Here is a 72089-nt window from a genome sequence, read left to right on the forward strand (position 1 = left end):
CCTCCCCTCCCCTCCCCACCCCTCCCTTCTTTTCAAACAAAGTATTTAAGTTGCAAGTAGGAATGCTGCTTTGTTTCTATGAAGCTGAACTATCTGTTCTTCCTTGCCAGAAAGTTTCCAAGTTCCTACCTACAATTGCTTTGATTACTGCAGCACTGGAGCAGCACTGGAGCCTCAAGGAGAACAAAAAGTAAAAGAGTTTGGTTCACTGTCAAAGGAGATAATGTGAGAGGGGCTGGAGACATCCTTGGGATCCCAGATGTTTGCATACATCTGGGAAAGTAAAGGAAAGACACAGGACTAGCGAGAAGGGAACAATTCCTAAAAGGAAAGTGCAGACACAGGTCGCTTGGCCCATACTGGAGCCAGTGGTGAGGATTACTTTCCCTGCATGGATGGGAAGGGTAAGAAGCAGGCAAAAGACCCATTTGGTCTTGTGGCCATAGTCCAGAGTGAGCATCATCCCAGCTCTCTTGACCCCCCCCCCCACTGCAATCTGGGCTGGAATATCTGAAGCTGGCTTAAGAAACAGGCAAGAGAAGCCTGGGAGAGAAGCAGCTTAGGTTGCAATTCAGAGCAGCCCTTCAGTGGCCAGGCATTGCTCTACTGGGGTCTATGCCCAATGAGTCAGATTGCTAAACAGCTCCGACAGCCCCATCAAAGGTTCAAGGTATGTTGTGATGGTGACAGATTTCCCATACATTCTCCTGTGACACTTCTTTAGGCCAAAGAGGATGGCTTTCTGGAGGAGAACAGCCTTGTTTAGGTAGAATTGCGTAATGCAACACTGCGGTGGTTGTCTGAGTTCTCTTCCTCTTGCTTCTGGCCTTCCTTAGCAGAAAGGAAGGAGATGGAAAGCCAGGGGAGAAGTAGTTTCCTTGGGTTCCTACTGGATTTTTCCACCTGGTAAAGAAAGGACACTTCCTCTCTCCTCCCACGAACCCACCCTTCTGAAGTTTTCCGTCGTCATTTGCATGGAGTTTGGGGGCCCATTTGGCAAAGGGGTCTGTCTTTTTAGCCCTGCCACAGTACGGTCTTGGGCTGCAGAAGATTCTGAAATGACTAAAGGGAGAGGGAGGGAGAAAAAGTCCTTAGACTTTTAGTCATCCTAAATTGAATGAGGCCAGATATTTAATCCGCTGGAAGCATACAGTAGGTAGATTTTCCTTGGAATCTGCAAAAGGAAAATGAGAACAAGCTGACTCTAAAGATGGGGTTAGGAAGACTAAAGATAGAAAGATTATACTGGATGGTCAGTAGTCTCCTTGGAAGAAAAAATAACAGCCAACCCAGTTCATTGAGGGCTCACCCACCCTGCACCCCAATTTGTATCTATGTTGAGCCTGGATGAAACCTGGAGAGATCTCAAGCAGAGAAACCTCAACCTTGATATACATAGAGACATAATTTATTTATTTACTTATTTACAGGACTTATATGGCCACCTATCTCCTATAATGATTCTTATTATATGGCAGCTCAGAACAACACATAAAAACACAATTAAAAACAAAAGTACCCTCCCCCCCAGGTGCCAGACCAAACAGCCTCTGGGTCAGCCCCATCCTAGCCCAATGCCTTGGGGAAGGACCAGGTCTTCACGGCTTCCAGAAGGCTAAAAGGGTAGGGTTCCCTAAGATTTAAGATCAGCAGGACGTCTTCACACAGTCCAGATCACTACATGCATGAGCAGCTTAGAAACGGGAAAGGTTGTACCATCTGCTCCTCATCACAAGGAAGGAATACAAGGGGAGAAACATTTCAAAATGCCCAGTTCTTCTTGGTGGGAAAGCAGTTGACATCACTGAGCCCAACACTAAGATTAGGGTGTGGAAAGCCTGGAACATAAGCTTCACTTTGCTTATGGTTTGGTTATTACGGTGACTTAAAGACCCACAAGATTTGAACATGACATTTATTGAGCTGACTCTAATTTAGCCTGAAGCACTAGTGCCCAGTTAAGTCTGGCTGAGACAAGGGGAATGGCTCAGACAGGGAAAGATGCTCTGTAACACACATTTCTATCCTCAAATGATTGAGCCATCAAACCAGTTTCATTAACCTGGCATGGGCACAGATTACCTGAGGAACCATCTCGCTCCCATTACATTGACCCATCCCACCTGGTCCAGCAGGAAGGGTATGTTATGGACCCCGTTGCCTAGAGAGTTTCACTGGCGGGGTCCAGGAGAAGCACCATTTCTGCTGGGGCCCCTTCCCTCTGGAATATCCTGCCCCCTGAGGAGAGGTTGGCCTTCTGAAAGGGCGTTAAGACCTGGCTCTGCCAACCTGCATGGGCACCCAACAGGGTTCGCAGCACTGGGGGTGGTGGGTAGCCTGAGGACGCTCTCTCCGCCTTTTTAGTTTGCACTGTAGTTTTACCTTTTTAGGTGAATTTTAACCTTTTGTAGTTTTTTTTAGCATACATATTTTTTCTAGGATTTTATAGTTTTTTATCTGTAACGCTGCCTAGAGTCACTTGTATAGTGAGATGGGCGGCATATATACATTTGAAAAATAAATAAATAAAACAAATAAATTACTGTTGATAAAAGGATAGCACAGCTTATGCTATGGGAAGTTTTCAGAAATGATATGCAAAGCTCATTTCAATCCAAAATGCAACTGTTACTCACAACAACCCCCCCATGCCCCTCCCCCCCCCCACACTCAGGCTTAATTTAAGCTGTTAGCGTCTAGCCCTTGGTGCCTATTTTTCACCTTACAGGTCTGCTACAGGACATGTGAAATTACAGCTGTGTATCTGTTAGCATGTGCAAAGTATTTTGTTTTTAATTACCAGCCAATCACCGAGTATAGCTCTGGAAAGACAAGGTAAAGGGTTCCTGGTTAACATAACTTTGGGACACCAGCCCTTGACTGAGGCACCCATTTCTTTAGAAATTAATTCCTGTGTGTCAGTATGTAACATGGTAAACATGGTAAACATGGGATGTGCCTATCCAAGAAATGTTTTGACCCTAAGAAATAAAGCCAGCAGAGAAAATAATCTACTGTTCTCAGACCTTGGATGGTGGTCACTCCTGACTTAGACAGTGATCTAATTTAAGTACCATAGTGATGGAACCCAACCCCAAGGCAGCCTTAGACACCATCTTTGCTCCCAAATCTACTCTGGAAACATTATTACAAGAGCTAGGAATCCCATTCAGCCCCACTACACTACACCTTGAGCAAAGGAGCAGAATTCTCTTAAGCAAATGAGGAAATGAGCACAAATCTGACCTTTGAAACAAGTGTTAAGAAAAACAGTGGAAAAACACTTCAGAGTTTCTTCCCAGTCTGTTACCAAGTGACCTTATACCTCTCAAGGACGGAGAAGGATGAGGCTGGTCTAAGAATGATGAGTTTCATTTGGGGGATTTGAAACTGGATACTGTGGAGGTTGAAGACAGAAACCTAGCACACACATACACACACACACGCAAACTGAAGTTCAGAGTATGGGAAACACACAAGATGAATTTTATTCTTATTACAGGAAAGAAACCATAACTTAATAGGTATAATAGAAACCAGGTTGGATGATTCTCATGATGGGAATATACCAATTGTTTAAAAGGAGCAGAAGTGAGTGAAAAAGAGTTGTTGTATTATATGAAAATATCCACGTTTGTACTGAAATAAAGAAAATGAATGTAGTGCAGCAGTTGAGAACATATGGATTAAATTAATTGGAGGAAGGAATAAAAGCAATATTGTTATCAGTGCTAACCACTGATCATCCAACCTAAGAAAAGATGTGGATATTTTCCAAGAGCAACTTGTAGATCTTTCAAAGAGGTATGAAATAGCAGCAATGGGGGACTTTAATTCCCCTGACATTTATTGGGAGAGAAGCTCTGCCAGACATGGTCCTTCCGGGAAATCCCTGGCCTGTAATGATGACAGCTGAGATCAGCTTCCTTTACTTGATCACAACCAACAAGGCAGACTCGGTAGATAAAGTGGAAATAATGACAACTTGGGTGGCAGGACCATGGAAGGCTGGAGTTTCTTATTTTAAAGAAAACTAAAGATGAGTGTACTCAAGTGTGTATCCTGGACTTTAAGAATTTCAGTTTCAGTAAACTCAGAGAAATATTAAACAGGGTTCCATAGCAGAAGAAGCTAATGGGAAAAAAAGAATGAGAGGGATGGACATTCCTAAAACCACAATTATAAACAATTCCAAAGACAGTGAAAAAAAGACAACAGAAGACACTAATGTGGCTGCACAAAATGATTAGTGGAGATCTAAAAACTAAAAGGGCATCAGTGGACAGGGATAAAAATGTTCAGCTATTTGGGAGACAGTTGGGGTTCCTGAGTAAAGTTCTTAAGAAGGTGATGGCTGATAGCTTCATGCATTCTTGAAGGATAAGATTTATCTGTGTCAGAACCTCGCAATCAATTAACCAGCATTATAACTAGCTTGCTCAGTTCTGCCATGGTAGAGGGAGGGATAAAGGGTGGGTGGGTTAGGTGAATAGCCATTAGAGCAGATGGCTCGTTATCTAGTTCTCAAGAATGCCTAGGTCGTACCAGCATCAAAGCAGGAGAAGGCACCAGAAGAACCAAGGGAGGGGGGGGGCAAGGAAGAGGGGTTAAGAAAACGTTGCTGTGTGCGGTTTCAGTTTCACCAATCTCTACTATGGACTATATGTTAATCCTCAATAAATTGATTTTCTTTTGGATGTGCTAAGTCTCCAGAGAAGGTTTCTTTTTATTGGGTTGAGAGCTGCAGTGCCTGACTTTCTGGATCAGTTCCGGTTGGACTTCATGCCTGGCTTTAAGACTAAAACCACGTTGGTCACCTTAAAAGAAGACCTGCTCCAGGGGAAAGATACATGACATGTAACTCTTTTGATCTCTCAAGCATGATATCCTGCTATCTGGGGTGGAACAAGGGGCAGTGTCCCTCAGTGGTTCTGCTCCTATATCCATGGTGTTTTAAAGTGATTTTGCTCATGGCCGCTAAACTGTGAGGTCTTCCAGGGTTCCAGTCTGTCATCCTTGTTGTTTAACTTCTGTATGAAGCTGCTGGGCTTGGTTGGGTGGCAGTTCTCTCTGTCATCAGAGTCAAGTGAGATGGTACAGGTGTTGGATTGGTATCTGGATGCTAAAGGGATGGTCAGTAGCATGTAAGGAACTGAAGCAGAATCCTGGTAAGACCGAGGCATTGTGGGTTGGTGGCTCACCAATCAGGTTGAGGAGCTGGGTAGGTCTTGAGTTTTGAATGGGGTTACACAGCTCCTGAAAAAGAAAGAAGTCATCCATTTTATTCTTTGATTCAACTCTGTCCCTCAAGGTGCAGGTGACAAATGGTGGACTAGAAGGCATCTCTCTAGCTGGGTCTAGTCTAGCAGCTGCAGCCCTTCCTATAGAGACGGCCTGGCCATAGTGACTTCCTACCTAAATTACTACAATGTGCTGCGTGGGGGTCTGAAGATGGTAGCCCTTATTATAGCCAGAGGAGGAGAGTTCATTCCCATGGTCTTTAAACTTTTTGAGGCCAAAACTCTGTCCCAGATTCCATATGCAGCACCAATTGGTCTATTTATTAGGAACAACTCCATAGAAGTGATAGAAATCACATCCCCACCCCAAGAAGCATTCTAATGTAGCCCTTAGATTTGAAGTAGGAATGCCCAGAATCAAACCCAGGGCCTGGAGGACACTACTGACACCCTGGTTGAAAATTCTATTCTTCCCAGTGAGCACTGCTGGTTTTAACAGAAGATTATGCCTTGTTATGAGCTTTAAGAATAGGAAATACTGTAAATTAGACACTATTGGCTTATCCAAGGAGTAATTTATCTGTGCTGGCTTTGACCAGGCTAAAGGGATTTGTATACAGGTAGTCCTCGACTTATGACCACAATTGGAATCAGAACTTCCATTACTAAGCAATGCAGCCATTAAGTGAATTGCACCCAATTTTGACAACCTTTTTTGCTGCAATCATTAAGCAAATCACATGGTTGTTAAGCAAATCCAGCTTCCCCCACTGATTTTGCTTGTTGGAAGCCCCCTGGGAAGGTTGCAAATGGTGATCACGTGACCCTGGGATGCTGCAACTGTTGTAAATACTTGCTAGTTGACAAGCGCCCAAATTTTGATCACATGACTGCAGGGATGCTGTGATGTCTATAAGTGCAAGGACCAGTAGTAAGTCACTTTTTTCAGTGCTGTTGTAACTTCAAGTGGTCGTTAAACGAATGGTCATAAGTCAAGGACTACCTATACCAAAGGCTGGAGGATATAGAACTACAAACTGAGATTAGGTCCTTAACAAGGAACACCAGAATGCCTATCAGCAAGAACACCTGCAAACTCTCTGAGCACCCTAAACTCCTCCAGTCTAAGGAAAGTATTCTTTAGAGCTAGGCATGATGTCTTACCTTCTGCCCTCCTAACAGGTAGATACTGTACATCAAATCCCTATATACATGAACACTGATGCCAGTGTGACTCTGGAGTGACAGAGACAATTCAGAATGTGCTTCTTTATTGTGACAACTACAGAGACTCCTGAAAAGGCCATTTAGCACTCATCATCCAGCAATTCCCAGGCAAAACAGGGGAGTTTTACACCAGCCTGCTACTATCAGATGCTGTTCAAGATATAACAAGGAGTGCTGCCATCAAAAGATACAACAACAGCTGATTTCTTTGATGGATTTTACTTTTATTTTATAATTCATTCATATAATTCATACTAAAACTCTTTTAGTAAGTTTTCTCTTATTAACTGAAATTTGTCACATCTAGGCATTTTCTGCATGGTGAATAACTCCTGATCTTTGATTGTAATAAAGATTTGATTAACGTCACCTTGTATTACTTTGAACGGCCTTCAGAGCCTGTGTATCACAAATTGCAAGGGCTGCTTATATGTTACTAATCACAACTGAGGGTTTAGTTCTGAAGTTCAATGCCCTTAATTGTTTAGTATGTCCCTGCCTGAACACTGAGCTCTGCAAGGGAAACCCTCCTTAACTTCCCATAGCTAGGAGAAGAGCATTATTAGGGGGTGAAGGACAGGATCTTACCATAATGGTCCCCCTGACTGTGAAAGCGTTTCTCAGGAGGACAGACTGATATGGACATGATTTGATTACAGGTAGTCCTTGCTTAATGTTGGTAATTGGGACCAGAATTTCTGTCACTAAGCGATGAGATCGTAAAGTGAGATGCCATGTGACTGCGTTGCTTAGTGACGGCAATTCCAACAATCCCTGTTACTATTATTAAGTGAGGACCACGTTAAGTCATTCAGCAAGGACCTCATGTGACTGTGAGTTCTGACTTTCTGCCAGCTTCCCCATTGACTTTGCTCCCCCCTGTTAAGAATGGCAGAAACAAAGCAAGCAAAACAGACATTTACTACTCTAATAAAACAGGCCTCTAGTTGATTAATATTTTGATTGCTGCAGGTTCTGACACCGGCAGGGAAGGTTGCAAATCACAATTGTGTGAATCTTGCAAGTCTGAATGTGCTTCCCTCCTCCCTCACTTTATCTTGTGTGAGGCTTGTCTCAGATGTTTTCGCAAATTAGATTTTTGGAAAGGACTCGAGCTGTGCTTGTCTGATTGTTGCCTTGTAACGGGTCTTCCTCCTGCCCCTCAAGGTCATTTCCTCTGCCCTCCACACAGATGAAGATCTGGCTTTGCACTGATCATCCCAGCCTGTCTATGCCTCTTATTCCTTGAATCTCTCTCTATAAGGGTTATATGTTCAAACACTGTTTTGAACTGTTATTATTTATTTTACTTGGTTGTATTGTTTTTTCTTGCTTTAGTAACCATCAGAACATCCTCCAGAGGGTGGGCATGGACTATAAATACTTAATTATTTAAATTGCAATTCCCATTTAAAAAATAAAGAAACAAAAGTTTGGTTCTGCTTCTTCCAGGTTCTGGAAAACGCATGACTGTGCGGACTCTGTTCTGGACTCAGGGCTATTTGAAGCTACACCCCATCCTACACTTGCATAGGAAATAGGTGCAGCTTGGTCTTGCGTAAAGAGCCCTGCTGAACCTATTTCAACTGGCTTTCTATCAAGGGTTGTTCTGGAACGACAGCCCATCCGTATCCCTTCCTGTGCCTGGGCATTTGGTCATGTCATTGTTATTTTCAGCCCTTCCTTATTTCTTTTTAAAGTCACATGAAGATTCTTAGATAAATGTCCAAATACAAAGGAAAGATGTGAGAGAAAGACTGGAAGTACACACACACACACACACACACACACACACACACACATTAGAGAGACAGAATTGCGAGCATGAAAGATCCAAGACTTTAATGGCGACCCGCTCAGAATTAAGCTGAGAGAGTGGGCCCGCGTTGGTAAGAACACGCTCCTAACAAAATGTAATAAGAAAGGGCTTTATGAAAAAAAAGAGAGGAGGAAAGTCCTGGGATCATCAGAGCCTGTTCTCCTACTAGAATATTATTTCAGAATAATAGAATATTGCAAGAAACTGTGTACCGAGAACATGAACAGACTTTGGCAGTTCACTTGCTTCCTCTCTGGAGTCACAAAAGCAACAGAAAAAGTAATCCATTGCCTCCTGAAGCTGCAATTTGAATATGTTCAAAGTTTTAGTGCAGATTAAGACACTATTTTTCCAGATCCTTGGCTTTCTGGGGTTTTGAAGGAGGGATGAAAATTAGCTCCATCTTAATGCCACCTTAAACCGAAGGTTTTAAAAATTATTTAATTGTTGTGCTTTTTGTAACAACAGTAATGAATCAAAATAACATGGGTGCTCTTCACACCTCAGTCTAGAAGCAGCTATGATCTGAAAGTTTTGTGTTACATACAAAAATGTTTTTAAAAAAAGCAGTCCTTCCCAGTTAGTGATCTTCAGTTTGAAGGGATAAAATTAGTCCTTTTCCATGGACTAATTTTATCCCCATGGGATTCCCATCTTTAAAAGAAACTGTCATTCCCCATCTTCAAAAGAGATTGTAATTTTGTTGAATTTCTATTAACTATAGAGGTAGAAATGGTTTTGGGGTGTGTGGCTTTGCTTTACAACAACAGGTCAGGTATAAATTAACCAACAGCTTCTCTTTTAAATAGTGGGGGAGCTGCATTTGTTGAATGTCTACCCGCATACATCCCTCATCTGTCCAGTATTGACTTGAAAAATTTGGCCAAAAGGAGAATGCATGAACCCTGACTTGTAAAACCACTTGGATATTAGACTGAAAAATATCTTTACAGCATTTGTGTTACACAGAATACAGATATTCTAATTTCCTGAGGATTTGAAGCATGAGTGGAAATAGGGCCCATTTTATAATTTTATAAATCAATGGGTTTTTGCTTACTAAGTAGACTAGAAATCCTTTGATATCATGAGGAAGGAAAAGAATGGTAACAGTGCCATCTACTGGTTAGTAATGGAATGATACTCTAATAACTATAAAAATACCATAATTATGCCTTTAAGAAACTCCTCTCTTTCATTTCTTTTCAATCTTGTTTAACAGAAACATATCTCAGATGAAGATTAATATACTTCTAGGGTAATATTTCTTGCCCAAACTACACTACCATATGTACCTAAAAAGGAGAATAGTTTTTCTCAAAATAATTTACGAGAGAGTTATCTACAATCAATATTCAAAGCAGAACTTTTTTTCTGTCTGAAGTTTATTTGGGATGTGTGTGAGAGAGAGCGTCTTAGATTCAGAATCCCTTTCGTTTGGTAAATACAGTATCTATTTCTCTGTTTTGCCATTCTTCTTCAAGGGGCTCATTAAGGACCCCACAATCTTCAGTTTAGTTTTCAGATCATTACAGATAATTACCGTTTCAGATCATTACAGACAGAATCTTCAGATGGTTGCTTGGCTGAGCTAGAATTATCTCCTGACCATTCACCATATGATACCCAAAGTAGGAAGAAGCCTGCAGTGGGAGCATTAAGAGATCATATTCAAAACGCACTGATTACCAGAGAAAATATAGTTTAATAATTCAGGGAGCTAATCCTGCAATTCTGGACTCAAATAATAAATGAATTTGTGTGACTCCACCCTAGAATAAAACTAATTTATTCTGTCTATTGGGGTTAAGGGTGGGCAAGAAATAAATAGTTTTACTAAAAGATGTGTAATTTTCATTATACTTTCTTGACTTATTTTTATCAGCACTAGGGATAGACTGTTGATCTGTAACTTTTCTCTAACCACTGAATACATGTGTTCCATGCTGTAAATACTAACATTTAAAAATGAATACTGTGGATGCTGAATTTTACAAACCCACAGCTATTGGCCACTTGGGGGCAGTATGTGACCAGCTTTGCCCTCTAATGGGACTCAGAGGTACACACATGGTACAGCGCACATGATACGCATGGAACAGAGAAATCTCCCTGCCTCCAAGAGGAGTTGTGGTTGAAGTCACATAAAACTGCATACATGCGGACAGAACATATGTAACATCATCCTTCTTTGCTCTGAGAGTCTAAGGGGAGGTGGACTGTATATACCCTTCTGATAGACACTCCAAAAACCATGCTGGAAGGCAACAGCTGCTGGAAAACCATAAGTGGATGGTTTTGAGCGATGGTTGGACCCCGCAGCCTTAGCCATTTCTCAACCTGCTCTGGGCATTTCCTTAAGGCAAAATGGGGGCACTGTCAAAACTTGCTTGGGGTCTTCCTCTCTATGTTGCCTGGGCAAGCCTGCTGTGCATTTGCTCAGACAAAGCAAGAATGAATTTTGACTGCACTCCTGTTTTGCCAGTGCAAAGTTTGCGACCCTCCTCTAAGTTGCTCGTGACCCTTTCTCCTTGGGACTGCAAAGCCCAGTCTGGCAATCCCTGTACCTATGGGCTTTTTAAAATACATAATTGTACCAAGTATATTTTAGGATACAGCAGAAATTCATAAATACCAGAGTTACAGAGTTGGAAGGAATAGTAGAGATCACCTAATCCAGCCCCCTGCTCAGTGCAGGATCCACTAGGGGATCTCAGAGAGATGACTGTCCAGCTTCTGTTTGAAGAACTCTAGCAAATGGCAACAGACCACTCTTCATTCATGCTTCATGGTGAGAAACCTTTTTAGATATTTTTGGTATCTCTCACAAGCCTCGCCTCCCTCTGAGCAGTAGCTTTTCTGACAGAGTTCCTTGAGTTTCTGGAGACTACCTTGTATTTGGTGGTTCCTCTCCTATTCATTTATTTAATTTGCCACATTCAACAGAAAGGACTACCAGTGTTTATCACATAAAATGTTAAAGCATAAAAGCCAATAAAAACATATAAAGCAGTGAGTGATGGTGACCATTCGTTTCCCAAAGGTCTTCCGGAACAACTCTGTCTTTAATAGTTCCCAGAAAGCTGGCAATAAGGGCGCCAGTCTAATCTTGAGGCCCTGTAACATAGGGCCTGCTAAATGGCTTGTGAGTCCTGCCATCCCTCATCTCTGCCCCATGGAGGATCCTTAAAAGAGGTTGGTTGGAGGTCTGCACAGGACAAGATGGGTGGGCCATCTTTTGCAGTGTCACCCCTTCAAGAATTATTATTGGAGAAAGTACATTTTCTTTCTGCACAGACAGCAACTATGTCTTACCTGGGTTTAACTGAAGCCTGTTTCATCCTATCCATATCCAAACTGCCTCCACATACCGGTTCAAGACCTCCACTGCATCTCTGGCTTGGACCTGGGTGGAGATCTACAGCTGAGTATCATCAGCATACTGATAGTCTTACCCTGAACTGATGGATGACCTCTCCCAATGGTTCATGCAGACATTAAACAGAAGGAATGAGAGAATTGAGCCCTGTGAGACTGACAACTAAGTCAACAAGACTGACTTCTTGTCTCTCATTGTCATTGACTGGTACTGACTGCCCAGTCAGGAGCAAAACCTCTGAAACACTGCTTTGAACCTCCAGTCCTTGTAGTGGGTCCAGAATACCACGATTGATATGAAAAGCTGCTGAGAGGTTGAAAAGGACCAGGAGAGGTGGACTCTCCCTATCTAGGTCCTGACATCATCTACCAGATGCAGTTTTTGACATTACCAGGTGAAAATCAAGACTAAAATATATCTACGTAGATAAACTGCTTCCTCGAGTGCTTTGCAGTTGACAACATACCACTTTCTCCACAAAGGGAAGGTCAGACTGGGTGATAATTGTCTAAAACTGTTGGGACAAAGGGGCCTGCTGCAGCCTCTTTCAAGCTGATAGGAACACCCCTCTCCAAAGAAGGCATTGACAATCTCTTGGACCCAACTTGTTATGCTTGTCCTGGCTTTTCAAAGCCAGGAGGATTATGGATGAAGTCTACAAGTGGTGGAAGTCATACCAGAAAGCACACTCTGTCCATAGGTTGAAAAGAATCCCAGACATCACAAGATGTTTCTCCACATACCATATCAGATTCTGCCCATAGTCATTATATGGTAGGGTATTCTCGTGGGAAAAAGAACAAATTGCTTATCTTCAAACAAATTGTTTTGGCTGCAGAAGTCACGCCACCTGCACTGGTCTTTTAGTTTGCCCGTATACTGCTATTTACTGCCACCTATTGGCGTCTTCATGCTAGTTACCCAAGTGCATAGTTCCAATAATTGTGGGTGATTGTATGCTTCACTGTTAGTAGGTTTTTAGTCATCATGTAATTGTTTTATAGGTTATGTAATTGTAACTAATAACTAAGTAGTGTACCTCTTCTCTGAGTTTTTTGGCTAGAGACTTTGTTGAACTTGTGTATTGGATAAGTCTTGGATGCCACATAAATGAGAAGTGATTTTTATATGTTTTGCATGAAACTTGTATTTTATGTAGTTTTATTTTTCTCAATAAACCACCAGATATGTTTTATAACGTCTGGCTGGATTTCTTTGGAGAACAAGATAAGGACACTGCATTCTTTAAATCTCTCTAACGCTGGTGTGTATTTTTGGTATGGAATGTAAGCATACCTCCGCTGTACCTAACATTATAGTGAACCCGAGTAACTTTATTAGCAAGAAGTTATGCTAATTGGTGACAGTGGCCAGGTGGTAGCTCTTCCTGCTCAATATTCTCTAACAGGAAACCTTAAACACAGTCTTAAATTCTGTCCATTTCCTACATATCAGATCCCCTTTTTTCTTCAGCTTTTTAGAGAGTTCTTCATTACTGGCTTCTTTAGATTTCTCCCATTTTTCCTTCAATGACGGTTTCAAAAAATGTGTTAATACAGGTAGTCCTTGAATTATGACCATTTGTACAGTGACCTTTTGAAGTTATGATGGTACTGAAAAAATGGACTTATGACTGATCCCCAAGGTTACAGTCACGTGATTGTGATCTGGATGCTTGGCAACCTGTTCGAACTTATGACCGATTGCCAAGCACCCCACAATCACATGACTGCCATTTGCAACCTTCCCCTGCTGGCTTCCCACAAAGTCAATGGGGAAGCAAGCAGGGGAGGTCACTAAGTTGCTTGAGTAGGTCTCCCTCACCTACCCCGGCCTTTCTTTGCTCACTTGCACCACAGCCTCCTCCCCCCCTTTGCTTGCTCACACGCACCACACCCTCCTTCCCCTTTTGCTCGCTTTCATGCACTGTGCAGCCTCTGTGCTATGGCTCTGGAACTTTGCAGGAGGAAGCATTGCAGGAGGAAGGAAAAACCCTCACAAATGGCCAGCAGTTTCCAAAGTGAGCTGCAGAGTGCGCGGAAGAAGCACCCGAGTGAGCAAAGGAAGGTGCTGGTTCGTGCGAGTGAGGGGGAAGGAGGCCCCAGTGCATGCAAATGAGCAGAAGGTGCAGTGTGAGTGAGTGAAGGGGAAGGGTGCTGATGCATGCAAGTGAGCGAAGGGGGAAGGAGGGCCAAGAAGCCCCATATATCTGCTGTATAAGAAGCCCAAAGTCATTCTTTTTGCATTTCTCTTGTTCTTCTCCTTTTCTGTTCCCCAGCACTTTTCCTTTCCTTTCCTTTCCTTCTCTCTTCTTTTTCTTGATTATTAGTTTGTGTTGGTTTTTATCTTTCTGCTTTTTAAAATTTAATGAGGCTCAATTGAAAGTGACTGGGAAACAAGTCACCCACGGAGTTTCACGATCAAGTGGGGACTTGAACGTGGATCCCCCCGGTCTGTAAGCACTACCTTGCTTATTTTGTTGGACCACAAAGCACAGCTTTCCATTTTCAGACTGATCTCCCACCACATCTGTGAATGTTTTGCAAGGTACATTATTAGTTTTACAATAGGTTCTTCACTGGGAAAAAACCTGAAGCAAGTAATAGTCTGAAGTACCTAACATATATTGACATTCGATTTCAGAAAATGAAGAGTTATGTTAGCAGACAGATATAGAGTTTTCTACTTGCATTAAATACAAAATATTTGTTCATTTAGCCACAACTCAACAGATTTACATATTTAATGAAGCATTTTATTTTAAAGACCAAAGAGAGAAAGAGATAAATGTCTAAACAGCTGGAGAAAGAGGATCTTGCAATTTCAGTTTCCGCATACTGATTTATATGAATAGAACAAAAACTAATTAATGAACAATTTTAAGATTATAGAGCCTGTGCAATATAATATCAGAAGTGTTCATTTTTTAAATGAAAGATAAACTTTCTCCATTTCTTTCACACAATTGAAAGCAATTCCTTCCTGACTGCCAAAAACATACAAGGAAGCAATAAAGTCCAGTCCAAGGATACAGAAAATAGCCCATCAAACATTAATTGGTTAGTTAAAAGACTGCAGACTAAAAACAAAAATACACCAAGACTTGTATTTACAGAATCACTTGTATGCCTCTTCAATTGCTTTCTAGAAACAGCAACTTGGCAATATAAAGGAACTATTTCATATCAAACAAAATTAGTCAAAGTAGTGAAACTGAACCATAGAAGTACATTTAATAAATAAACTACTCCAAAATTGGAGAACAGAACAAAATGGGGTGAATGCGGAGATCTAGCACATTTTTTCCACCTTAGAAATCAAATCATCACAGATTTTTGTGAGTTCATCATTTTCTTTTGTCTGTAAAAGAAATAAGAAGAAAGCATCATATGGTAGATATTGTATAAATACAACTTAGAAAGTAATTTTTAAATTAATAGAGTTAATTAATTAAATTAATAGTTATATTTGTTCCTTCAGGTGCGTGTGTCTTATTTATAAGCCACAAAATGCAGAGTGAAAGTGATAGCTGCAGATTTCCATCAGGCGAGGAATTGTACCCTTTAAGTAGAATTAACCCTGAATTTTACAGCCTACTTTCCAAATATGAAGCTGGAGAGAAGAGCTTTTGTTTACCCTCACTGATGAATCTGACTGATCAGCGGGCTTATCAATGAAAGTTTAGCTATACAGTGGTACCTTGGTTCACGAGCACTACTATTCACAAACAATTCGGGTCACGAACAGCTCCGTTCGCAAAATTTTGCCTCTGTTTGCGAACGCCGGATCGGGTGACGAACAGGATCCGCGGCCATTTTCCCTGCCGTGACACGTGGTCGCGGCTTCCTGTAGGGAGGGGGACTCTCCCTCCAAGCAATAACCGCCTCCCCACCCGCCTTTCTGTCCTCCATGCCAGAAGTCGCGTCGAGCAAGGCTAGTGTTCTCTCTCTTCATGCTGTATTTTGTTTCATATTTTTGCGGTTAAAAAAACAACAACATATGGTTCAGAACGGATTAACCGTATTTACACTGAACCTTATGGGAAAATTTGATTCGGGTCGCGACCAATTCAGGTCGCGACCAGAGTCGCGGAACAAATTAAGTTCGTGAACCGAGGTACCACTGTAATTGCTATACAGTAACTATAAGGTGCCACAAATTTCATTACTGAGTAGTTTTCTTCAAAGGGGCGAATGGCAGCTACTTGCTTGCTCAGACGGGAACACGCTTAGGCTCTTTCCATCCAGGTCACGATAGCCCCCATCTTGGGGGGGCGGGTTCTGCATTACCATAAGGATGTCTCTGCCAGAGCATGTTTGGTTTGTTTCAGAGAAAACCTGGTGGGAGCCAATCCACTGTTCTGATCTCACACCATTTGGATCTAGTAGCTCCTAATACAGGATTGACTTTACATGTGCCTTGCATCTAGATTTTTCTTTTTCTTAAAAAAGGGAAGCCGTTTGGAAGACAGCCGCCCTAGTCCTTGCTTGAAAGAATGGAACCCTTAGACTGGTCCAAAAGGCACGTAAGATTTAGACCGACCTTTTGCTCAATGCTTCTCTCTAGTGACTGGATTCTCATCTGTTCTTTGCGCAAACTGGCCTGGAGGGCAACCACTTCTGTTTTGGCCTTGCTTCTCACTTGGGCAATCTCTTCATTTGCTCTGCATGAAAAAGCATCCACACACATTAGCGCATTAAAGGGTTTTCTTCCAGCTTTAAAGCACTATAAGCCTATGGATGACCATGACGCTTGACTCACTGATGCAACTTTTCTTCTGCATGTGCCTTCAGGGCTTGATATCTCTGTTCTTCCTTCTTAATTCTTTCAAGGTAATCTTCAACACATTTCTTCAGAGCTTCTTCGTTCTAAAGAATGAGAACAAGACATTTTTATTTCACCTCATAGAACAAGTTCCCACTTTCATTGTTTTCTTCTTGAAAGCAAAACCACTGCTTATTCATCGCAGAAAACAACATTCTGGAATTCTCTTACAAATGGAATATTGTACATTTGTTCTTTTTGACAAAAATGTAAAAAAGATTAGCTTGAGACCTTGAATGCTGGCTGTATTAGTAAGGACTTTAATTTCAAAATATAAGAGGAAAGAGGAAAGTAGGGTGCTGGAAGCAACTGGAAGGTTTCCATTTCTTTTCTTCCTGACTCCTTTCACCAACACTGTCACCACCATCACTCAACTATTGGTAATTAGATCCTTAGAAATTCTTGTGTGGATATTTAAGGTAGCACTGTTTAGCAGTGTTTCTCAACCTTGGGAACTTTAAGATGTGTGGACTTCAACTCCCAGAATTCCCCAGCCAGCCATGCTGGCTGGGGAATCCTGGGAGTTGAAGTCCACACACCTTAAAGTTCCCAAGGTTGAGAAACACTGGTTTAGAGGCAAAACCTTTCTTTAGGCAAAACTGCTTTTCTTCAGTAGAACAAACACAGACATCTTATGAGGTATAGAAACAGGAACTTGTTAAAATTCTTAGCAACATTTTGCTAAGTTAAGCTGCAGATGCCTTTCTTTAATACTTTTTTCCCCCAAGCATATGTTTCTTGGAGAAATACTTACTTAACTGATAAGAATGAATGGTATACACCATGCACATCACTGCCCACCCAGTTGGCAAGTCCCACGTTGGCTTAGTGATACCATTCTCTTCTGACTTGTGATCAGTTAGTAAAATTAACCAAGAATCAATGCTGGTTCCATAGGTACAGAAAGCAAACAGAAAAGGCAGAGACAGCACCCTCCACCTGAAAATAACCGATATAAAGAGCTATTAACTACATTAAAAAAGAACCCAAGAGTGTTTTAGGATCTATTTAAACGCCTTCAAAAATACAATTATCCCCAAATAATCAGTATTTGCCACCACTGTAATTATTTATGTTGTGTTTTCAACATAGGAACCTCTGGGCAGATTACAAAGATCCTCACTCAAGAAATGGACAAAGCTTCAAGATTTTAAGCCAAAAGCTTCTCAGAAAAAAAGATGGTGTCATGTGCAAAGAAGTGTTGAAGGGAGCTCAGGGTAGAACAGCTGAAAAGGCTCACCCTTTGAAATCCTTCTATGGCCTCCTTCTGTTTTTTAAATCGTTTGAAGAATTCAGAGAAAGACTTTTCCACAGCATTCAGATCAGAAATAACTTGTTGCTTTTCATCCAATACTTTCTGCAGTTCTTTTTTTGCAAGCTCCTTTTGGATCTGAGAATCCTCTGAAGAAATAAATTAGTGAAATTGGCATAATATTCTAGAAAATATAGAAGACCTTGGAAGGGGGTTCCCAAGCCAAAACCTTCACTATACAATTATTGATCTTAAAATGCCAAACCTAAAAAAATTTTGTGCAGTAGAACCTATCCCAGGGTTTCCCAACCTGAAACCCTCCCAATATTGCTGAATTATATTCCCAGCATTCCTTACCCCGGTCATAATAACTTGGAACTACAAGTTGTAGTGTCACAACATCTCAATCTAGCAATCTACTCTGTTTTCTAGTCAAGTGCAGATAAGATAGCTTTATGCATTCAACTCTTAGACGCAAAACACCAAGCCCAGATGCAATCGTGGAGTATGGTTTCTTCCTCAAAAAACAGATGTTTACAAAATGTAATCTGAACCTACCCATCACTTGTGTTATGGTGCCCTCAAACTCAGCAACAATTTTTCTAAAAATAAAAGAAAATTATTTTAATATACTATCAGAATATTAACCAAAACTCACATTACTTAATAGATCCCACTTTCTGTCAGCAAATGCCTTTGAAACGCATTCTTCCCCTTATTTTATGAAGTCAGTGCTTCATCTAACTTCCAGTCCCTGCTAGTAAAGCTAGGAGAAGGACATCAAGTCAAGAGAAGATAAAACAAGAAATGTATTTGCCCTTTCAAAACAAAACAGAAATATGCGTAAGACAAACAATTTGCCAAACGAAGACAGGAGAGGCATCTACAGTCTTGTCTGCTGTGGATTTTACCCACTGCATGCTGCTGAAGGAAGGAATAGTAAACCCAATATTCTGTTCACCTCTGGAAAAACAGAATGCAAAGCAAAAGTATTTGATATAATGCATACATTCTCCTAGCCATCTTTAGCCAATACTGTATCTTCTGCTGGTATTTGTGGAGAGAAACACGTCAATCTACATGTGCATCACAAAGCTAGGCTAAAGCTCTTTAGATACAAGGATTACAGGAATGCTCCTTTTATCATTGCAGGATATAATAACAGAATCTTGAGCGCTTGCCAGTTTCCTGCTGCCCCCTCTTATACTAAACACAATCAAGGTGGGGATATTCTGAGTTTCTTTCTCACACTTTCCATTTACCCTGGACCGGGTTGTCATTTTTCCTTCTTAATGCTTCATCCATTCCTTCATCAAGGTTAACTCCACAATTCTTTACAGAAGCAAAACACTACCACCTAACTGCAGACACTTTCCTGTGCTGAATACCTAAATTCTACTGTCCTTGCAATATCATTATCTCTACAGGCAACTGGGACTGTTTATTTGTAGAGAATGCACTGGTATAGAAAGGAAAAAATAGTATTTCCCATAAAAACTGCAAAACAAGGGGGCACATTTGGCACGAAGACAGAATGTTCACCCTGTCCATCTGAAAGCTGCCCAGGAATGGAAGGAGGAATAGAAAGCACCCCCAACCCAGTTGCAGTTGTCACAAGAACAAACCCATTACCCAAAGAAGCAGAGATTCTATGTAGAGGTTTAAACATTGTGGCCATCAATATTGTGCACTGTTTGCAAGATGGAAAGGAAGAAAATGATCAGAGGTACAGGTAGGTACATAGAAGAAAAGACCACGTTCTATCCATTTAGAAAGACTGGACTTTCCTGGGATAGGGCACAGGCAAGAAGCAGGTGTGGTAGGGGAGAGATATGAGCATGGAAACATGCATTGTGATGTCATGATTCAATGACTCTATATACCTGCATATGACATTGCAACACCAGTATAAAATATGGAATTTGGGCTATGATATCTTAACACATTTCATGATTTTGCCATCTTTGCATTGACATTAACAGAAATACATGGCCCGCATAACTCTGAACACCATAGGGATGAAGCCTGTGGTAACTTCGGTTGAGTGCTTAAAGATGAAACAGTGGTACCACTACTCCATTTTTAAGCACTCAACCAAAGTTGCCACAGATGTGAAAACTAGTTTGGGCTTTGATGCAGCAATCTGGAAAGTGTCATGGGAGACTGCACCAAACTTTCCACCAATTCTGAAAACCAGTGAAATAAGCCAATGGAATTACAGAATGAAATTCTGCTTGATTCATACTCTAGCTATCTTTGGAAGAGATGAAGTAAAAATGAGATCTCCCTGACTATGGAAGAGAGATGAGGAACCTCCAACCTGTGGGCCTAATGTAATGGTCCACTGGGTTATGAGGCCTCATCTGTGCTTCACCTCCAATCCTTGCCCTCTTTGCCAAACCCGTTGATGCTCCTGCAGAATCAGGTCTGAAACACCCACACCTCATCTCTCCTCCAGAAGCAGGAGCTGGGTGTCATATTCCCTGATCCGGGCTCATACTTAGCAACTCCTGTTTGAGGAGGTTCACCCAATTTGCACTTTCCCCATTTGGAAAAGGCACATGCCAGGTAAAGATTTCTTTCAGTGGATGAGAATACATGGATTGATGGCTAAATTGTATCCTCTTCCTTGTGGAGAAAGAGGATGTATATTAAGCCTCCCCCACCCATGCCACTAAGGGGTGAGGATCTGACCTTGGCAGCATTGGTGCATCCCCTCCCTCTGCTTAAAAACCCAGTGATAGTTCTTGCTTTGAAAGAAAGAAAAAGGCACCCCTCTCTGCTTGAAATATAGATGGAGAAAGTGCTATGGGAGTTTTAAACTAAGTCTTAGGATTCCACCAAGCACCAATCTAACTAAATGCATATATTGTGTTAGGCTATAATATAGTTTGTTTCATGATAATTTAGCAAAATGTGTGAACTCGGCCACTATGGCTTAGGCAACAAATTTTACTTCAGCCAAACTACCTCCTAAAATGAAGTGTGAATTCAGGTGTACATCAGTAGTGCTTGTAAGACCATGCTTACCTTACCAAATTGCTAAAATCTCACAAGATTTTGTTTGATGTCAACAAGGGGAAGGGAAAGCCCAAAGGTGGAATAAGTTGCTAATCTAGCATACTTATACATATAAATCAGAAAAAGCACATCAAACTTTTCAAATGGGAAGAGAATAGTTGCTAAGTTGTAAATACTTCCCTGCACTATATAATATGCACAAGTCAAGCTTTAATGTATAAGGGTCCCCCTTCCCCAGTGATATCTCTCTGCTCTGTCAGGTTGTAACACAGTAAGTTGAGCAATCAAAACACAGAGGTGTTAGAAAACATTCAGCTAGCTTGGAGAGACAGATTCCCTAAGTTCTGTCCTGGGGGCTGGTAAACAGAACTTCTGCTTCCCATTGCAATAGGGAACCCCCAAGTCATAGTCTAGATGGACATTTTGGCTGAGAATTCCAAAAAAGCTGCAGGGCCATATTCTATAATATTTTCCAGTACAAGCCAGCTGGGTGACTTTGGGCCAATCAGCCCCCTCTCTCTCTCAGCCCAACTCACCTCAAAGGGTTGTTGTTGTGGGGAAAATAGGAGTAAGTAGTACTAAGCATGTTCAGCGCCTTGAGTTATTTATAAAAATAATAAAGGCGCGGTAAAATTTTTTAAAAAAGAATCCTATTGGCTGGAACAAGACATTTCCTTTTAAAAACTGGGTTAGAAATAGGTTAGATAAAAAAAAATTATTCCTTTGTAGAAATCATTACAAAACAATTCTAATGTTACCTACTTATACCTACTCCATTTCTTTACTTTCAGCATAAATTTTGTCATGCTTCCTCTTCCATTCCAAAGCTTCCCTTTGCTTTTCTTGTACCTGAAACAGCAAAATTCCTAAAACACTTAGCAAAAAGAGATTTTTTTTTTTTCAGATTTATGGAGAAAGAAAGAAAAGTAGCCAGCAATGTTTTTCATCTGACTTCTTGCCCTTATAGCTTTTGACAAACAGAATTACTTTCCTAGAATTGCACCCTTCTTTTTAAGGCTACAGTCTTGAAATGATTTTTTGTCACAGAGATTCTGCTGGGAACTTTTTTATCAACTGCTATTATACAAAAATCTATTACTATAGGAACAGGAACCTTGAAGATACAAATGAGAAAAACATCAAAGCTATAGGATTGGATGGATTTGCAACATGAGTGCGTGCAAGTCATTCCTTTGTGTCTTATTCTACCAAAAAAGTCGAGAATTTAGAGTGTAACTACTTACAGGCAATGACAGAAGCGCCTGCATTTAACTGGTATGGAGTCTAAAGGATGTTTTCAGTCATCACCTCCCTACCGTCTGAATAGTATTTATGTAAGAAAATGAAATAAAGTATCCATTTTGATGAGCATGGAGAGAGATTTGAAATAATGGTTGATGTTCTTACCTCGGCAGTAAGTGTTTGGACTACAGCATCCATATCAAGCTTTACTTTCTGTAAAACTTCATCCATATCTTTTTGACTGTATTTCAGTACATCTATAATTGCTTCAGAAGACTGAGCACATGAGAACAATGGCATGTTGTTACTGGTGGGGAAGTCTGGAGATGTCTTTCCCTGTGGTAAGAAATGTTTCATGCATAATAGCAGCGATTACTCTTAAAAAGTGTATTTACCCAATGGTTTCAGAGTAACTATAATTCCTTATATCTTCAAACTTGGGAATAGTGGTTTGCTTGAGCAAATAATCTGAGCAGATCTAAAGATACTTCTGATATCTTCTGGGGCATGAAATGGGAAACATGCAGGCCCAAACCTCATTCATGCAATGGGAAACAGCAATATCGTGTTGTTTTAAATCTGACAAGGCATTGGTTTCCATTTTACAAGCATAAATGGAACTGACTTCAAAAGACTGATATATTTGGATGGCACTTACCAGATCTGGAAAAATTTGAAAGTCAAGCCCCAACAGCTTTTCTTCCTGTTCAGATGATTTTACTTCAATGGATGCAGTTTTTGTAGAAGTTCTGCTTAGAAGCAAACGAAGGAGCCAATGGCAGAAAAGTCTTATCAGATGCTTTTTCCTATGTATTAGATTGAAGGAGTAGCACCAGCCTGACCTTGGCTTGGCTCAGAAGCTAACTTAAATGGTCAGAAACCAGCAAAAAACCCAGAAGGCAATGGCATGCTGCTTCCTTACTGTTGCCTAGAACACTTAATGGATATGTCAGTCTGAAGGAGGCTCGACTTACATCAGTGAAGGTCTTCTCTTCTGTACCAGCTTCTAATAGCTGTGATTCCTATCTACCCCCCTCCTTAAACTTTCAATTCTGTGGGCTGAAAAGTTAATCACAGAACATGGATGTGCAAGGAACAGGAAAATGCTGGTGCACATTACCCCCTTTCTTCCCTTATCAGCTTCTAATGCAGCATATTACATGGCCCCCATCTTCCCACTGCCTCCTCTGCCAACCCCAGCTACTGTTGCTACCAATGTACTACTAGTCTGTGCAACTGGTCTCAGCAGTGAGGAATAGGTTCCCAGCACAGCATATCTCACTGGCTCATCCGCTCTCATCTTCCCACAGCCTTCATTTCACTTCCCTCCCTCTTTTACCTCCCCCAGCTGCTTTTGGTGTTACACCCCTCCCCCCACCTTTTCCTAGAATAACTACCTTTTAATTTCATGCATGAACCAAAACATCCAAAATGTGTATATTAAAATCAGCTACCCTTTGCATGTCCCTAGCGTATGATGGCTTTCACGAAGAACGTGAAAATGTGCATTGTTTCAAGTTTGCACCAAAACAACCCCACTTAAAATGTTCTGCCAAAAAATTTTTAGTTGGCTGCATTCTGTCAAGCAAAACTTGAAACAGCTTTAATATTTTGTGTCCTGTAAGAACAATGCTTGAAATATTTTTAATGGAACTGCAAGAGTAACTGCCAGATAATATGGTAGCCCATGGGAAATGCTTCCTACCACCTAAATCATATGTATACACAAAACCAGGGATACAATATTTAAAACAATAAAACAAATCTTCATAGAAAACAAGAGGAATACAACTCTTCTCTGCCCAGTTGAAGAATCTGTTTAGATTTAGGATCTGTCATCCAATCCTAACTCTTCCCAAATAAATGTCTTCCAGATTTAACAATCATAGAAAGGCAACTTTGAAATATAAACACAAATACAGTATTTAGACAGGTCTACATATGCTTCTAAAATTCTCACTTAAAAAAGAGGCAATACTTACCCATTTTGCAGCAATGCAGCTACTGGAAGAGTTGCTTCATTAGTATCAGGACCCTTTTTCTTAGGGCTTTCGCTGAGCAGAGGATCAAACTTCAAGTACAGGGACTGCTTTCTCAAAACAGATTCCTTCAGCTAAAAGAAATGCATTTGTGAAGTCAACACAGGCAGTCTTTCTCTTTCTTGGTCACGTCCCAGACTTCTCTGAAGATTTTTGGCCTACACTTAGTCTTAATAAGGACATACAATCTTCAAGGTGCTTGTTTAAAAATTTAACTATCATATTTATTAGAGTAAAATATTGCGCACCCCCCCCCATTTACCAGTGAATTGGGGTGTGCATGTATCTTACATTTGCTGAGAATGCAATAGCAGAGGTAGCTTCAAGAGAGGGGAACAACTGGCTGCCAAAGCTTCAAGGGAACAGCATGTATAAGCAGTGAGTGTTTACAGTGGACAGACACCTCTATCCATGAAGGCTCTCAATACAGACAAAGATGTCTGAATACCAGGATCCCTCAACTGGTGGAGAGTCTAAGGGATAGAGAAGCTCTTTACTGTAGATGCTCACCCTATAATGCAGGGACAGTAGAGAATGAGGCTAGTGTACTATCTAAACAGTACTAGAAGTCTCAAGCATACACACCTGGGAATAAGAGCAATTGAACTCAGTGTGACTTACTACATTTTCCTTGAGCTTGCAACCCTACCCAAAAGAATCAACTTGTTTCTGAGTTGCAAACTGAAGGAAAGAAACAGCAATATCTCAAAAATCTCCTCCCAGTTTGCACTTCAGTTTGTATCAGTTTAAACTGGGCTAAACAGACCTATCCACAGCATAACAGCATACTTGCCTACGAGCTAGGCCATTAAACTCAACAGGATTTACTACAAAATTAAAGTGTATAGGCTTATGCTTGCTGAACTCAGATTTAAGCAATGTCTTTCTCTACATGAGCGGATGCATAAGCAAAATAGAAATGATTTTGGGTAAACAAATGAAAGAGTTTATTAGTTCAACTGATTAACAATGAAGTTATTAATTCAACTGATATTACGTTATTGTTTGGCCTAGTCACTGCTCTTTTTCTTGCATGACCTCAGCCTAGCACACATACACAGCACAAATATGCAGAAACGTATACAGGCATGTCACATGTATTTACGGGGAAATTTTCAACACGGATTTCAATGGGAGTTATAAACCAAGTTGACCAGGTAAAGACACTAGGCAGCAAATAGGATTTTTCCATTTTATAGTGTTTTCCTTTTTAAACTTCCTTTGAGGATCATCTTCCTTTGGGGTAAATAGTATGGTTAGGTAAAATAATACTGTGCCCCAAGAGATGTTGGCTTCTAACTAGAAATGCAACATTTCATAAAAACAGCACAAGTCAAATTGGAAACACACCTTAGCAGGGAGAGGAAGAACTGGATTCAGGGATCCAAGGCCTACCATCAGATCAAAGTTGGGATCTGTCTGATTGGTTGGCCCAATTAGAGCTTTTGGAATGAGTGAGGATACGGAAAGTGGGAAAAGAAATGGGTGTGTATTTCTTGTTTATTGCCACTTTGCATCTCCTTTTGGGTAGTTATGTATACGGCAGTGTTCTTTTGCAAATAATCAACTGAATAATCTTCCTTTTTTCATTGTTTACCCAACTTTCCATTGCTTTTTTCTCATCCCATCTAATATGCCCACCCTTTTATAGTACAATTCTTTCAGACAATTTTTTACTTCTCCTTTGTTCATTTATTCCTCACAGACGTTACTAATTGTTACTTTCCATTTCTGGAACCATAAAAATCTAAGTACTGTAATATACCACTACATGTATCTGTCTTCTTCCTGCCTTTTGTGCAGATAAGAGCCATCTTCCAAAATACACTTGGCCTTATAGAAGGGTGCATGTTATTACTATATTAGGCAGCAGCTTTACAGAAATGGGGTTACAATCTCCAAGTCAAATTCAGCTGGCAAGGGTTGTGGAAGTCATCTGAGAAAGTAGTCGCTGCAGTCAAATGTAAAAATTTCTGATGGGTTTCTATGAAACTTGTCACACCTCCTTCTTTTATAAAGGTCTACATGTCCTGCAAATCACATCACGTTCTGATAACAAATAAAAATGGGGCAGGCATTGTTAGCTTAAGTTTCTTCTCCACACTAAATAAAAGAGAGGGGAACTCCAGTTCTCCCAAGTATCACTCCAAAATTAGAAACAGGTAAGGATGAGCTATGCTCCAGATCAACCCAAGGCAAGTTGGACTATTTGGAGCTGATAATCTGGCTGTGAAGTGGATTGTGTGGTTTTTGCGCAACCTAATAAAAATAATTCTCAAGGGAAGTTTTGGATTTACTTGAACATCACAGTGAACCTCCTGTTTTCATTAAGTGTTTCAGTTTAGCTACATCAGACTACCAGAAAGAATGCTTCAGATGATCATAAGGTATATACAGCAATTCTGTTTTGTGTGTCATATTAAGTCACACTTCCATGTAGTTACAGCATTAGAATCGTCCCCAACTGAATATTTTTCTTATTTTTTCCCTTTAGAAGTCCTTTTCGGCTGGTGGGCACAAGCTAGACAAGCTGTAGATTTGGTTCTGCTATAGGTTACTTACCGAGGCCATTCCAAATTGCTCTAGATAGTCTATTTGTATTCCAAAAACTAGGAGGAGAAAGAGATGGAAGGCAACAGCAATCAAGAATTCATCACAAAATAAGTTATTGCTTTCAGAGACAAATAAAGAAACCCCTTCCTGCCATTAGGGTGTCCTATCTGTACACTGAAAATGAGCAGACAGCCTTCTTCCCATTGGCCATTCAATCAATTTTAACCAGCAGGCCTGCTGTTACCAAACCAAAACAAAAACTACTTTGCTAAAGCTTCCAATGTGAAATGATTGTGAAATAATTACTAACATGGATTAACAAATTGTCCATGTACCTAGACCTGCACTGGAAGGCTTACGTGTATCATGGCAACATGCAATCAATATTTGTCTAAATGAAGCAGCGACAATGGCTTTCACTTAGAGGGTCATCTTACAGTCATTAAAACTGCAATTTCAGCTGGTCAAAAGTGCATGGAGTTACAGTTGCAGCTCTTATTTTTCTTCATCTCTGTTTTGAAACACTGGCAAGAACTTTTGGTTTGTCAGTCTGGTTACTGACCATTATCTACAATGTTTCACTGGGCTCTGTATAAATGTTCCAAGCTTCTTTGAAACAGAGCAAACAAAAATAAATAGGGGTAAAACTTATTTAACTAGCACATGCTCACTGGAATACTCTAACATTGACTTAGACTGACTTATGCTTACCTTCCATAGGTGGTCTGAATTCTTCACTTTCGGTAAATAGCTGGTTACTTTCACTCCCTGTTTCTGTACTTCCACAAAGGGTTCTGGGTGCTAAATCACCTACGAGCAACTGTCCATCCAGAGACATGTTTCCTTGGTCTGAGGTCTCAGATAATATAGTCCTTTGGCTCACCTAAATAAACAATATTTTTGTGGACATGTTCAGCAAGCAGAGCGGTAAGTTCCAACGGCACATGTGGCTAAAGTGGCCCCCCTTCATTTTGCTGATCAGCCCTTTAACAGCACAATTCAACTGCATGGAAAAACAACACAGAGGACCAGCAGACCTTCCTAGTCGAAGTCTTACTTTGCTGATCTTGTTTTGCCCATTACACAGACCAACCCTCTGCTTTTCAAGAAGTCAGTATGAGATGCATAAGCTCAAACACCGCTTTGCTGTTTAAAATGTATCAGATAACTCAATGCATAGCCTCTGAATCAATTGAATGGACAATTTTATTGGTAAGCCAATGTTGTGCTAAGAATGGAGTACATTTTATTGCACAAGTGGTATTCGTGGCAATGTCTTCAGAATCATGGCCATTCTTTCTCCGCAAAACCTGTGCAGCATGAATACAGATAATGATTTGAATATTGGGACAATACAATACCATTATTTCTCCTGAAGGTTCACCTTGAGCATCTTTTTCAACCACAGCCTGACTGTCAGTTAAAATCCGATCATCAGTCGCTCTCCTATACAAAGCAGATTAGAATATTTGAGAGCAACAACATTTGGTATTTTGTGCTTTATAAGTAAGTTATTTGCAATTCAGTGAATCTGTTGTTCTCCATCTTTCTCTGTATTGTGCTGATATTTAGAATGCAAAGTTTGGGGGGGAAATTTGCTTTTTCAAACATGTGATTGTGTAAATTTACTAGCACCATCCAAAATGCTCTAGCCTCAGAACTACAGTTTCAAGTATTCTGAGATCAGAACAAAGCATCAGCGTTTCCCTCTTATAGGGGCAGGGCATTTTATTCCATATTGTTTCAAAGGCTCTTAGACCCTGTAGTCTTTGGGTACATGAAGAGTACATTAGATAATAAATGACAGATTGCGTCCAGGCTGCTACAGGTTCAAACAAATTCAGGGGAGGAAGTGTGTGGGAAGTCACCTAAGCACAAACTGTATACTTGATGGATAAACTTACTGCTTTTTAAAATTATCTGCTATAGGGAAGTTGATAGATTGCAATGGAATAGTGCTGGCTTGTATACTTAATGCCTTCAGTAGGTTGCAAATGCAAAGGATCCACTGTGCATGTGCGTTAAAGATAGTGCTACCACGCTGTTGAATTTTCAGACTGCAGAATGCAAGAAACTTGTAGTATGTGTATACATTAGGAAGATGTCATCTCAAGCAAAAAGCCAAAAAAGTGTATTTTTTGGAGTTCTTATGTTGCAGTTTTTAAAAATTAATGTTTTTTTGCTAACTTCAGTTATACAGTTCTTTGTGCATGTTTAACTGCTGTTCCCACTGTTTATTATGGGAATTTAAAATGATTTACTTTTGTAAAAAATAATCCCTTTGACCAATTTTTCAGTAAATTAGATAGCAGGCAACACTATGCAGGTACTATCAATTAATCTACTTTTGTGATGCTGAAATCTAAATTAGGGAGCAGAGGCTTGGTTTTTGCAACATTATTTCCCATGGTAGAACACACAAAAATTATTCTGATTTATTCAGTCAGAATACAATCTATTCAGAATGTTCCAACAGATTAAAACATTCCATGTGGAGATTTTGTTTTCCAAGCTCAAAAGAAAATGTTTGCTGTGTGCATTATTGATAAGACATCTTTATTGCTTAAAAACTGGATGAAATCTATGCATTATAAAGTTAATGGATAACAACACTTTGGATACTGAGCAAAATAAAATGCCTGATATTACAACTCTGAACAATTGCAGTATATGCCATATCCATTTGTACCCACATTTAAATTTCTGGCCTTAATTGATTACAGGTTTCACATACTGCTTTTCAAGGCCAAGATTTCTGCAGATGTAGTTATAGAATACTTACTGGCTTTCTGCTGTTAATTCCATAGTCTCAAATTTATCTGGTACATTAAGTTCTTGTGTTTGTAGAGAGTCTGCTTCATCTTTTCGGACATCAGATTTCTCTACACAGGGTGCAGGACATTCAGTGGAATCCTGTATGTTGGGCCCACATCCAAATGTGTTGAAGTCGGGATCAAAGTTTATGCAGTCAAGCTTGTAAGATACTTTGGGAACCCAGCTCTCTTTTATTTCAGTGCCAGAATTCTCTTCACTGTTGTTTATTTTGTCACTGTTTAAATTTTCAAAGCTACATAATTTTTGCATGTGTGGCAAGGGAGAATTTTGTAAGTACAACATTGGTAAGGGCTCAAGGTTGCAAGCTCTGTTAGAGGTGATATTTGTGGCATGATCGTAATTTAGAATTTGCTTTGAAACATCATCATGTAGTAATGAGGCTAGGGACAAATTACTCTCAGTTGTGCAGCCTGCTTCCCCAGATGGAATATTTTCAGCAACAGTTTGAGGCAAGCAAACTGAATCACATGAAAGAGAAAATCCATCTTGTTTTTCAGTTCCAGTAAGAACTTCCAAAAGAGAGAGTTTCTGGCTATTAGGATAATTCAGAAGGCTGTCTGAGCTCTTAAATGACTCAACAACACTGACAGTAGGCAAGTAGGTTAGATCATCTGAAGGATCAGGAGTGACCTTTCCTTCTGGTTGTATCTTCTCTTTTGCTGAAGTAATCTCTGTGGTAATTGTTGGTTGATTCCTGCTGAAAGATATACAGTATTCATTTTAGTCAGTCAAGGATACAGTAACTGAACTAAAGAAGGCCTCTATTTGGCACTCTGCAAGGGCCAAGGAAAAGAGGCTATATTTCACAGGCTCTATTGTTTATTGACCAGGACATACAGTGCCCACTTCTGATAGTCTGTTGCGAAACAGCATGGTATTTTTTTTTTCTTGGACGCTTTGATTTTACTCTTTGGAACACCTATAGCTAATCTGAACTCAACAGGAATAATTTGGAAATAAATATTTAGAGGACCAGCTTGCATGTAACAGAGATAAAGTAATTGCCTAGTTTCTTTCTATCACTTGATGCTACCAATTTAATAATATTATCTAAGGCAGTGTATCTATACTAATGATATGCATACTATGGTTAGTACGTAGAAGTGGTTTAAGAGATACAAGCATACTTGCTAGCTGCAGAATGGAGGAACAAACATCAAGCTGATAGGAAGCAATTGAAACATTTCAGAGTGCAGTGGAGAAAGAGGCTCTTAAGATGCCTCTGCACGTGAAGGAAAACCAGTTAGAGGAGCAAAAAAGTAGCCAAATCTAGGCTGCATGAGGAGATGGGTGCTGGCTGGAACAGAGAAGCCAGTTTTGCAAAGAGGAGTTGGTTCCGTGGGGTGGTTTGCAGACCCTTTAGCGCCTGGAACAGAAGCCATAGTGGGGAGGGCAAAGCATCAATATACAGAAGCGGCACACTGCATATTTATGTCCCCATTTCTGATTCTGATGCCTTGGTGTAGTTTTCAAGACAACATTATAGTAATTTTTTTCACAGAAAAAGCAGACTTTTAATTTCTATATTAAAATTTTAGTAAAATGATTGGTGGAATGTAGGATTGAGAACCATTGCTCTGGAACACTGTATAATTTTTTCTTGGGCCGTTCAGTCAGACTTGACTCCTGGTGACTACACAGAAAAATCTATGCAGTTTTCTTGGCAACATTTTCAGAAATGGCTTGTCATCTTGTTTCTATGGCTGAGAGAAAATGACTGGTCCAAAGTCACCTAAGGCAGGCTAGAACTCAAATTTTCCCACTCTTAGTCCAGCACTTTAACTATTAGACCAAAATGTCTCGCTATACAAATTAGTAAAGTAAAAACCAACAGCTCTAAAACAGAATAAAAACCATCCCCACATAACCTTTTTCTAAAGAGTCAACTCACTAAAGATCTTAAAACAATCCTGACAAATACTGAAAAATAAAGAGGTCTTCACACTAACTTAACAAATGTGTTGGATGCCTTCATGTAGCCCATTAGAGATAAGGCGTCAAAAGAAGCATCAAAATGTATGGTCACAGAAGTTCCAGGCTAAGGCAACTATCTTTTCCAGATCTTAAGGCCAAAAATAGCTACTGTATTTAAATACTTTTTCCAGGGAGTCCAGAACAAGTCACTACTCTTCTGCTTCGGCTTCAAGGGTTAGAAATGCCAATTCCTAGAGGGAACAAGCTTGTTCTAGTTTTAAAGGGTGAAAGCTCCAAGGGAATGCCATGCTTTTGGAAAACGGGGCTACCTTACAACCTTTTTTGGTCTCAACTGTACAAACACATCAGAGCAGTGATTATCTGTTTTACTCACACAGTGTTGCACGTAGTCAAGAGAAGATTGTCTGGAATCTCTGCTATAAGAGAAATTTCGGGCTTTTTCTTTATATCTGGACTCAAGATCCTGCGAGTTTGAGGATCCCGCACTGGAGTTTGGAAAGTTACCTGCAAAGGGGAAAAAAACCCTTGTTTAGAACAGCAGGGAAAAAACACGTGCCCGCAAATTCATTATCTATTTAGAAGGATATTAATGTCCTGCTGTTCCATTGCTAACAGAGGAAACACTCAAACCAGGAAAAAAAATTGTTAAAGAATACCGATTCCAACAATAAAAAATCCCCCCCCCCCAAAACTGAAAAGAATCGGAGGTAAAGTAATAGCTAAGCAGCAAGTACAGTGGAACCTCGGGTTACGAACGCCTCTGTTCACGAACTTTTTGGGTGACGACCAGCTCCGGCCGCAAAATTTTGCTTTGGTTCGCGAACTCCGCCTCGGGTTACGAACAGGATATGCGGCCATTTTCCCTCCCGTGACACGGTCCGCGGCCATTTTCCCGCCCGTGACACATGGTCCGCAGCCATTTTTCCGCCCCTAACACGTGGTCCCCGGCCATTTTTTGCCCCTGACATGTGGTCCCCGGCCATTTTCCGCCCCTGACACGTGGTCCCCGGCCATTTTCCGCCCCTGACACGTGGTCCCCGGCCATTTTCCGCCCCTGACACATGGTCCCCGGCCATTTTCCGCCCCTGACACATGGTCCCCGGCCATTTTCTGCCCCAACACATGATCGTAGGGAGGGGGACTCTCCCTCCAAGCAATAGCCGCCTCCCTGTCCTCCACGCCAGAACGGATTAACGGTAATTACATTGAACCTTATGGGAAAATTTGCTTCGGGTTGCGACCAATTCGGGTTGCGACCAGAGTCGCGGAACGAATTAAGTTTGTGAACCAAGGTTCCACTGTAAATAGAAATAAAATGTGTCTTCTACAGGGTGCCAATGGCTGGGTTAACACAACACACTGAAATACAAACTACCCAACCCTATTTGAGCCTAGACTAGTGGCTTTTGCAAATGCAGCTAAGGTGTTCTGACAAAGTGGCACTCAGCCAAATCTTCTGGGATACAGGGTTCTACATCTGGCTATAAAGCTGAAGATGCCTTCTTCTGTTTCCTTGCTTCTGGTAAAAGAGCTCTGCTAGACATTAATACATACCTTCATAGGCTTCACTATTCCCTTTGGTGGCACATTTTCTTTCTGCGATGGCCGAAGAATAGAAGTCCTGCCTGTGGTCTCTGCTGGTGTGAAAAGAATCGCACAGCTTTCAGCAGCTATGCCCTCGCTAATACTGTCTCCATTTAAAGTGTGCAGACTCATTCTAAAAGAGAAAACATGTAAATAATGTTATCTGACAATTTTCTTTTCAGATGGCAGTTGGATTCTGGATTCCAAAAACTGATAATTCCATCCCGGATAGCAGTCCAACAACTTCTGAAGTGCCTCACTGGATTCATCACCTACAGCAGCTACTAAACTGGATTCAAGAGCAGGAGTGAAAAACCTACATAGGTCCTCTTCAGATATGCAAAATGACAGTACTAATAAGCTTTCCTCATCAGTGGTCAGGACAGTGTATTTCAGCAAAAGCTCCACACTTCTTTAAAACACAGAGTTGCAAGTAACAAATTCTAGTTTTTTTAAAATAAACTCTTTTGTCAGGAAGAAAATTATTCACATATTTTTCTTGGGCAGAAGGTTGTAATTATTTAAAGAGCTGCAAGCATTCATTGTTGCTCTGTTAGGACATCTGAGGCTGAGCTTACATGAAGGTGGCCTCATTCATCAAGAAAATGGAAGTTGACAATTATGGAGTTTGCTAGTGACCACCCATCTAAGTATTAATCATATCCAACCTTGCTTAGCCAACCTTGGCTGATCTCAGAAAAGCTAAGTTAGCAGTGATAATGCTTTGTGATCTGAATCTCTCTCCTCTTGCTTTAGATTATTACAACTATAGTAAGATCTACTATAATGTCACTACATTCAGCTAGTCTATGATTTTAAAAAATCTACCATCAAGCCATAATTAGAAGTGATCATGATTACCCTCTGTAGGTTTGGTTTATCTTCAAACATGAAATAAAGAAAAAAACATATTCACTACAAACAATCAAATCTTGTTTTTGTCACAAAAGCACAGCCATACTACAGGGAGATGCAGTGACACAATTTTCAATTACTATACCAAAGAGTTTGCAATAGGCTGCCTTACACCTGAGCTATGCCTGAGAGAATAGCTGAGTTTTCCTAAACAAAAATTTGGAAGGAATGACAAAAAAAGGAGAAAGAATATATGAAATACTATCATTTTTTTTCTCTTGCTGCTTTCTTATCCCCCCCAACACCCATACATAATAAACATGAAATACAGATTTTTTACTTTTTCCCCATAATTTTATTAAGATTTTAAAAAGAATAAAAGATAATACAAAGAAAAAAGAAAATACAAAAAATCCCCCTTTTTAAGAAAGCGACTTTCCACCCTCATCACAAGTAATAAACAATTTCATAATTTCTTCACCCTCTTAATATAAAAATCTTCATCCCATAACCCATCTCTTAGTAATGAACAAATCAAATAAGTAACATCTTCCCCTTATCCAATTGTCAGCAAAAAAAATCCAGAGCTCTAAAATATTACAGCTGACAAATACAAAACTCAACTTTCCACGCCTCAACTCTTAACTGTAAGAGAAATCCCATTTAAAAAAGCATTAAAAAGTATAAGCAAACCAAACCTAAAGATTAACATAACAAAAAGAGATAATTTCTTCTTAAAAAAAAACAAGAAAGTCCAATATACAACCCCTTCCAAATGCCAACCATTCCAAAGCTAATCACCCCAAATAACAACCTATCCCATTCAAATAAATATTCCATATCTGAACTCTAAACTGTTCACAAATATAAAGTAATCCCAGCATCCTAATACAAAAAAAGACCAAAATTTAACCTAACAAAAAGAGCTAATTTCTCCTAAAAAAAATTCACATAATTAGATACTAAACATTAAGGTACTAAACAATTAGGATACAGAAAATAGCTATAAAGAATTCAAACACCAAATAAGCAAATTCAGTATACCAAATGTTTCCAATTAAAATATCAGTACAGGTAGTCCTCGCTTAACCACCATTCGTTCAGTGACTGTTCAAAATTACGATGGTGCTGAAAAAAATGGACTTACAACCTCTGCCCAAAGTTACAGCTGTTGCAGCACCCCTGCAGTCACATAATCAAAATTTGGGGACCTGGCAGCCTGCCCACACTTACAACTGCAGGGGTGCTGCAATTCCCCCCACCCACCTATCTTCCCCCATCTATGCCCTTTTAGCTGCCCTGGACAGCAGCACTTGTTGGCAGCGCCAGGGCTGGGACTGAAGTAGAGGTCTGGGGCCCTCAGCAGTCTCAGCCAGCTGCAACCACTCCCCAGGCCATTTAAATATTAAATGTTTTGAATAATTTCATTCCTGAGAATATACAGTTATATTCCTTTAACCAATTTGTTTTTTCCTCAAATAGATTTAATATGGTTGTCTAAATCAATGTTTCTCAACCTCAGAAACTTTAAGACCATGCTGGCTGGGGAATTCTGGGAGCTGAAGTTGAATACATGTTCTGAATGCGCATGTGAACATGTGAAGAACATGTGCAGGTTGCGGTAACGAAGGAATAGTTCTGAAACACCTTGGGCAATAAGCGTTTTTAATATTTATTTTCCCTCCTGCCTTCATATAACATGGGACTATATATATTCTCTTCTACTGGCACAAAAGATAGTGTCAGATTTTTGAACTGTGCATCTCAGAATACCCACTGGACCGTTCCCTTTTGCTGAAAGGCCATCTGGTCACCAGGAATCAACCCTGGCTGGGCAAGGACTTCATTTACAGTTCACAGGGCAGCACCCAGCGACCTTGTCTGGTCCTGAAAAACCAAGGAGGGCCTGTCTTCATTATCACTTGGATGGAAGACCACCAGAAAATCCATAAAACAGACTAGGAACCCAAGGAAATATCCCAGAACAAGGCGATGGGGACTCCATCCCATACTTGGACTAAGAAAACTGCATGGGGGGGGGGGGACGTTTCACGCAATGACAAAAAAGAGAATTTACTTTACGCTTTGAAGATAGTTGAATCGCATTGTGCTTGGTATGGATTTCCGCCAAAATAGGTAAATAAGAGTCTGGAGCGAGCCAGATCTTCGCTATTCTGCAGCCTGGGTCCTGCGTTTCCACAATATAATACTAACCAACCCGGATTCGCACAACACACTATCCCCCCAACTGTTAGAAAGCCTATGAGCACGCCGAGCCTGCGAAACAGACCCGAGGGGGCAGACAGGCAGGGACAAGGGCTGCGTTCGCACAACGCGCTTTAGCTGCAGGCCGAATAAACCCATTTTCACGGTTCAGACGAGACGCTGAGCCACAAACTCACCCAACGAACCGGGCGCGGAGCCCGTGTTTCACGCCAGCCTCAGCGTCTCGTCCGAAAAGACAAAACCCGGCCCGCCGAAGGAAGCCCCGGAGACGCGAGTGGGCTTACCTACCTGGCCACCGTCCGAGCACCTCTGCCCGGCCCGTTCCCTCAACGCCAGCTCCTGTTTCAAATTTGAACGTCGCCTCTTCCTCACCAATGGCGAGCCGAGAGCGACGGCCGTCACGGCCACGTCACCGGAGCGGAGCCGCCCGAGCAGTCACGCATGCGCAAGCCAACGTGCGAGGACAGCGTCCAGGAGGAGGGAGGAGCTTGCCAGGGAGGCGTGGCCTGCAGCTGGACGCGGTAGGCTGGAGGACGTGCGTGGTCTCAAAGTGAAGTGGAAGAGCGGGCGGACTTCTCAGCAGCTTTCCTAGAAAATACTCGGGGGAACACGGGAACCAGGGGGAGGACTCCCTCTTGCAGATGCAAATCCCCGCACGTTGGAAATCTAGGATTATTTTTCCTCCCGCTCCCTTAAATCTACTTCGTATAGAACAAAAAAGCTTTCAAGCGGGCTGATGTGTTGGACAACGTATATTTTGTTGTTGTTTAGTCGTTAAGTCGTGTCCGACTCTTCGTGACCCCATGAACCATATTCTGTCAGGCCTTCCTGTCCTTCACTGCCTCCCTGAGTTTGCTCAGTTTCCTGCTCATTGCTTCAGTGATGCTGTCTAACCATCTCATCCTCTGCCGTCCTCTTCTCCTTTTGCCTTCAATCTTTCCCAGCATCAGGGTCTTCTCCAAAGAGATCTCTCTTCGCATTAGGTGACCAAAGTATCTGAGCTTGAGCTTCATTATCGATCCTTCCAATGAGCAATCAGGGTTGATTTCCTTTAAGATTGACTGGTTTGACCTCCTAGCAGTCCAGGGGACTCTCAAGAGTCTTCTCCAGCACCACAGTTCAAAGGCATCAATTCTTCGGCGCTCAGCCTTCTTTATGGTCCAGCTCTCACAGCCATAGATCACTACTGGAAAAACCACAGCTTTGACTATGCGGATCTTTGTCGGCAAGGTGACGTCTCTGCTTTTTAATATGCTGTCTAGGCTTGCCATAGCTTTCCTCCCAAGGAGCAAGCGTCTTTTAATTTCATGGCTGCAGTCTCCGTCTGCGGTGATCTTGGAGCCCAAATAAATGAAGTCTGTTACTGCTTCCATTTCTACCCCTTCTATTTGCCAGGAATTGATGGGTCCAGATGCCATGATCTTAGTTTTTTTAATGTTGAGTTTCAAGCCAGCTTTTGCACTCTCCTCTTTCACCCTCATCAAGAGGCTCTTTAGTTCTTCTTCACTTTCTGCCATTAGGGTGGTATCGTCCGCATATCTGAGGTTGTTGATGATTCTCCCTGCAATCTTAATTCCGGCTTGTGATTCTTCCAGCCTGGCATTTCTCATGATGTACTCTGCATATAGGTTAAATAAGCAGGGTGACAGTATACAGCCTTGTCGTACTCCTTTCCCTATTTTGAACCAATCGGTTGTTCCATGACCGGTTCTAACTGTTGCTTCTTGGCCCGCATACAGATTTCTCAGGAGACAGGTAAGGTGGTCTGGTACTCCCATCTCTTTAAGAATTTGCCACAGTTTGTTGTGATCCACACAATCAAAGGCTTTTGCATAGTCAATGAAGCAGAAGTAGATGTTTTTCTGGAACTCGCGTGCTTTCTCCATGATCCAGCGAATGTTGGCGATTTGATCTCTAGTTCCTCTGCCTCTTCGAAACCCAGCTTGTACATCCGGTAGTTCTCGGTTCATATATTGCTGAAGCCTAGCTTGTAGGATTTTGAGCATAACCTTGCTAGCATGTGAAATGAGTGCAATTGTGCGATAGTTTGAGCATTCTTTGGCATTGCCCTTCTTTGGAATTGGAACGTAAACTGACCTTTTCCAATCCCGTGGCCACTGTTGCGTTTTCCAAACTTGCTGGCATATTGAGTGCAGCACTTTAACACCATCATCTTTTAGTATTTTAAATAACTCAGCTGGAATACTGTCATCTCCACTAGCTTTGTTGTTAGCAATGCTTCCTAAGGCCCACTTGACTTCACTCTCTAGGATGTCTGGCTCAAGGTCAGTGATCACACCAGCGTGGACATCAGGGACATTAAGATCTTTCTTGTATAGTCCTTCTGTGTATTCTTGCCACCTCTTCTTAATCTCTTCTGCTTCTGTTAGGTCCCTGCCTTTTTTGTCCTTTATCATGCCCATCTTTGCACTAAACGTTCCTTTCATATCTCCAATTTTCTTGTAGAGATCTCTAGTCTTCCCCATTCTATTGTTTTCCTCAATTTCTTTGCATTGTTCATTTAAGAAGGCCTTCTTATCTCTCCTTGCTATTCTCTGGAAATCTGCATTCAGTTGCTTATATCTTTCCCTTTCACCCTTGCTTTTCGCATTCCTTCTTTCCACAGCTATTTGTAAAGCCTCATCAGACAGCCATTTTGCTTTCTTGCATTTCTTTTTCTTTGGGATGGTTTTAGTTGCTGCCTCCTGTACAATGTTACGGACCTCCGTCCATAGTTCTTCAGGCACTCTGTCTACCAAATCTAATCCTCTAAATCTATTCATCACCTTCACTGTGTACTCACAAGGAATATGATCTAAGTCATACCTGAGTGGTCTAGTGGTTTTCCCTACATTCTTCAATTTAAGCCTAAATTTTGCAGTAAGAAGCTTGTGATCTGAGCCACAGTCAGCTCCTGGTCTTGTTTTTGCTGTCTGTATAGAGCTTCTCCATCTTTGGGTGCAAAGTATGTAATCAATCTGGTTTTGGTATTGAGCATCTGGTGATGTCCATGTGTAGAGTCATCTCTTGTGTTGTTGGAAAAGAGTGTTTGCTATGACTAGCTTGTTCTCTTGACAGAACTCTATTAGCCTTTGCCCTGCTTCATTTTGTACTCCAAGGCCAAACTTGCCTGTTATTCCGATTACTCCTTGACTTCCTACTTTAGCATTCCAATCCCCTATGATGAAAAGGACATCTTTTTTTGGTGCTAGTTCCAGAAGGTGTTGTAGGTCTTCATAGAAGCGGTCAACTTCAGCTTCTTCAGCATCAGTGGTTGGGGCATAGACTTGGATGACTGTGATATTGAATGGTTTGCCTTGGATACGCACTGAGATCATTCTGTCGTTTTTGAGGTTGTACCCCATTACTGCCTTTCCCACTCTCTTATTGACTATGAGTGCAACTCCATTTCTTCTAAGGGTTTCTTGCCCACAGTAGTAGATATAATGGTCACCCGAATTAAATTCACCCATTCCCGTCCATTTCAGTTCGCTGATTCCCAAGATGTCGACGTTCAATCTTGTCATCTCATGTTTGACCACATCCAGCTTGCCTTGGTTCATAGATCTTACATTCCAGGTACCTATACAATATTGTTCTTTACAGCATCGGACCTTCTTTTCGCTTCCAGATACATCCACAGCTGAACGTCCTTTCGGCTTTGGCCCAGCCGCTTCACTCTTTCTGGAGCTACTTGGAATTGCCCTCCGCTCTTCCCCAGTAGCATATTGGACACCTTCCGACCTGAGGGGCTCATCTTCCGGCGTCTTATCTTTTAGCCTTTTGACATTGTCCATGGGGTTTTCTTGGCAAGGATACTGGAGTGGGTTGCCATTTCCTTCTCCAGTGGACCACATTTTGTCAGAAGTCTCTGTCATGACCTGTCCGTCTTGGGTGGCCCTGCACGGTATAGCTCATGGCTTCACTGAGTTACGCAAGCCCCTTCGCCACGACAAGGCAGTGATCCATGAAGGGGAACGTATATTTAGCAGCAATGAAAAGAATGCTGCGCGGTGTAAGAGCAAGTTGAAGCAGCGAATGTGGAATAGGCCCCCTTCTTTGGGGAGTGAGTTCTGTGCAGCGCCTTAGTGGAAGAGACCAAGGCAGGCAGAGCAAATAGGAATCCTCCGATGACACGCTTCGTACACGCTGCACCCGTACAAAACTTTGAGCTGAGAATCAGCCCTCCTCCTCGGAGATACGGAGAAACAGGGCTGACAGCTTAACCGTTTTATTTATTTATTTATATTCATGTGACACATTTGTCACCGCCCGCCTCGTTAAAAAGCGACTCTGGGCGGTTTACAGAGCAGATAAGATAAATTATAACACAATATAAAAGCGTTCCTAAATAAATAATAAATACATTCCAAGAATTTATGGAACTGGCAAGTAGCTCAGGGAGCGCCATCAGGGCACCAGCCTCCTCCAGGATTGATTAGAGCTCTTATTGCCCCACGCAAGCTGGCAGAGCCAGGTCTTTAATCCTTCCTGGAAAGCCGGGAGGGTAGGGGGCTGCCGCACCTCCGGGGGGAGAATATTCCAAAGGGCGGGGGCAATGGCAGAGAAGGCTCTCCTCCTGGGCCCCGACAGCCAACATTCTCTCACTGACAAGGTCTGCAGGGTGCCCTCTCTGCCTGACTGGGTGGGACGGGTTGATGTGATGGGGGTGAGACAGTCTCTCAGGTAACCTGGACCCACGCCACGTAGGGCTTTAAAGGTGATAACCAGCACCTTGAATTGGACCCGGAAGAAAACTGGCACCCAATGCAGCTCCCACAGTAAAAGTGTTATATGTGCCATCCTTGGGGCACCGAAAATTGTCTGCGCGGCTGCATTTTGAACCAGCTGTAGCTTCCGGATACTCTTCAAGGGTAGCCCTATGTAGAGTGCAATGCAGCAGTCTAACTGAGAGATGACCAGGGCGTGAGAGACTGGCCAGAAAGCCTCCTGATCCAAGAAGGGGCGTAACTGGTGCACCACACGAAGGTGGGCAAAGGCCCTTCTGGCCACGACTGCCACCTGCTCCTTCAGCAGGAGTTGTGAGTCCAGGAGGACCCCCAGATTACGCACCGGGTCTGTCTGGGGCAGGGCAACCCCGTCCAGAACCAAAGATGGTAAATTCCTCTAATCCGCTGCCACTCCGTCTTACCAGGGTTCAGCTGAAGCCTGTTGCACCCCATCCAGACCCCCACAGCCTCCAGGCACCGCGAAAGGGTGGTCACAGCATCACTCAGGTCACCCGGGATGGAGACGTATAACTGGGAGTGGCCGTGGGCTGCACCTCTCATTCCCAATCAACACTGATTGGGATCGACCTTGGAGAAGGAAGAGAACCAGCACAAAACTGTGCCGCCCCGTCCCAACTCCCGCAGCCAACCCAAAAGGATACCATGGTCGATGGTATTGAAAGCTGCTGAGAGGTCAAGCAGAGCAAGGATGGACGCACTGCCCCATCCCGCTCCTGCCAGAGATCATCCATGAGTGTGACCAGTACCGTCTCCATCCTGAATCCGGGCCTGAAACCTGACTGAGAAGGGTCCAGATAATCCGTTTCCTGTTAATTTCCTGTTAATTGGATTATTGATGTAAGCAGGCGAATCAGTGGAGAGCATTAGTAAGCTAGAACAAAAGCTTAAGGAGTAACAGCTGTATAGCATTTAATCAAGTTCTAGATTTATAAACTTTAAAATAAAAATTGCAAAGAAGTTTTATCTTGAAAAAGGAAAAATTATGGCTGTGATATTAAGTGATCAATAAACTGTTAAGGTAGTTCCTCTTCTCTAGTAGCTTGCTTAACATGGCATGATGAAACAGTCCTGTAAACCAGGGTTCCTCTACCTTAGCAACTTTAAGATGGATGGACTTCAACTCCCAGAATTCTCCAGCCAGCCATGGGGAATTCTGGGAGTTGAAGTCCACCCATCTTAAAGTTGCTGAGGTTGAGGAACCCTGCTGTAAACCACCCAGAGTCGCTTTCAACAAGATGGGCGGTGACAAATTTGATAAATAAATAAATAAATAGATAAATGTTGCAGACTGTAGATAAATCTCCGCCTGTAATTTTTGGGAATGTGCTGCGGTGTAGGAGAAAAATCCAACTTTAACTGTCACATGCAAACAAGCGGCTCTTTCTTTGCCAATGTGTCCAGAGACCTCCACACAAGGCCAGAGTGATGTCTTTTCATAATATATATTCCAGATTTTTGTTCCTAACAAAAAGCAAGGGAAGCCCTTTCAGTCCAATAAAGCAGGACAGTTTTAAAAACCTGAATGAACTGAAATTCCTGCCAGTGTTGTTTTTTTTCGTTCTACCCATACAGTATCCCTTACCCAGAAGCCTGTTATTATCCCTGCTGTTGCAGTGTCACAGCCATGTCATGGCTATTGCAGCATCTTGGGTGTGGGAGCATCCTTCAGCGTCCAGCAATAAAGTCATTCTGCCTGCCTGTTTTCTTCCAAGCACTTAATATTAGCAAGATGGAAGAACTTCAAAGGGCGCGGAAATATTCCCCTCCCAAAAGGCTTTAGGAAACAAAAAACTGCAGGAGTCTGAGCAGGAGCACCAGCACAATTTAAAGAAGGCTAAATAATAAATCAACAATAAATCTCTTGTTGGAAAGCAGGTTCAGGTCAGAAAAGAAAGCGAGTGGGGCCAGTGGGCTCAGCAGCGCCCCAAAGGGAAGCGCTGGGCGCTGCAACATTTTGTTGCAGCAACATACCCTGGCTGCAAACTTTCCCGCCAAAGCCTCCGCAGCGGGAGGGCGATGTTTCCCCAAACAGGCACAAGGGGCGGGAGGAGGAAGGGGCGGAGCTCCGCGCCCCGGAGCAGATCATTGCCACGGTGGTTGCGGGGGAGTCTTGTTCAGTAACTCGGGGTGGAAACTGCCCAGAGGCCGTCCCTGCCCCTGGGTAGGAAACTGGAGGCGCAGAACCCGTCATCCACGGTCGGCGGGTGGGTCTTTCGGCCCCCCGCTCTGAAAGGGAGCGGCCGTGAGAAAAGGCTCCCCTCCCCGGACCCCTGTCGAGGTGGTAGCGCCTCGCTTCGGTTGGCGCGCGCGGCGCTTCAGCCCTGACGTACCGCAGCTCCGAGGTTGGCGGCGGCGGAGACGGAGCCGGAGTCGCGGGGGAGTTTCGCCGCCATTATGTCTTTTCGCCAGCGAAGCCCCCTCTCCGGCCGGAGTCATAACAGGTACGTCCTCCCTCGCGGGGGGCGAGAGGGATCGCCCCCCGGAGCCGTCGTCCGTCCCCCTGCGGAGGCCTTTTCTCTTCCTCATCGCCAAAATAAACACAAGGCGCGTAAGTTCGGCCCAGGATTTGCGAGGTTGGTCTGGGGCCCATTTTGAGCCCTCCGCCCGGATCCTCTCTGGGTGATTTGGAGGCCGCCCCTGTCTCGCTGCCTCCCTCTCAGGGTGGTTATTGGGAGTCTCAGATGAAGGTCGTCCCCGGGCCTTTCGCCCCCCCGGATGCCTAAGCTGGACAAAGAGGGTGCCCCACTGTAAATTTATCTATGAACACACACACACACACACACACACTCAGGTCTAGACATGTCAAGTGATGTTAAAACAAAAAGAGGGATGAATATGCAGAAGCTGAGGCGTCGGATTCAGCAAAAAGTTGCAGGCCAATATTGGGAAAAAGAGGTAGAGCCCTGCCGGTTCTTTTAGAAGAAGGCCTTTTCATTTATTTATTTATTTACTTACTAACTATTTAACTAACTAACACCGACTGCCTCTGGGGAGTTCACAAACAAAGATGCAGAGAACCGAAAAAGGAAGTAGTCTTCCTTCCGGATGGGAGGAACTGCTTATGAAAATGCATGCCTGTTCCTCAAGATTTTGATAATTGCAGTGCGCTGCTTAGTGTGGTTGAAGCGGCATAGAACCATTTGAAATATGACAACATCTGTAAAGGAATATAAGGGGAAAATTAAATTTACTAAACTAAGTCATCTAGCAACAAGTAATAATAAATGACAAAGCATGATATTTACCTTAATACAAACATCGTAAAGTTGTTGTCACATTTACTGATATTACTAAAAATTGTTCTTGGTAGAGTTAAATAATTGCAGTGCCTAATTAAATCCTACTTCCTGTTTGATCTTTGAGCAATGCACAGAGAAAGGCTTTTTCTGTTTGCTTTTCACAGGAATTATGTGAGATAGTGATTTGCCCAAGGTCATTATACGTAAACCCATCTTTCCAGAATATAATTTGCAGTATTCCAGTTGAGGGCATCTTGAAGAAAAGGAAGTTTGAGAATTTAGTGAAAAAAAGGGGAGGAAGTTCATAGTTCTCTGGTTTTGGTTCTAATTCTGAAATGACAATCTTTCTCCTGCCACAGTATGAAATGGTAAAGAACGTGCTTGAATTAAATGTATGTGGGCAAATATTCTGCATCCAGAATTCTAAAACAACAAGCGAATTGTGAATGTAGTATTGTTCAGTAATGTCATGATGTATGTGAGCGTGAGAGAGATTTTGGAGCTTCACAATGGATTCAAGTTAAAGCTTGAATTTGAAGGCAGATTATTGAAATTCAACATAACTGATACAGATATATAGGTATAGATACATATATTCAACATAACTGATAATTCTAACCTGCCCTGTTCTAATGCAAAATCCTCTGGGAAGGTCTGGTTTCAGTTTGTCCTGGAGACCCAGCACAATGGAAATGGCGTTGTTGCATCTGCTGCATAAAAAAGAAAAAAAAAACCCGTTCCACACTTGGGTGGGGGGTGGTAGGATGAGAAAAGAGTGCAAGGAAGAAGAAATTAATAAATAGGCCCTTGTAATCAGACGATCATTAGTCATCCTAAACACTGTGTCTACATTTAAGAAACAGTAAGACTTTAAAACAAACTTGAAAGTTAGTGTGCAATTATTGTGACATTTGGCACATTTAGATCACTTTGTGCTAATTGGTAACTATGCTACAAATTTGGCCTGTTGTGATAAATGTTTAACTGTTGAGGGGTTTTCTGGTGTTCCTATGATAGAAAATAGGAGAGTAGAGCTCTTTTTTTTCCCTCTTACACTTGAGAACTATGAATGACCTACGTTGTTTCTGAAACTTTGGATCTGAGGGAGGATTATGGATACAAATGACTTGTAATTTCTTAAAGAGTGTTTGTTTTTTTAATTGTTTCTTCACAGATCAACAGCTTGTTGGAGTCAAGGAAGGAAGCGTGATGCAGATGGGAAGCACAGAAATACGCATGAGCCAAGTGTCCCAACCTTTGATTATGATACATACAGTCTGGTAGATGGCAGATCAGATAAGTATGTGTATAGAAATATTTTCTCACTGTTAAGCACAGTTGTTTATTTAACTCAGTGGTGAACGTGAAATAAAATGTTTAGTTCCTGATGATACACTATCAATGTACTAAATATTTTTAATAGCATACTGGTAGTATCACAAATGAATGGCAATAAATACTGTTCTGCATAGAGTAATTTAAAAGCACTACTTAATAAATAAAACAGGTTTCAGTAATAAACTGGATAGTGTAGTTTAACTTGCAAGGCAGTTAGTACAAGGCACGTTATGATATTGTGTATTTTAAATATTGTGACAAAGCTACTATTTTGTTTTTACTTGGTTTATAGTTTCACAACGCCAGAGGGCCACAAGCCCCGTTCAAGGTGTTCAGACTGGGGGAGTGCAGTTGAAGAAGATGAAATGAGGACTAATGTTAATAGAGAAATGGCAAGGTACGGATATATAAATTGTTTAAACTCTCATACAGAGCATAGATATATATTGAAAACTACTGCTATAGATAGACATGACAAATTGTTAATTCACAATCAGAATTATTAGGTATAAAATGAACTTCTGGTTTTATATTCTTGATTATGTCCAAAATTGTCCCTGAGTCTTTTTGTGGCTTACAGAATTCACCAGAATCAAAACATTGATTTTCTGTTGTTCCCTATCAACCAAAGAAAACTTTTTTCAATTTAGATAGACTTGGTATCTTGAAATGGAGTTGGGGTTGGGAGAGGCACAGAGGAACTAGAGAAAACAAATATGTGCCAGAAGTCCTGCTCCTTCCTGTGACAGCCTTATGTCACTTCTCTTACCCTCAGAACTGCCACTCAAAATTTGCCCAATGCTTGATTTAGCAATTGTTGGTAATTACATTAATTATGTGATTATTATAAAATATATAAAAATGATTTAGATGTCATGGACTGCACTGCAGATGAATCTGGGAGTTGGTGCTGGCGTGAAATGCCTTTTGCATTTGTTGAACTAGTCAGTATCACCATCTACACCATCTACCAAATGTCAGAATATTGTTAAATGTTTCCAAATAATTTTATGGGGTGGGGTGATTGTATTTGAAGCTGTTGAAAAACTGACCTAGCCAACTTTGTAATTAATGTTCAGTGTAATAGGTTCTAGGAGAAAATTAATTTTATCACTTCATTTTTTGTATAAGCAGATCGGGTTTTTTTTAATCTTACTAAATAGGATTGATTAAATGAGCCACAATGTTCTTCTAAAACTGTTTTTGTGAGTATGGTATATATAGGTAGTCCTTCCTTAACGACTGCCCTGTTTAATGACCATTCAAAGTTACAACAGCATTGAAAAAGTAACTTTATGAACATTCCTTGCACTTATGACTGTCACAGCATCCCCACAGTCACGTGATTGAGATTTGGGCACTTCATAACTGGTGGGCATTTATGACCATCACAGTGTACCACAGCCATGTGATCAACATTTGCGCACTTCACAGCCAGCTTCCAACAAGCAGAGACAATGGAGAAGCCAGCAGTAAAATTGCAAGTCATGGTCACATGATGTCTCGCTTAACGTTTGGCAGACCTTGGGCGATTCACTTAACAACTGCAGCTTAAGTGAGGTTGTAAGCCTGTTGTGGTCACATGATGTCTCGCATAACAACCGCATTGCTTAGCAATGGAGTTGCTGGTCCCAATTGTGGTTGTTAAGCGAGGACTACCTGTAGCAAAGTTTAGAGTTATGCAGTGATCAGATTTCAGAGGGCAAAATGGAATTTGGAGTGAGTGTGGGCATACACATCGCACTTGTTGGAAACACCTTAAAGTAGCTGTGTCTTTTCCATGGCTTGCTGGCTGCCCTATATGTTTGGTTTAAGAAGCTCTTGATAGGTGCTCTCCAAATCACATTTTGCCCTTAACTGGATTGTTGCATAATGGTAGTAAAATGAAGATGAAAATATCAGCAGTGGTGTAGCAGTACACCATTATAGCAATACAAATGCTGGAAATAACTTTATTGAAACAAATGCTTTACAGATACAAAAGAAAGCTCCTGATAAATGAATTTGGAAGAGAAAGAAAGATCTCTACCGGAAGGTAAGAAAAAATGCACTGTTGATAATAAACCTACCAGAGATAATCACTGTGAGACTAACCTCTAGTGTTTTTATTTTCAAGCATGCTTTTAGGCTCCATAACCTCATTAGAAAGTTACAAAAAAACAAAAAACAGCAGCCCAGTCCTCTTGATCGGAAGCGTGTCCACATACCCAGGAAAAAAAATTCACAAAATTTAAGTACAAAATGACATCCATGAGCTAAAAAGCAGTATTTCAAAAACAAGTAGCAAACTAAAATGCTAATTTTCACAAAGGACTTTGCCCAACAATATAAATATCTAGAGTACCCCAGTAGTCCCAGTTGGAAGTATTAGTGGGAGGGTGTGAAGAGGTAACAGACCACTGTGAGACCAATACTTAGCTCTGTGCCTAAAATGCAGCAATTCTTCGTTGCACAGAGAGACTAAGCAGGTCAGTGCGCAGAAAGGCCCACGGGGGACAAATGGTCCTTCACGTATCCTGGACTTAAGCAATGAAGAGTTTAAAGATTAAACAGTGTTTTGAATTGAATGTGAATAGAGAGCCGGTACTGTTATCAAAACATAGTTCAAGTGGTTATCAATTAATAGCAGCCCCATTTAAGGCATTTTAGAGGAATGTGATTTGGAGGCTGATGATAATGAATAATTGAAGCACAGCTATATTATAGTGGGTGGGAACAGGGAGATTTCAGGGAAGTGAAGAAAGGGAAGTTGCCATGACAAAGGCAGAATAGCACTAAAAGGATGGGTGGAGCCCTGAATAAATCTGTTTAAGCTTGTGTATGAGGATGTAAAGCCATGAAATGGGAGTAAACGAAAAATAAAAATACTATCTTTCCAGTTCGGATTCCAAGGAATCTACAGCAGCTGTGGAACTTGAAACTGATGAAGCTGTTCTAATGAGAAGACAAAAACAAATAAATTATGGGAAAAATACACTGGCATATGACAGATACATTCAAGAAGTTCCAAGGTAAGCTCTGTTCACTAACAGAGTGGAGATTCTTTTTCAGTATAAAGTATAATTTAATTGTAGATCTTCCTCGGGGTAAATTTAAGGTTTCAGTGTAAAGAAAATAAGTTTTTCATCCCAAGGGGTACCTATAATTTTTTACTTGCAATAAATCACCGGAATCCTTCATAGTGTTATAGATCAGTTCCTGAGGGTCCAGATGCTTAAATTATACTTCTAAGAAAGAAACGTATTGCTTTTGATGGGGGAAGAGGTGAGCAAAAGGGGAAACGGTAAAATGAGAGGTGAGAAAATTATCCCTGGAAAATTGACCTTAATCTCATACTAACTTCTGGCTCACGTGCTTTGCAATAAGTTGGCTCTATAATTTATAATTTCTGGTCTCAAGAATGGCTACATTGAAGGCTGTGATAGAATACTCTGAGAGATTGAGATTTTCATCTATTTCTGACCTCAAATTTGTTCTTAATTATTATTCTGTGTAAATATTGAAAAAATATAAATTGCAGTAGGGCACTGAAAAAATATAAACTACAGTAGGGCACTGTTGCAAATGCCATGTTGGAAGATGAGCAATAATATTTCTGACAACCTGCCAGATATATGGCCTGGTCTATTTCCTTGGATAATTTATTTATCAATAAATTGTTGCAATGCTAAGTTGCTAAAGGCTGATGATAAGCAGGAAACTAAATCTTGGCTGTGCTAAAAGTAGCTGAAATGTTTCTTTTAAAGGTGTCTACGGGTTCCAGGTGTCCATCCAAGGACTCCAAATAAATTTAAAAAGTACAGTCGGAGATCTTGGGATCAACAAATCAGACTCTGGAAAGTTGCGTTGCATTTTTGGGACCCTCCTCATGAAGAAGGCTCTGATGCACAAGTACTGTAAGTAGCACCTTAAACAAATACTGTTTAAGAGTGCATAAAAAGTGAAGCATTTCAACATTTAGGGTTATTTTAGTTTCTGAAACATTCAGCTGTAGTAAATTTCTGAAATTAATCAGGTTTGTTTCATTATAAAGCAAAGTTTGGTTTAAAGCTGTAATTCATTATTGTGGAATTGAGTTGAATTCAATAAACCATAGTCCAGGTAGACCTCGCTTAATGTCTGCCCTGTTTAGTGATTGTTCAAAGTAACAACAGTGCTGAAAAAGTAATTTTACGTCAGGTCCTTGCATTTATGACCATTGTGGTGTTCCTCGGGTCATCTGATCGACATTCAGGGCTTTGCAACCAGCAGGTGTTTATGACTGTCACAGCGTCCCACGGTCATGTGACTGGCATTTGTGGGCTTCACAGCCAACTTCTGACAAGCAGAATCAATGGAAAAGCTGACAGTGAAATTCCAAATCACGGTCACATGGTCTCTTGCTTAACGACTGCAAGTTACTTGCTTGATGACCACAGTAGAAGTGAGGTCATAAGTCTGTTGTGGTCATGTGACATTTCGCTTAATGGCCACGTTGCTTAGCAAGGAAGTTGCCGGTCCCAATGTGTAGTTTTCTGCAAAATGTATGCAGTTATAATGCTAAGTGTGTTGATATGAAGATTCCTTTTCTTTGCAGTGAATTAACTATCAGTTATATTTTTTATGTATTTAACAACTAAACATGTTATTCAATTTATTTATTGAATTTAATTTCAATTTATTGTGGACTGGCAGGTTATCAGAATTGTGGGCCAACTCCAGAAGATAGTACATCAGAGTACATGCAGTTATTTTAAAATAGAATTACTTTTCTAGAGGGTTTGTTTATACTGATATTTACTTGTCTAAATACAAATGGATCTTTGTATTTATAAAAAGAATGATATACAAACCTCATCAATTAAGTAAGTTGCTGGAATAATGTTGCAAATTATTTCAATTTAATATTAGAAATCATTAGAAAATAAATTTGATTTATATCTTTAGTTCCTATTTGCCTAATTTTTCCTGCAGCTATTGAGGTCATTGGGTAAAACAAAAGCCAAATTTTGTGTAAAGAGAGGCTGAATGGGTTAAACTAAACTGTCCCCTTTGTCCTAATATCAGGAACATGTTTTGTAACATAACTAATTTCATGTTTTATTTTTACAGTAGCCCTGTTGATCTTGGTGATATGGAAACAGAATCTGTAGGAAGTAATTCCTTGGTGTTACAAGGAAGTGCTCAAGAAAATAATGTAAGTAATTTGAAGCTTGGTTTAAATTTTAATGTTGTTTTAGTTTGTATAGATTGCTAGTTGTGTAGCTGTCTACTTTTGAGCTCAACTTGCATTAAAATCCCCAAATCTGAGGTTGTTAATAAAAATCATTATCAGAATAATTTTTTAAATTTATAAGCCGCCCATCTCCCTGTGACTCAGTTTCCTCAACTGAGTGTTGTAACGCTCTGGGAGATTGAATTTTTATTTTTTAAAAACTTGATCTGGCTTGTATAGGCAGAACTTGTCAAAACTCTCTGAGCTTTGGCCCTGCTTTGCCTGTCAAAATCCAGAAAGTTTGAGAATTCTTGCAATATATAGATTTTAAGATTTTTTTTCTCTTCCTTCCATTTGTGTAAATGTGTTTTTCTTTTTATAAATTTTAATTATGTATTTATTTGTTTTAATTTGACGTAAACCGCCCAGAGTCCCCCATTACGGGGAGTTGGGCGGGGATAAGTCTACGTATAAATAAATAAAAATAAAAATATATTAAAAGTAAATGGAATAATTATTTCTTGCCCAACCTTAACCCCAAAAGAATCATGAGTTATAATCATTTGATCCGAATTTTCAGTTACTACCTTAATGTTGGGTTATACTCCTTTAAATAAACAATAAAATTACAGTCTGTGGGGTAGAAGCAATGAAGAACCTTATACACAAAAGTGAGGTACTTTGTTTTAACATAGCAGCTTAGATGTAACTTAAAACCAGTTTGCAAGATTGGTGGGGAAATAGATGCAGCCCGAGTGCTAAGCCCTCTCCCTCTGCACAGGGGTTCTTTGGTGGGGCAGGTGGGCGATGTGGTGGCATCCCGTGCTCAGGCTGCCTTTCCTCCTGCAGAACTCCCTTCCCTAAAAGATGGTTGGGATTTCTCCATGCTGAATAGAAAGCAGGGAGAAAGGAAATGGGGAGAGGCCATCTGAAGTAAGATGGGAGAGCTTTGCAAGCCACGTTCTCCATCTCTGGCTTACAGGGACAATATATACTGTGTGAGTGGATCAAAAGGCCACAGATATGTACAGCCTTTTTCAGGCTGTCTGGCTCGTGCCCTTGGTATTATTTAATACCAGTATTTCTGGTATTAAAATATTCTTATTCTTATGAAATAGAAATATGTGTATGGTAGACTGGAAACAAATTTGGCAGATTATTTCCTTGTGTCCTAAACACTCTGGAGTAGTCTATTCTTGGCCATTCTGAAGTAATTTTTTCCTTGTACCTTTCCCTTTACTATTTGCCTCTTTTCTCATCCTAACTTGATTTGCTCTCTTCTTGCTTTACTTCCCAATCATCTTGTATGTTGTCTTTTTTTCTTCCCTTTCTACGTGCTTTCTGCCATTAGTATTGTCACTCTGCTTTAATTTAAGTGAGATTTAACCAAGCTGACATCTATTGTGAAAGTTGCACTAAATGTTCCAGAGTGACACCCCTTCAACCATTGGAATAATATTGACTAATGTATGCTATTGCAGCTGTGACAGTACATTTTAAAGCATTTTCACTGAACTCCACAATAAGGCTGTAGGGCAAAAAGTTGTAAGATTTTGGTGGGAAGTGATCAGGAAAAAAGGGTTATAACCCTGAGCGAATGGAGGATGAATATAATAGGATTTGAATGAGTGCGTGATGTGTGTAGGAAAACGAGGTTTAGGTATGCAGTTGCAGGCAACTGGGTATTTGACACATACAGTTTTATTAAGAATAATTGTGATGCCTTGAGGGGAAATTGTCCACTCTTTCTGAGTATTGAGCACTGTGTTGTCAAATTTTCAGTACTAGTCAAGCATATCCTTTTTCATGTAATGTCTGATAAAAATAGCATATTTCTTAAGCTTAAGTAGAAATAAATAATATTATGAAGTTCCTGGTATGTTAATTATTTAACCTTTATTCTAGGAGAATTGTACAGGCACACCAACCAAAGTGAGAAGTATTGACCATCAATCTGATGACTAAATTCAGCCAGAGGCACCTTCGGGTATGAAGCTTATGTCACAAGTAGAAGCATTTGTACTGCAGGTTCCACTTTGAGGAAGAGGCAACTCTAATAGATTCAAAGAGAAATAAGAAATGTACCTGCGTTATCATCTAGAGCTGTGGCAGCTTTAAAATGAAAATCAATGTTTCTCTGACCTTTTTTAAAAGCATAAAAATGGAGTCATATGTAATTGGATAACTGCCGAATTTATATACCTGCATACGCAACAGATGGTTTTATAAGCGGTTGAATTATAGTTAAGAAAATTCAGAATGGGCAATATTGCCACAGTTTAGCAGTTTTAAAACATGAAACTTTAGTAGGAAAACTTTAGTTTTAGCACTTGGTTAGTGACTTTTAAACCATGCCACAAATATAGGCAGGAAGAGGTAGTTCTGCACGCTGCCCTGTAATTTTTACAATGTGAGAATTTATGCTTTTGAAATTATTTCTTTCAGAGTTACCAAGCCCATTGGCAATAACAGTTTCCCAGAATAAACAGGCTTCTTTGAGAAATAAACATTTCTCTTTCTGGTGGCAGACCTCACAAAGTTGTAAACTGATACTTGTAAATAGTTTTCTGCAGGGCTATATGGACTTTTAAAGATGGAATGAAGGGAGCCTTGGAAAGTTATTTTTATTCATTCTTAATATAATTTTTTTACTATAGTTGCTGTTTTTGTATGGGATAAAATATAAATAAAGTAAGAACACCTTTGTATGATATGAATAAAAGTTGTGTCATTTTCAAGCATTCGGAATGATGCAAAGAAAGATTCCACTTTGAGGTACTATAATCAAGGTGGCACGCCGGCCATGTTTTTAAGATCTCAGTCGTATGTATATTGTGCAGAACTGTGACAGTGCAAGCTGTCTGCTTTAAAGTAAACCCCATTGAGTTTGGGGGGGGCTTTGTTCCAAATAAGGTAGAATTGTGGCTTCACCGTATGATCTTTGGATTACTTTGGCACTGCTGGGAAAAGGTAAATGTGCTGAGGAATGGGAAAGAATATTTGACTTACAATTCGCAATGTGAACAGATGGTTTGAGTGATCTGTGCATGAAATGCCACATGTGTTTTGAAGGTTTTAAGTGTGTATCAAAATGGAATTGTTGCAGATGCAAGCTCGAACATTGTCATTTCAGGTGGAATGTTTTCGGTGTTCATTTTTCAGTGATAAGACCAAGCTCAGCTCTGCCCCCCACCCAGCCCCCTCCCTTTTATAGCCCCAAACATGTGCCGAGTGGTTACCTGGCATCGCTGTGTGAGACTCTGCCTCTTGCCAATGTGTTTTCAAAGCATGACCGATGGTTCTGGGAAAGTCATGGAATTGGAAAAGATGAGAGTCAGAGATTTGTGGGCAAGTTGGAGCCACTCCAAGTGAGCTTTATAACCCACAGGAAAGGAGAGTGGCCGGGGGGAAGAATTTTGCCTATCCCTTGGCCATCTGAACAAAGGCTTGGGAAAGGAATTCTTGCAGTTCTTCCCTTGAGTTTCCTGAACTGACAGCAACAGGCCAGATGTTGCCTTTCCCCAAAGGCAAGAGGGATTGTGAAGAGGAGGAAAAAGATGGCTTTGTAAATGGAGGTCACAACAGCACTGTGGAAGGTTCAGCCCTGGGCAGTGGAACTGGTGTGACTGCATTCCCTTATGACAAGGCATTCTTACGGAAGAGGGAGGCTTCCAGACTTTGTCCCCTGTGAAACTGCTTGGAGCTAACCAGTAGACTTTTGCCACTGCTGCAGGCAGTTGTAGCATCCGCAGGTAGGTATGATCCTATACCAGGGTGAGCAAGTTCTTGCTTCTGCTTGGTACGCAGCTGCGCAAGATTTCCTAGCCTCTGATGCCCTGAGTATGCCGCAGATGACGGATAGAGGGGAATAGGCCAATAAACAAAGGTCGCGGGTGGGAAGAATGCGGGCAGGCAGGAAAGGGATCCAAGAAATCTTGGTCCATCAGATCTGGGCTGCAGCTCCAGACCACTGCTAGGTAGCAGCAAAGGGATGTTCTGTAGCTAGTACAAGTGCAGAGGGTGCCCTTACCCCCTTGAGATCCAAACATTGCCCACCCCTATGGTATGAAGACTTACGGATTTACTGAGACTGGGAGGCAGCAAAAAAGACAACTGATGCTGAAAAGGCAGAACAATCTTGGAAAACCAACTTGTCCGCTTTCTGGTTATGAACTGGCTATCAATATTCTGTCTAGTCAAGGGTTTAAAAAGTGCTTAATGCTTGCCTGTTACTATTACTTACTTACTTACTTTTTTCTCTAGTTTTCCTTCTTTCTCTGGTATATTAAAGCAAAATAATAATAGCAACCAGTTAGTAGTTCAGTGGGAGGGAACCTTGGAGGGCCAGTCCTGTGGGCTAAACTTGCAAAAGTGAAACATCTCAGAAGGTGGCAATGGCATGCCATTTCCTATCCTGCTGTGAAAATTGCACGAATCCAAGTCACTAAGAGTTAATCTTAAAGGGGATGTTGTTCCACTCATCATTTAAGCTGGAGATGATTTCTCATTGTAGTAAATTCACACAATGCAGCTTTATTAAATCATTCTACTTTTAAGAAATTGAAATGATAAATCTCAGATAGTTCTTGAGGACCAGGATGATGTGGGAAGCCAACTCTCAGAAATAACAGCACGCATCTCAGTAGGCCCTGAGGTGTTTTTGAAACAAAATGTCCATATATTGTTGATGGGTTTCAGGAAGCCTTAGAGCAGTGATTCTCAACCTTTTTGAAGCTGCCGCCCCCCTAAGGAGCGGGAAATTTTTCAACGACACCCTTTGTGAAAATCCTGTAATTTAGGGTATGTGGGGGGGCGTTACTGAATTATAAAAGGCAAAAATTTTAAGTAATTTTTTTCAGTAGACTTACACACCAAATTTGTTCGATTTAACTCGATACTTTTGCCCCAGAAGGTAATTGCATTCCTTTTATTAAAATTAAAATGACTAATACAAAAAAAATGCTTAAATGCTCTTTTATGTAAATACATTTATTTCAAAATGCTGTAAATACGTTTATTTTTTTGATGCTCGTTTTTTAAATTTTTTTAATTTTTAATTTTATTAATTTTATTTTTTTTGTAAATGCTTTTTTAATGTTTAAAAATTCTTTATTCTTAATTAGATAATTAAAAAAAACAGCAAAAAAATACGCTAAAAGAGTAATCTCAATGAAACATGCTTGATTATGTCAGTGGGACGGTTGTGCTTGATGGTTCAGAGCCAAATTAATAATTCACGACCATGATAAAGAACTAATAAGTGCACTTACCTAGCCGACTGGCCAAATAAACAATGAAAGTAAATCGAAACTGAGGGGAAAAAACAGAAATGAAGCGAACGAAAAGCAACTCAAGAAACACGGGTCAAATCAAACATTCATATTGAAAGGACGCTCAATGCACGCGCTGCGATTAATCGCGCGGGAAGACAGCTGACGCACGCGCTGTGCTGGTTGGGATCGGAGAAGAATCGTAGTGTCGAGTTCTTCAAGGTCAGCCTACCTAGAATACAAATTCGTCTCGCCATTCTTAGAAGTGCGTGAGGGCAGCCGTCGCGTAAGTTCGTTTTATTGCTGGTACAAATGGTGTAAACCGGATAATCGATTTAATAAATTTTTTGGGGAGTTTTAAAATTAAGTTCGAATTCCAAAACATGCTCATCGCCCCTTTACCACCCAAAACATGCCCACCGCCCCCTACTGCCCAAAACAAGTTCACCGCCCCTCAGCATCCTCCCACCGCCCCCATTGAGAACCTATGCTTTAGAGAAAAACTAGTGAATTAAAATGCAAACAGCATTTTGCAGAATACAGAAGTCAAAGTGTGTGGTTCTGGTGATTTTGCAACTGAAATTAAGCTCCAGTTCTACGCACCCAAGAAGATTAAGTTTGGGCTCAGCAGAACTGACAGGGTTTCAGTTTCGTATCAAATGTGGAATGAGGCAGCACTCCAAGCTTACAGGGTGAATTTACAGAAAAATCCTATGTACATGGAGGCAAAACCATGGTAGTACATCTGGGGTTCCAAATGTGCCTTGAATTTCAGAACTCAGGGACTGTTTCCAGCATTCCCTGTCTATACAGGGAGGCTTTATGTATTTTTGTTTTATTTTTAAAGTAGGGCTACCAAAGCTGAGCTGCAAATATTCGGGTGTTCACAAATTCTTCTCTGCCATATAGCAGCCATCTGGATTTTTGTAGTCCCAAAGCTGTAGTGCTATTTAAAAGCTACATTGTGGGTTTCACAGTCCACTCCACTGTGGACTGATCAAAATGATCAAACTTCTGAGTATGCTAGAGAGACAACTGCATCCAGCTACACAGTGAAATACTGTTGTATCTGAAAAGTTGCTTCAGAATTCTGGAAAGCCAGTTTCTGATTGGTTCTTCATCCAGGTGAATTTGTAACTGGTCTGATCTGAAGAAGTTCCAAAGGAACAAATTTTTCATTGGTCTGCCTTTGAAACACAAAAATAAAAGCCCTTAATTAACCAATACCGTATAAAATCTCCAGTGGTTGCACTTGAAAAATCATAAACAGCAGCGTGTTCCAAACCACTTGGAGCAGTGATTAAAGGCACCAGGCTAGAAACCAGGAAACTGAGTTCTAGTCCTGTCTTGGGCACAAAGCCAGCTGGGGGACTCTCTTCCCTTGAAAGAAATCAATCCTCTTTCAAGAAAACTGCAAGGATGGGTCCAGGCAGTCGTCAGGAGACAACACTGATTTAAAGGCAAAAAAAAGTGTTAAGACTGACAGAGATTCAGGAGAACATTATGTAAACAACCAACTGCAAATCTCCATTTTCAGCCAATTCCTCAGAAGTTGTTAGGAAGAGGACCAGAAGATCCTCACCTTAAAGTACATGGGATACATTGGTGGTCAACTGAAAATAGTTTAGTTGCTGGAGTTCTTGTATTCATCTCAGTAAATCTTGCTTAATAGAATTCTCTGAGAATTTTTGTTCTAGGTATCTTCCAAAGACCTGAACATAAGGGCTCTTTTAAGAGTGAACAGCATCCATCAAAATACTCTGCAGAAGTTTACTGGCTTTCCTACTTCTTTTTATCTTTCCCCCAGGGAGCAGAGAATGCATTCACTGGTGATCTTAACATGGAGGATTGAGAGTGGTGGTTGATGCATCCATGAACATGAAATTAGTTGAAGATGAAGCGAACACTCAGTTTTATACTAGTGAACAGACATGTCTTAATTCTTTAAAAATTCTTTAAGATTGCAACCTGTGCTCACATAGTTCGGGTTATTCCACTGAATTTAGTCAGGTAGGTTCATTTCTGAATGAAACAATAAATGGGATTGGATTTTAAAATGAGTGCCTTGGGTACAAACTTTTTTGGATATCTGATTTATTCAAATTACATCTTGCTTTGTGATCTGCAGACCCCCAAGCAACTTTAAGTCTTATCACAGCAAGACTGACTCACACTAGTTCAACTCAGAAATGGGTTTTACTGTTTTCCAGAACTAATAGAGTAAATGTGGCTGGTCTTGGGAGGTGTCACCACAAAAAATCCTTTTCCTGGTCATTGTTGGCCTATTTTGCTACAGTTGAACAATTACTGATTGGATTTCTGCTTTCTGAAGTCGATAGTCCACTTCACCCTTCAACAATATGCCCTTTGATTATGTGAGCTTGGAGCATTTGTGCTTAAAAACATTATTGCTCTTAAATAAACAGGCACACAAAAGAGGGAGAAAAAGCTGGCATAGGAAACAGCAATTTTTAATTACATTAAATTGCATGTGCTTTTTGATAGTGATCACCCTCAGGAGACAGTAGCTTTTCATTTACCTTCATGACGAATGCCAGCTAAAATTGCTTCTTCAAAATGAACTACTTTAGCCACACACACACACACACACACTTATACATACATACGTGCACATACATGCACACACACACACGTACACACACACAGAGTCTTATTTTGGTTGCACAGAACTAATTTCTAAGTATGAGGATGATCCTTTGTCTTGAAAAGAGCTTCCCTGTAAAATTTTAGTTTAGAGCTAATTTGGATCAAAGCTCTAAAACATTTTGAGCTAATTGATCTGAGTCTAGTCCTCAGAATATATATCGGTTTTGAAAATGAAATGCAACCAAAGTTTCAAAGGAGGCAATGACAATACTTTGATGATTGTAAATTTATAGTTAGTGCTCTTATTTTTGTAAAATGCTCATTACTAATGATATCAAATAAACTCTTAAGTCAATAATAATTTTTGAAACCACAAGTTATATTTGCCAATGGCTTATTATAAAGAAAGTATGTAATAGTAATGATCTATAGCTATGTATCTGCATTCTGTAAGGACTCCAAAGTTAATTTTTAGGGGGTCCCAAATGGCTCATTTCTGCAGCTCAGTTACTAGAAGAGATAATGGAAAGAAAACAGGTGGAATCTGGTATTACTTGGGCAGACTTCGGCTTCTGCAGTGGGATTTTCTCCTCCTTTCCTTTCCTCTCCCCCTGTTCTTGCCAACATCTTCTCCAAAGGACATCCAAACCAAAACATCTAGGACAGAGGGTCTTGCCAGGAGGAGAGTAGAAACAATCTGGACACCTGGCCTGGTAAGCACCTTCTTACCATCAGATAGGAACATTCATGCAGCAAATAGCTGCCAAGTCATTCTTAAAAACTTGAGCAAGTTTCAAGCCAGAATTTACCTTTGTCTCACTCTACCAATGGAGGGGACTCAATTAGGTAAAGCACGGTTGGGACTACATGTAATCTGTTAAAAGGACTTGAAGTGCAATTGCATTATGAGAAAACAGCTTTCTGTCAGTTGAGGATTTCCTCAGCTTTTCCCATAGAATACTCCTGGAAATAGAATCAAAAGCTGCTCTCAAATCAATAAAAGCCACAAAAAGATTGTCTTTTAGTCCCTGGGAATATTTCTCAGCAAGATGGTGCAAGTACCTATAGTGATCCAGAACAGAGCAGCCTCTTCTGAACCCAGCCTGCTCACTTCCCAAAAGTTAAGACTCTGACGGCTACATCTCTAACTTATTTAAGAAATGCATAGCATAATGCTGGTAACAAACTAGCAAAGCAATAAGAGATTCCTATGGGATCCTTTCTTAAATATGGATACTTGAATGGATTTTTTCCATAGCTCTGAGAGATCCCTGTATTGTTGATAGAGGTAAGAAGACTGGCAAGGACTGTTTTGAATTTATTTTAATTCCCTCCGGAAATATAAGATCTGGTCTGGAGCTTTCCCGTTTGTCAAATGCTACATCAGAACTTCAGTCTTCTTTAGGGAGATGGGAAGCCACAGTGGAAGTGTATTTGTTACGAGAAGCACAGTGGATCCTAGGGAATGATTGCCACTGTAAATGGCAGAAAAATGGTACTCACAAGTTCCAGCAGAGGTTTTACTTATGGGATGTTCAGAATATCTTTTCATAGCCTTGGAAATAATTCTCCACCAGGATGCATTTTCCAAGTGGCATTTGTTTCTTGCTTCTTGCTAAGCTTTAGACACTTTTTATATTCATCTTTAGTCTGGTAACAAACGTCTCCTGATTGTCTGCTCTATAGTTTTTGTAAATGCTATGAAGTTGTTTACCTAGAAGCCTACATCTCTTATTAAACCACTCTTTACCTTTTGACCTTCTGAATTATATGAAAAGTTTAATTGAGAGGACACCTGCAAAATCCCTGAGAAAATTAGTCAGATGGCTGTAAAGAAAAATAACCTCACGACGTGATCACCTTTTGTTTAGCCATACTTTAGCCTTCTTTCCCATGTTATCTGTCTTCCTGGGCTTAATTCATGTTTTGCTAATGGCCTTTGCATTCTTTCTCCAAGGTCAACTCCGCGGTTCTCTACATACACCTACAGGGGAATTGGAAAAAAGTGCCATATTTCTTTCTACATGTTTAGACCGTTTCACCTTGTGATTGACTATAGTGTCAGCTAACTGTGAAATAACAGCCTTCTTTATCTCGAACAAATTCAAACAGAACAACAGTGGTAGGTAATCACTGGCCATTTGATCCCCAAGAGTGAAAGAAGGTATTTGAAAAAATAAATTTTCCAGTGCTATTACATAGTCCACAACACAGCTGGCCCTGGTGGGGACATAGGTATATTCTCCAAGGATAACCAAGCAGAAACTACCATACCAAAATTCCCAACTAGATGTGTCAGGTGGGCTTCTGAACAATTTATACCACAATCCATTGCAATGTTGTAGAGCTGCTGGGTATTTATTACTCCAGTCACCCCATTTCCAGTGGCTAGATGTTACCAAAGTTCATCAGATCAACACCTTGATGATTGTCCAGCAAAATGAGAGAGGCCAAGGTTATGTATGAGTTTTATTGTGCCCGAGTAGTGCTAATGCCATTGGCAGTTTGTTCAGGTGGAAGACAGACATTAATAATCAGGATCTCCCTTTCCAGAGCTGCATCAAAGAAGCATGGTGCTGGGGGGAAGATCAGGTAACTGAACTGTTCCTATATTCAAAGCCAGCTTAACCCAGCATGCCAGCCCTGCCTTAAGCCTACCTTTATTGTTGACTGAGTGGGCATAGAGTACACTTCATAATCATTTAATATTAATTTCTTCCTGACCCCATATTTCTTGAAATAGAGTATCCCATAGATGGATAAAATGTATAAGCTCCCTATCATTCTTCTTCCTGCTCCAACCAGCTGTATTCCATGAGAGCAATTCCAAAGTTTAGCTTTTATTATGTACCTTTGTTAGGACAATTTTGTCAGGAGAACATATTAAAAAGACAACTCCTCAGCCATCTTGGCTGCATCAGCCACAGCTACTGTAGATGTCACCTTTTCTTGGAAGGTGTGTTGCCTCTGGGGGTGCCTCTTCTCACCAAAGAGCTCTCCTACAGGTTTTATTTATTTATCTATTTAACATATGCCTATGGCCACCCATCTACCAAAGACACTCTGGGTGGTGAACACATAAAAACAAACCAATCACACTCCATAACACATACACATGCACAAACAAACATTAAAGGTCCCTAAAAAAATCCCACAAACAACAAATAGGCTTGCACCCACATCAGACCTCCATTATCACCCTTGCCCCTTGCCTGAGAGAATAGCCAGATCTTCATAGCCTTGCAGAAGGTCAACATGATTTGGGTTGTCTGCATCTTGTGGGGAGGCAGTTAGGCACAAGACAGAGAAGGCATGCTTCCGAGGACCCACCAAGTGACATTACTTCACCTATGGGACTGGAACATGACTCCTCTGCCCAATCTTGCCTGGGCAGAAGTGATTGGAGAGAGGTAGTCCCAAAATAACCCTTCCCCATGCCATGCAGAGCTTTAAAGGTGATGGCAGCACCTTGAATTGCACCCGAAGCCTACTGGGAGCCAGTGCAACTCATGAAGCAAGAGTGTTATGTGGGCATACTGTAGGGCACTGGTATGACTGAATAGTCAGACTGTAAACCTAAGGCATGCCTGTCTTGGATTCACAGAAAAAAACAGGTTATTTCGAGCACAAGAATCAAGACAATCTGGAAGTAGTACAATCCATTTCTCAGAATAACTTAGTTGCCCAAAATATCACATGGGACCTCAGCTACCTGAGTGAAAACTAGAACAGGAGATTTTATATACCTGATAAGTTTGTTTTTAAGAATATCCACTTCATATTTTTCTGAAACCACAATTTTCCCAGTAATCTTTACATTACATTACAATACAGTACTAATTATGTCTAAACTCTCTGCTTCATCCTTAAAACCAAGCATTGTGGGGACTTGCAGCAACAGCAGTTTCTGTTCCTAATACCCTGAGAAGTAGGATGAATGGGAGAGAAGCTATGCCAAGTTTAAAGTGAAGCTTTAAACATTTATTACTTGATAGTTTCTTTCAGTGAGTGGGCAAAACCTAGGTTGAGAAAAAAATGGTTGCTGAAATCAGTATTCTCCTGGATTGTAGAGTCAGCATTTACAACATTCCTTTTCAAAATATTACAATAGCTGTTTGGCTGCAATTAATTCAGAAAACTGTCATTCACAGAAATGTGAAATATGTGGGCATTTGAAAGACCCTCCCAATAACTGCAGCAGGGAGAGACATGAGAGAATTACCACCTAGGTAGAGTGAGAAGTTGGGTTTTTAGTTTTCTCTGAGCTGCTTCTCTTCCAGCAGATGTTTCATCATCAGGCTAAGAAACAGATATCTATATGTTACCTGGGCTGGTAATGAAACATCCACAAGAAAAAAGCTAACTCAAAAAACACAAAGAACCCAATAATTCAGCCCTAAGCTAGACATCATCTGCACTATGGCAGATGGAGAACTGAAAGGGAGCATGGGGGAGGACAATAGCTATCTGGATGGCCCACTTGGTATTACTATATTTTGATACAGGACATTCTGGTCATTGACCATAACAATTTTTTTTTAAGTTTAATATAATACTACCTTGTGGTAATTTGATAGCTGAAAATGCAAGTGATCTGAAAGTTCTAATAATGAAAGTCAAGGAGCACAGTGAAAAAATGGGACTAGGATTAAATATAAAGAACAGCAAACTAATGACAACATGTGCAACAACCAGCCTTAGAACTCACAATTAAGATACTGAAGTGATGGATAGCTTCTGCCCTTTAGGATCAACCATCAACAGTAAAAGGAACCAGCAGTCAAGAAATATCTGCAGGCTAGCATTTGGCATAGTCACGAAGCCCTTGGAAAAGATATTCAGTTGCCAGGATGTGTCTGTACCTAAAAGAGCAGAATTGTGCAGGCAATGGTTTTCCTTGTGACACTCTATGGAAGCAAAAGTTGAACCTTGAACTTGACTCTGACTCTGAACATCTGCACTTCCTCTCTTCTAACCCAACTCTTTATTCATTGCACTCAGACTTCCAGCTCTGTTCATTTCCGAAACTAGCTGAGATTATGGAAATAAGGTTGGAGCATCTGCTCTGGATGCCTCTGCGAACTCCCAAAATTAAATAGAAGCCAAGATGAAAAACAGTAGGCGATTTCAAAATTTTGAAGAAAAGCAGGAGGTTCTTGTTTTTCTAGTATGTTTCGGTGTAACTGGGCAATCAATCTGTATTTTAATTGTATTTGGCATGTTTTAGGTTTAGTATTTCATGCCATGAAAACAATAGGAAGTCCACACAATTTTTGGCAATGACACCATCAAAATTTGTCAGTGTTAGCTCAGATAGCCACATAGAATATTTGAAGTTTGGATTTTCTTGCACCAAAGTTCATAAATTTACCCCATTCCTTATGTTCTTGAAAAACCCATTACTCTTCTTGAGTGTATTTTTTGTTTGTTTGTTTCAAATCTCCAAACCCCCAAATGATTCCCCTGATTTAAACCTTGGGGGAGGCTTGGGGGATTCTTAGCAAAACAAAATGACGAAGAAAGGCAGCCATATATGCAATTTTTCCTAATGTGGAGAATGTGAATAAGGTAAAGATTTTTCTTATACTGTATCCCTGAGTTCATCAAATAATAAGGCTACCTTGGGATATCAACTTGGATGACCTTACAAGGTAATCAGACAAATCTGTGAAAATAAAACTGATGAATAGCTACTATCTGGTTGATGATATATAGTTTGGAGGATTAAAGAAAATGTTAGTTACTGGGAAACAGGAGCAAAAGGTTGTGGCCCACTTTGGGAACAAAACTGGGGATTTTGGTAGGCCTTTGCTCTAATAAAATGGCTCTTATGTCATTGCAGCTACCGTATTATTCAAAGGAGACAATGGTGAATTGTAGTAAATGGCATACTTTCATAGAAAATATGACCATGTCTGAATTGAGTTTCTGCCTTTTTGTCATTCTACCTGTTATTTGACTTTATATAAAACCTTAATATTTTTTCCTATCTGAAGCTGTCACCCACTGTTCTGCAGTCTGTGCATGTTTCGTGCATTAGTTGATTTGGGGTCAGGTATCTGTAAAGGGCATATTGTGAAAGTGATTCATATAAAAGCTAATGGAATTGGTTTATATTTTTGAGGCTAGGTTCGTAATATGAAAGATACCCTGCTTGTTTAATTTTTTATACTGAATATATTTATCTGGACATGCAAAATGAGGTGAAACAAGATATAGCAGTGATGGATGAGCGGACGGTCCTTTCTCCAACTTTATCATTCCTTCTTGTCACTTATGGAAATGATTTTCATAAATTGAAAGCTGTGAAAAAATGTAAAAAAAAATGGCTGGAAGAAAGAGGAAAGTTGGACGTTTATCTGACTCCTAGCCTTACCCCAAGTTACATGAAAAGGAGAGTTTAAAGTGGTCCTTTTTTTCAGCCCTTTATCTAAGGAGCAAAGATGGGAACAGGGGCTCTGTCCCAGCATGTGTGAGTGTTGACAAAACATGATACAAGCAGAGAGAGCAAGAACATACATACAGTATAGCCAAAATGGTCTGAAACGGAAATATTAATCATTGCATTGTGCAGAGAAAAATAGGTGCCATCTTTGCAGGACAATGAATCCTTTTAGATTCACCACTAGATGACAGTAATGTTCCATGAAATTGAACTCTGCTTGTCTACCCCCTTGCAATAGTGTCTGGCACCCAAGAATATTCATAGGTGTGAGTCATGGAAATCAAGGGTTCATTGCCTACTTTCTCCTTCCACGTGAGAATGTTTTTCTGAACAAAGTACATGTCTGGACAGCGGTAAGTATCAAATCTTCTTTTAATCCATACCTGAGGTTTATCTCCTCTGCCCTCACCTGACTTACGATAGTGACCATGAACAGGTACCTCTTTTGGGACTAAGCATGTTCTGTGTTTCACAATTTTTTAGGGTAAAAAACATTTCAGTTGAAAATGAAAGGAGAACTAGTATACTGTGAACCAAACTGCCAACTTCACCTTGACCTTTATTTGCAAAAAAATTGTGCCTTCTCTTCTTCTCATCAGCATCCATAGACAGAATTTGGAAATGTACTCCCTACCCAGAAAATATCAAAAGAAGCTGGGGAGGCACAAAGGACGCTGAGAAGTTAAACCAGGGGCAGAGAACATCCTCATCAGCTCGACTTCATTTTGTGAAATTCCCCTAGCGGCCATTTTGAGACCCGCACCCAGAAGACTCTCAGAAAATTTCTAATGCAGCTAGTAACCCTCAACGGTTGAGGATCCTTGCTTTGTAAGTTATAGAGAATCTTGCTTGTGAATCTTCCTTGGTCTTTTGAGTAGTTGGCAGAACCCCTACTGGTGGGGTGGGGGGTGGGTGGGTGGGGGGATTCAAGTAGTTCCTCTCAACTGCCTTGGTAGATTATTCTTAGACTTGGGCTTCCTGAGAGTGAAATTGTAACTGGTGAGTCCCATCTTCCATTTCAGAAGTTCCTTGTGGCTTGATTTTGAAACTAGAACTGCTGTAGAGAACTTCAGCTAGCTTTTCTGATTAGACTTCTGCACTATTGGGGGCATCTTACTATGGCCTTTAAGAAGATTAAAGAATGCTGTGGAAAAGCAACTTGTCCTGTTCCAATGGTATGAATGGCTTCTCATTTGTGCTAGTTATGAGATGAGTGATGGCCGCTGAAGCTGAAATATCAGAAATTATTTACAGTGTGACCTACTTCGCAGGACTGAAAGAGCAAACCAATGCTTGATCTACCTAAACTATATTGGTCTTTTAAGATTGGGCTGGATATATGGGAATCCCCCAGGTGGGGTCAAGTGATATCACACATACCATAGCATCATTGCACAAACAATGCAATTGCATCATTTCCACAATGATGTCATGACGTGTATTGCATTAATTTGGCTTCTTCTGGACACTTGTGAGAAACAGCACAACTCCCTTCCATGTCCCAAGCTGCCAGAAGTCCTAAAGGAAAAACAATCCTTTCAGCCATCATTCCATGTAAAAGGATTCTTTTAAAAGATGCTTCAAACTCTCATGTTCACAGGTAGAAATTAAAGGCTTCTAAAATTAGAAAATGTAATTGGCATACTCCATCAGAATCATCTGTTGGAAGGGGGCAACATCATTTATATGCTCTGTTTTACACCAGTTTTCCTCAGCACATTCTGACCTTCATCACACTTTTAAAAGGAAGATTGACCTTCTTCAGTCCCTCTTTAAAAGGATAAACACTACAAGAGCACACAAGCTCTCTTTAGTACAATACAGTGAAGTTGAAGATCTGAAGGCAATTGTGAAAGACTGGGTAGTTGAAACAATGACAGTGTGAAGAGCCCTTGGTTTTTAAAACCCTTTAAAGCAATGAATTGAGTGTCTCCTTTTATTGTGTAACAGAGAGCTCAGATAGGGGTGACATTACTATAAATCCTTGAACATATTGTGACTACCTCAGCATTGGCTACCAAAGTAACTGATTTTGTTTGCATCAAGCACATTGGGCCTATACGTAACACAACAAGCTAGATTCCCACACACATAACCAAGCATCATGAGGAAAAGTGCATAAAAGGAGTGAAAGTTTCTAAGAAAGAGATAGTAAAAATACAATTGCAAGTAATTCTAAACAAGGGAATGAAAGAGGAGAGGAGAGGAGAGGAGAGGAGAGGAGAGGAGAGAAGAGAAGAGAAGAGAAGAGAAGAGAAGAGAAGAGAAGAGAAGAGAAGAGAAGAGAAGAGAAGAGAAGAGAAGAGAGAAGAGAGAAGAGAAGAGAAGAGAAGAGAAGAGTGTGGTGGCAGAAAACATGTAGCAAAGACCTGAAAACAAATAAAAGAAGACAATTATAGGAGATGAGAAGAAGGAGAGGGCATCTAGGAAGGACTGTACAAAGATATCATAAAATTTTAGAGAAGAAGGTTACAGAAGGTTATGGATTATGTAGGTACACAGTAAGATCAAAGATCTTACTCAGAGAGTTAAAAATGGTTTCTCAGCAAAGCGGAATGAGGTATTGTGTGGGATGCCATAAGGATAATTCCTAGGCCATCTACTCTTCAATATTTTTATTAATGATTTGGATGAAGATTGTTTCATTCAAAGATTTTGAGATACACATTGAGTTTGACTTACCTTGCAACAGCTGAAGCTTGCATTAACTAAACAGTACAGCCTGGATGTTTTAGCAGTCTCTGAGGCCCCTGCAATTTTAGCCTCTTTGAGATGATGGACTTGAATGGAAAGCAACAGTTCAGTTTTATAAGGTATTAAAAGATGAAAGGTAGTATATATTTGATCTATGGAAGGGAGAATTGGAATATCCAATCTTGAAAAATCAGTGGGTCCAGGTATTAGAAAATGTGAAATATACTTCCTACGATTGAAAAGTAAAATTAATTAATCAAAAATTATTTTCGGCCTGTGGGGCCTCTCAGAAATGTTTAAAAAGGAATGGACTTTAGATTTGTTATGTTCTTGATGTCAGAAATTTAAAGCTTCTTCAGCTTATATGATTTGGACTTGTTCTTTACAGCTTTGTTTTGCTTTCAAATTAATATTTGGGAAGAAATATTGTATTTCAGGATCTCAATACGAGGCTGAATTATGTTCCTAAAACACGGAGTTTTGCCATCTCAAGAGGAGCTTTGGGTCTGTTGACCTGGGATATGGCAAAGAGGATAATCTTACTTAACTACAAAGGAAGTCACACTCTTGACTTTAAGAAATGGATCCAGGCTATGAGTTTGTTCTCTAGTTTTTAAATTTCTCAAGGGCTGCATCACAGATGCACATTATAGCAGTGAAGTTTTCCTTTTCTCAAGTAAAGGAGGTGGGAAAAAGGACTACATGGATGGTCAAGGCTATATGGTGGCTTCAGTTTAAAACTAGGGCCCCAAACACCTTTTTTCTCACTTCTGTTCCTTCTGTGGACCAGTGTTTCTCAATCTTGGGAACTTTAAGATGTGTGGACTTCAACTCCCAGAATTCCCCAGCCAGCCATCCTAGGATTGTACGTTAGACCAGAAAGTTGAAAAATATTTTAGAAGAAGGAAATGGCAAATGACTTGGCACTGTTGCCAAGGAAACTAAGTGGATGTGTCCCTGAAGTCCCTAGGAGTTGAATCAACGGAGACTTTACCATTCATTACCTTTTCTTTTCCTGCCATATACAGTTACTGGCAAGGTGATGCCTACTGGGCCATGAAAAGTTGGAAATGACCAAATGATCGAATAATGCTCCACATTTTACACTTTGAGATGTTCTTACGCTTCTGGAATGATACCACAAGATGGTACCAAAGATCACGGAAAAATATACCCACCTCCTGGCTCGTGCAAAGGATCCCTGTTTCAGTTCTGAGCTAGTCGTTCGCTCCCTCTTTCCTGCATCTCTTACAGAGAATTGGAAGCAGAATTGGAAGTCTTTGTGAAAGAAGCCCTTCAGATAAAATCTAACCAGATTTGATGGAAGCTGCTGTTGAAGGTTAATTTCATGCTAAATTCACGTAAAAAAAGTGTCATGAGTGAAAGGGACTGAACAAAAGTAATATACTTAATTTCTTCCAGTCACATTTCTGTAGGCGTAATAGTAAAACTGGATGTATCTTGTGTTTTTCTTGAATGTTATAAACTCAGATTCCTATCTCTGCTTGGTTTTAATACTGTGGTTCTAAAAGGCAGGATTCATTCATTTCAGTTATGGCTTATTTTGCGGCTGGACCAACACTGTTTGCTTTCTGGGTGCCAGACAAAGGCAAGACTTTTTATCTGTGCATTGGGGGCTTAACAATCACAGTCTGGCCAAACTGTTTTGCTCTGTTCATGTATCATTTGTGCATTTTACTCTTTTATCTTATATATTTTATGGGTGGTTATCTGTTGGGTAGAGAGCCAGTTTGGTGTAGTGGTTAAAGGTGCTGGATTAGCAGCAGGGAAATCTGAGTTCTAGTCCCACCTAGGCACAAAGCCAGCCAGGTGATCTTGAGCCAGTCACTGTCACTCAGCCCTAGGAAGGAGGCAACGGCAAACCACTTCTGAAAAAAACTTGCCAAGGGACTTGTCCAGGCAGTCTCCAAGAATTGGATGCAATTGAACAGATTAAAAAAAAATCTGTTAGTGGGTTAAGCACACTTAGGTAAGTAAATGACTAGGTATGTAGCTAGCTAGCTAGCTGGTTATTGTGCTAAATCAATCATATCTATTTTTCATAATATTTGGGCTGGGTCTCACATAAAGAAATCTTGTTTAAATCTTGTTTAACACAGGAAAAAGGCTACCACCATGTGGCCAAAGATACATGACCAAAAAAACTAATCCTAACCTTGACACCAGATTAAGGTAGGGGAGGTTCACTAGTCTGTCAGGGATTGGTGGATACCTGCTGAAGCCACACCCATGAAATAGAATTCAGGAACACAACAACAGATCTAACAACAATAGTTTTGCCTCCAATCTTCCTGGAAGGAAGATTTAGTAACACTCCTGTGAAAAAGCATCATGGCCAGAGAGAGAAATAGGGACCATTTTGCAGATTTTTATTTGGCCTGCTGAACAAATGAAATATCACCCTTTCTAACTAATAGCGATGATCATTTGGAAGAGGAGAATATTTCAGCTGATAGATCTTCTCTAGAAGGGCAGACAGCTTTTCCTCAGTCGCTATTGCTATTTTTGGTTTAATATTACAGCCACAGCTCTTGATTGCACTTAAATTCCATCCTCTATTCTGTTTTTATGTATATGTTTAAGCAAGGTGTCCGTAGGCATCATTCACAAGAGGGAGGGCATGATGTGTGGGATCAACGCCCCACCTTCTTTATATGTGTGGATTGCAAAAGGGCAGGACTTTGATCACCTGGCAGAATCTGACCCTTTCCCCCAAACACCCATGTGTTTAACCATTCTTGGTCTTTGACTGTAAATAAAGATAATGACGAGCAACAGATTAGGAAGAAAAAGGGTTTGGGATCCCAGTGAACAAGAAGCCATTATTGGCTATAGTTTTTCAAAGGCATTTCATGGTAGAGGACCAGATTCACTTCTGAACTGCAACGACTTATGTGATTGGAGAAGCTGCACATTTGTGGTCTAGCTGTGGGCTTCCAAGCGATGGAGCCTCGATCCATGCTTGGAAGGCTTCGTTGCTTTTGCTATGACCTGCCTACCCTGAAATGGGTTTCATGGGTTTCCCTCCCAAATGGCAGGAAGCTCCATTATCAGAAAAGAGCCCAAGAACCTTATGCAGTCTGCAGCCAGAGGTGCCCCTCCCTGGTTAACCAACAGGTCATGCACTGGAAATCAGGGAAATTTGGCTCAGATTGATTTGTAGGTCTCTAATTTTGACTCAGAGTCTCAAATCTGAACTTCATTTAAGCAATCTGAATATCCTATTGATTGCCTTTGGAAATTCATAAAAGACTATACCTTTTTCTCTGCTATAGACTTGGGGAACAAGGTTGCTACGTTTCAGATGAATTGGTTGAGTTTTGGAGGGAGAACCACATTTATATTGGGTGAAGGGAGTCTTTAAAAAGGCACATATGTTCCTGTGCTTTAGGTGGAAAATTGTTCTCGAAATCACCACCAATAAATTAGCAAAATTTGAATACAATGTGGAAGGGCCAGGTAAGGAGCTGGAGGCAATCCATGCACAGCAAAGGATGAACAATTCAGCCCCAACAGTAATCTTTACTTTTCTCCATTTGGATTGTTCGCTCTTTAACACAATGTTTTCTGTAGAAAGGCAGACTACTGTTGGGGTTGGATAGCTCATTCCTTGCTTTGCATGGATTGACTTCAGCCTATTACCTGGCTCACGTGCAGTATCTGTATTGGGTACCATTGACATCATCCCAACAGCAATTAAAATTTTAAGATCATCAGCTTCCTTGTAGGGAAAATGGATCTGAAGTTCTTCCAGGCCTTTTACAGTCTAGAAGATCCTGTAATTCTCCTCTACTTTATTCATTACACTTTCTGCCTGGGGCCCTGGGAACATGAATATCTGTACAGGCAGGGAAGATGTCTTTTTGTCCTAGCATTAAGCAGGCGGCATGAGAGGTGGTTTCTCAGCTTATGAGGCAGGGACAATACATTTAGTTAAAGCTGTAACAGCTGCATTTTCATAATATGTGAAGCCTTGGTTAATTTTAACCTTCCCTCCTTCCTTCCTGCCTGCCTGCCTGCCTGCATGTTTTGCAAGCTAGTCCAAGTGAAGGAGCCAGGTTAAAAGTGCTATTCAAACATGGGCTTTTACATAAATTGAGATTTTAGTTATCTTGATATATACCGTGTTGAGATGAGATTTTAAAGGCTGATGGGAGTTAGGTTGCCCTCTTCAGTGTGTTTACTAGGGAGTGAACACAACTCAACACAAAAAGATTTATTCTGAAGTCAACATGCACAGGATTTGAATATTAATGCGTTGCCCTGGGTTTGTCAGGAAAAAGACATGGGCTATTTTGTATCTTTCAGGAAAGGAGAGACCAGTATGATACCACCATCTCTAGGAGATGCAAGGACAATAAGACCTCAGCAGCCAACACAGAAGGAATGCATGTCCTGCGTCTCTTGTCCATCAAAAGATTAAGGTCTTCTAGGCTGCAGTGGAAAAGCAAGAGCTATCCAAAAGATTATATGTATATCATTCAGAATTTATACCTACC

General features: G+C 40.7%; 2 protein-coding genes across 4 annotated transcripts; one reads left to right on the forward strand and one right to left on the reverse strand.

The window, feature by feature from the left end:
- Nucleotides 1–14404: 14404 nt before the first annotated feature.
- Nucleotides 14405–36433, reverse strand: TACC3 (transforming acidic coiled-coil containing protein 3). 3 transcript variants are annotated; one of them, XM_088139438.1, is made up of 16 exons: nt 36320–36433; nt 32921–33083; nt 31740–31870; nt 29379–30125; nt 27958–28042; nt 27308–27479; nt 26606–26652; nt 23987–24117; nt 22663–22753; nt 22170–22340; nt 21535–21611; nt 18300–18343; nt 17730–17890; nt 16427–16533; nt 16208–16328; nt 14405–15025 (listed from the first exon to the last, which is right to left on the reverse strand). In XM_088139438.1, the coding sequence occupies exons 2-16, from the start codon at nt 33080–33082 to the stop codon at nt 14957–14959; spliced, it is 2316 nt and encodes a 771-aa protein (XP_087995564.1). In that variant the 5' UTR covers nt 33083; nt 36320–36433; the 3' UTR covers nt 14405–14956. The 3 variants fall into 3 exon arrangements, with proteins under 3 accessions (XP_087995564.1, XP_025022766.2, XP_087995563.1); XM_025166998.2 differs by having other exon boundaries at nt 29379–30128; XM_088139437.1 differs by lacking the exon at nt 36320–36433 and adding an exon at nt 36208–36308 and having other exon boundaries at nt 29379–30128.
- A 6462-nt stretch (nt 36434–42895) lies between these two features.
- On the forward strand, nt 42896–55461 carry SLBP (stem-loop histone mRNA binding protein). Its single transcript, XM_007441361.3, has 8 exons — nt 42896–43223; nt 45196–45321; nt 45652–45756; nt 47335–47394; nt 48239–48370; nt 49106–49255; nt 50451–50535; nt 52459–55461. Exons 1-8 carry the CDS (start codon nt 43177–43179, stop codon nt 52516–52518), a joined length of 765 nt encoding a protein of 254 aa, XP_007441423.1. The 5' UTR covers nt 42896–43176; the 3' UTR covers nt 52519–55461.
- Nucleotides 55462–72089: the final 16628 nt, after the last annotated feature.

This window comes from Python bivittatus, unplaced genomic scaffold, assembly GCF_059951505.1.
Source record: "Python bivittatus isolate LINGU-HERP-01145 unplaced genomic scaffold, Pbiv_v1 ctg000210_np1212, whole genome shotgun sequence".
Classification (NCBI taxonomy): Eukaryota; Metazoa; Chordata; class Lepidosauria; order Squamata; family Pythonidae; genus Python; species Python bivittatus.

What these genes read in the sequence shown, in the direction of transcription:
- TACC3 (XM_025166998.2), bottom strand. Translation starts at nt 33,082, where the DNA reads ATGAGTCTGCACACTTTAAATGGAGACAGTATTAGCGAGGGCATAGCT. An exon ending in CCATAGAAGGATTTCAAAGG is followed by an intron (nt 16,534 to 17,729) that starts GTGAGCCTTTTC and finishes CTCATTCTTTAG; the next exon opens with AACGAAGAAGCTCTGAAGAA. An exon ending in AGAGAAGCATTGAGCAAAAG is followed by an intron (nt 15,026 to 16,207) that starts GTCGGTCTAAAT and finishes TTTCTTTTACAG; the next exon opens with ACAAAAGAAAATGATGAACT.
- SLBP (XM_007441361.3), top strand. Translation starts at nt 43,177, where the DNA reads ATGTCTTTTCGCCAGCGAAGCCCCCTCTCCGGCCGGAGTCATAACAG. An exon ending in TCCGGCCGGAGTCATAACAG is followed by an intron (nt 43,224 to 45,195) that starts GTACGTCCTCCC and finishes GTTTCTTCACAG; the next exon opens with ATCAACAGCTTGTTGGAGTC. An exon ending in GTTAATAGAGAAATGGCAAG is followed by an intron (nt 45,757 to 47,334) that starts GTACGGATATAT and finishes AATGCTTTACAG; the next exon opens with ATACAAAAGAAAGCTCCTGA.